The following is a 72,089-nucleotide window of genomic DNA, read 5'->3' as shown; positions in this document are numbered from 1 at the left end:
TTTGCTCCTTGATGCCTCCTGTTCTACTTCTCGAAGTGGACGCTGCTTGTTATTGACAGCCCCCTCTTTGCAAACATTTACTACCCAGGGCTTTAAGTGGAATGAAAAAACTGGAGGGTCTCTCAAAATGGCGTGGCCAATGTAATTTAGGACCTGGCTTAAAAACATGTAAGCTAAAAATCTGTGCCGCCCGTCTGGATTTTTGCTATTTTGTCATTGCATCCAGATATATAATACAACAAGTAACATCATACACTCAACAAGTCAGGACAATTGGCTTTGTCAATGGTTATTAGCTGCATAAGATAAATAATCGGCAACTATGCCTTGTATATAAAATTGAAAAAGCTTCCACTTAAAGCCCTGGTGATACCACAACAACGTTGCTGCTCCTGAGTTTCAAAAAGAGAAAGGAAATCCAGAAAGAATGTGACTCTCTTCAAAGGATTTCTCTTCCCTTACAACACTCACCTGGCATGACGTCATACTGTAACTTCTCCACTAGTGGGAAGTGAGCAGTGTGAGCACATGCACATCGATGCAGCAGGAAAAAAACAGACCATCTGTGCAAGGGCACAAAGCAGAGCTCGATAGAGACCCATTTCGCGGCCTCCTTTAAAAAACTGCCGGTTCTCAGCACCGGTGAGACCCGGCCCACTTGAAGCCCTGATACTACCTGCTTTAACAGATCAGTATCTTATTAGTGTTGAATCAGTGATACCTGGCATTGCGAAGCGGAATGAGGTTGCTGATGGCCCTTTCATACCACCTCCACATTCTGAACCGCAGCGAGTCACAAAGTTTCCTTTACAAGTCACATAGAAATAGCTTTTGTACGTTGCTTCTACATATCATAGGCTTTACCATTGCAACATCCTTTTGTACCTCTGGCCCACTTGTTAGATATTTGCCTTCACAAGATAATGCAGCGCGGTCCTCAAGCCAATGAAGAGGTAGAAAGGTCTATGAACTGCTTTTAATACAACAAATCAGAATTAGCCTAGCACAAGACACCTATCTAGAGACAGATCCATTTTAAAGGAACACCGAAAACACACCACATTTCTTGACAACGTCTATCCAATGTGCTATGTCCATTCTCTTACCAGAGTTAGTGCGTTTCTGTGAATTCTTAGAACAGGTAGAAGGAAAAAAAGAGGTAGATTAATGTTAACATGGGAACAACATCAGGAGATAACAAAAAGTCTGACTGCTAGTCCTGCAATCCAGTGCTCATGAAGAATCGCCACTGAGAGGTAAGTTCCTCAATTTGTATGAGTCTTCCGTCCCCATCAGGTTGGTGCAAAAACAAGGCGAGATGGTAACTGCTACCTAGAACATAATCTATTGGAAAGTATATATGTTTAAGAAATTCTAATGTACACTCCCAGCTCCGAATTATCAAAACACTCCCTTTGAACCTTGTGATAGCGATAAGGCCGATTTAGAAGATCATCGCTCAGAAGAGTGTACTCATGAACCCAACTCTAGATTACCTCCCAGTGGATGGATAGCCAGTCTCTGAGAATATACAGGCAATGAGCGACCAGACCTTGGGATCGCAGTGCCCTCTGCCATTTTATACTAGTCTCTCAGTAAACCAAGGGGTTACCTTATGTGAACATTGATGCTGTTTTTGTGTCCTCTTGGTGCTTTTAGGACTCGCTATTTGTTTAGTTTTGAAACTGTTACATCTATAGCATCTGTTAATAGTTACATCTTTTGAAGGTGGTACAGGACACAAACTTGCGCTCCCCCTCCATGCATCTAGAGCACAATGCCATGCAGGCAACGTTGCAAATACGCAAGTTCACATGCTTAACTCCATGCCCGGTTAGTGAGCCCAGTGAATATGAGTGAGCATGCTACATGCTTAAACTGCCAAGCTCAATCATTGTGCAGAACTCACTGGGTCGCACTGCCTTCGGAATATCAATAAGCAGCAGAGGGGACTGCTCCCATGAACATAACAATGTTCTGCATCCCTCTTCCGCCTTAATTACCACAGAAAATCTCGTGTTCCGCTTTACGTTGCCCCTACGTTTGATTCAGCGCGAGGCTTCTGCTTTGTTGTCCGTGTTTCCCGCGAGAGCGTAAACAGGCGCAGCTGCGTGAGCGTGCCTCCAGTCTGTGCGTGGGAGCGGAAGCGAGAAGAGCAGGGGAGAGAAACCGAGAGACCAGTCCTCGAGTGCTGAGACGTCATTTAGAAGCGTTAAGGGGTGCACGGGTTTTAGAAAGCGCTCTGACACCTTCCGGTAATGTTCGCGCTATATAAAGTCGCATTAAATAAAATAAATAAAAAACCAAGGCAGATATGGCCATGGACAAGAGAGGGGTTATCAGGGAGCCTTTAATAGACGTGCAGAGATAATCTGATGTAGATCAAATCCCGAAACACTTGCCAGGTTTTATCTGTCACGTTGGCGCGCTTCTGTGCCTTGCTTCTAGCTTGATCCTCGCACAAAAAGAAAACGTCTGGTAAACCTATCATGATGGCTATGGTAAGGGAAGGTGGGGCACAGTTGCCAGATTGCAGCTGCAAGTGTGGGTGTCCTCCATGTTTGCTGAAAGCAGTACTTAATTTGTAAAAAAAAATATAAAGGGATAGCGTCCTTGACATAGGGCCACTGCAGCTCCCATTGCCCCCACAAGCGCTTCCAATGACAGTCCCTTCACAACTAACCGTTACACTCATACAAGTGTGACAGTTGGAACTTTAAAAATACATAAAAAAAATGACTAACGCATGTCAAAGATATTCTTTTGGCTTGGGCGGCAGGTATTAGTGATTTTAATGTATATTTAATTATTAAACAACTGTTGTTATGCTCCTCACAAAATCCGATAAACAGTGCTACAAAAGTCGGTGTTGACAATAAAGTTCTGGTACAGGGCATCGGAAACAACTGGCTCAAATTAAGCACTGGTTAGTAGTTTGTTCCTGCTGCAGTGGTATACGAAATACTTCTCGAGATTGACTGCAGGTACCAATGGAAGCAGTAGTGTACCTCTGATGATGTACCCATAAATTACTGATCTCACAACCGAGTTGTTATGTGGAGAGCGAGTTGGTAGGATGCAACTGAAGTAAAAAAAAATTTGAATGTATGCCCCCAAATCTAAATGGTCAGCAGTTAATAATGCAATATTGAATTCTGGTGTCAGACGAAGCAAGCAGGTGTTAGTGGCTGAGCGAACAGTTATTCCAGAATTAAGTATCGGTGAGTGCGATGTGAAAAAAAAAAGCTGTACAAAGAGAAAATGAGCTAAGCATCGGGTAAGACGAGGATGATTCTGAGGATGGTCTGTTGACTGAAAAGAATTATTGCTACTTCTCTCTTTCAGCTTCACTGCCAATCTCCGGCAAAGGCAATGGCATCAAACTGCATCAAAAAATGTAATGATTGTAGACTTGGTAAAAGCCGTCTTCTTGAGTTCCTGGAACCTAGATATGGTGTCCGGTAATGATGAACACAACGAACTATCGGTGCATAGCTCCACGGAGCAGGATCTGCACTAGATGTGTTGCCTCCTTTGGAGAGGGATGGGAGAGGCCTGTGGCTCCCACAATTGCAGCCCAGTAGCATGTGACTAGTCTGGATCTTGCAGTCCCAAGCGATGGTGCTAGAGAAATCAGTGCAGTCCCAAACAATGGTGCTAGAGAAATCAGTGCGGTCCACAGTGATGGTTCTAGAGAAATCAGCACAGCTAAGTCTTTCCACATTGTGAGAGATGCTCCATGTGCACTGACGCTTCTGGTCAACTTGGACCCCAGCACACTCTCAAAAGTGCTGCAACCCTTTGCCCTCATTAGGTTTCTCTACAGTTCTCTTTGAAAGCTGTTGCCCCCATTGTAAGTTCGGGAGTTATCTTGTTTTTGTGCTACTATCCTTCCTTGCCTCCTGCTTGCACACTGCCAGTGGGAACAACTTGAGGCAAAGCACCACCATAGTCGACGATGCCAGCTCACTGCAAAAGCATCATTTTTTCATGAGGGAAGCAAGGCCTCCCAGCAATGCCCAATTGTAATAGGGTAGATAGCTTTTTGTGCTCGCTTCATCGGTATATTGTAACTCGTTGGAACCTCAATAACTTGGATAAAACGATGACCCTGATTTGTTTTATGCAGGTTGTGGAAGCTAATAAGTAAGCAGACAGCACCTTTCTGGGCGATTTGCCAAGACAAAACTAGACATCTGTCTAGAACTCCACCTACAAAGGGCTCAATAATACAACACAGAGGCATCACATATGATTTGACTTTTACATTTTAAATGAGTATATGATCTTCCTTTATAAAATCTAAAATATTAACCCTGACTTTCTCCCAGACAAGTCAAATCCTAGCTCCTTTGGGTGAAACCAGGGCTGCTCTCCTATCTTGCGAGGCTTCTACAATGACAGAGACTTGTGATTATGTGGAGACCTAGTTAGTAGATTCACTTTGACTCGACGAGATACCTGTAGGTTGAGTCAGGCGATTCTCTTTGCAGACAGGCCCCCTGCATGCTTAGCCTTTCAGTGTCCCTCTTTCTCAATAACGTCCGTCTTTGAGGCATATCATGATTATATCAAAATCTACTACAGCTGCCCCCCCCCCCCCAAAAAAAACATGCCTATGTATTACAATGGGAAAGAGAACAGGCTACTGAGATTTCCGATGACACATGACGGGCCATATGGCAGAGAGCGGCTAAATCCTTGATCTGCATTCGCAACAAGGATAACGCATTCAAAACCTTGACCCGTTGGTTCCTCACACCCGGTAGACTTGCCACGATGTTTGCTGGTTCAGATTTGTGCTGGAAGGGGTGTGGAGAACGAGGTGCAATGTTACATACATGGTGGTCTTGCTTGCTGATCCATAGATTCTGGGTCGAGGGCGATCATACATTACCGACCATTACGAATTATCTACTGCCATTAGATCCACCAACGATCCTCTTGGGTGACCCGGGGGACTGATAGACTGTTTCCCACGATGACCCCCCCAGTTGTGCGTAGCCCAAATGTGGAAACAGCCAGTACCTCTCTCCTTGAACATGCGGTAGGGGAAGGTTTGGTCCCTTTACGCTATGGAAAAATTCATTGCTATCCGCGATTCAGTAGCTAAATTCAGTATCATATGGTGCCCCTTCATTACCCACATAAAGCGCCTACAACAGAAAGGAGGGCTTCACATCACAATATCCAGAACTCTATGAGCATCTGTTATACACATTATGTCTTCCTCTGACCACGATAGGGGATCTTTAGGGACATAACTCCCATCTTGATGATCAGGCCTTTTTCTTTTGCTTTTCCTCTTTTCTTTTTTTCCTTTCGCTTTTCCCCTCTCTGTTGGATTGTTTGAGTAGATGTGGGGGGTTCTTCTCAATCAACGCACTAATTGAGTGGGGTTGGGTCAATTCTCTTATTGAATGCAATCGTAGGTGTACGAGCTGCACCTCCCATTTTCTTTTTATCGTACACATTGCTTCATATAGAACTGTACTGTGTGTCATGTTTTTTTTTTGCAAATGCAAAATAAATTGTTAATAAAAGAGCCGGATTCACATAACATCCTGTGTACTTGTGAGTGTCATTTAAATGTGCAATTAAGCACTACCAAATTTCAATTTGTGCTTCATTTACACATACATACTGTTCTACCTGGTATCGGCGCTGAAGCTGCATTTAAGTATTACAGTATTACAGTGTTTCTGGCATCAGATTAGGGAAGTAGTGGGAAGTCAAGGCGGAATACAGACCATTTGGATTTGCTCCTAGAGCAAGAAGGAGCTCCAGTCAAAGGCTTTACAATGTAAATCCACGTGAGAGAGCTGGCGCGGTTGAGTGGCAGGATGTGTACTGTCAAAGGCTGTTGATTGGCCTAGAGCCAATAAGCATGATCACTCTGGTTCTGTCTCATTGAGGTTTGATATCAGGCAAGTGGTGAAGCCTTTCCTGCCCAGGCATGCCCTTTAAGGAATCCATTCTTGGATCACCTAAGAGACCAAGACCACTCTTTCCCATGAGGAAAGCTAAACAACTTAACTTTGCTGTGAGGTGCCAGCTCGCCCTTTTTGCACATGAATGTCACTTTTTTAGGGTTTATTTAGCAGGTTTATATATGGTCGTTATGACAATATCTTTCCAGGTACGGACGGGGGTTGATTCAAATACATGTGGCATTTTTTAACAAATTGGAGAAACAATCAACACATTCCTAAAGATTTGGGAACCTCTCAAGTGTAATCATCAGAAATGTTATTATGTCCTGAGGCTTAATTTGGACCTCAGTAGATGTGTACTGTATTCAGTAGAGGACAAGTCATAAGGTTCGGATATTAAAATGTGACAATTTCTAAAATCCCATTTTAAATACTGAATTTGATCAGGTAGAGTTTTTTCTGTTATTTTGTATAGAAGAGTTATGCACATTTTATGTTCCAAGGACATGGCAAGAAGGAAAAAAAGCATACAGATTTTACAAGCAATGTTTGTTACTTTAATGCTTTTCACATGGTTATGTTTATATTTGACAAAGGAATTTCGAGAAGGAACATGAAGGATATAATTCCTTTAACATAATACCAAGAGTAAATATATAAATAAGAAATTTACATGAGATTATTTAAATGGAACTCTGCTAAATGCAGCAATTTCTATAACTCTGAACACTGTAGATATCAAGTACACCATTGTCAATGCATGCCACATCTAACAGGGTGTTTTTGCATGTTCCTGTACTGGATTGTGACTACGCACAGAGAAATGATATTTGCCAGATCTTAAAATAATCATTTTATGGTGACATTTCACTGCTATATGTTAAGCATAAGTGGCACAACAGTCACTGCTTCAAGAAGGTCATGCTGTCTGGTTATCATGAGCAAAAAGAACAATCTATGGACAGAATGCAGATCAATGTCATACATTCACGCCAGTACAGAGATCTGGGCCTAAATCCATCGTTTTTTTTGCTCACCATGCCATTCCAGTTTGGACCCAGCCATATGCAAACCAGTCTTGACCCTGCGCCCAATGGGAACAGTCCATCCCAAACTGCCAGGTCAGGTCCTCCCTGGACTGGAAACAAGCATCCTAGTACCGGTTTTGGGCTTTCAGCCAGGATAACTTGACTCCAGTGGCATGGAGAGCACGGGACCCACGTCTGGGGGTACCTGTCCCACTCGGGGTGACAAATGCAAAATGAACAATTGATGGACAGAATGCAGATCAATGTCATGCATTCACCCCAATACAGAGATCTGGCCCTAAATCCATTGGTTTTTTTTGCTCACCATGCCATTCCAGTTTGGATCCAGCCATATGCAAATCAGTCTTGACCCTGCGCCCAATGGGAACAGTCCAGCCCGAACTGCCAGGCCAGGTCCTCCCTGGACTGGAAACAAGCATCCTAGGACCGGTTTCGGGCCTTCAGTCCTCATCAGCCACGATAGCTTGACTCCAGTGGCATGGAGAGCACGGGACCCACGTCAGGGCATACCCGTCCCACTCGGGGTGACAAATGCAAAAAGAACAATTGATAGAATGCAGATCTGCTTATGATGAAGCAAGATGTATGTTTGCTTTATTATAGTTTTGCTGTAGATATAAATTGGACAACAACTAATTATGTGAGTTTACTTCCCTGTAAATACATTTCTGTAAAATAGACATGCTGTGGCATATACGTGTCTCTGTGCTCCAAATGGAACTATCTCATTTGATCACTGTTAATTAGAGTTGGGAATTAGGTAAATCGGAAATAGTTAATTTTTGTATGATACTACAGTAGTCAGAAAAAGTCATGTAAAAGAATAAAAATACCTTAACGAATTTGTGCTTCAGCAAACTTTTCAGTATTACTGGGAACACCTTGCTACCCTAACAAGTTGGCATACAGTGAAATCTATTATACAATTAAATACCTATATTTGAAATCTAACGTTAACATGTTGACTCATCCCACCTTTGTTTTATTTCAGTAATCATTTAAGAGTTATTTCTGCCTGAGCCTCGAATGTGCTATCTTTCTGCTGTCTGTTAGATGCATATGCTTCAAGGAAGAAGTAGAAATCTCCCATTTGTAGTTTCTATTTGGCAGATTAATTTGCTTGTTTTTATTTATAGAACAAGATGTTCGTCATTTATCGTTTCAGCATTTGTGTAGATTGTCTTTTCTGTGGTAATGGTATGGTAAGCATTGCAGTCAAATTTAGAAACCATATTTAATCTTACTTTTCACAAAATACCACAATGATTTTTGTTTATTTTCATACATTCCTTGATGGATTAACAAATAGAATTATAATATGTGAGCAAAGAATAGTTTATGGTCCATGTTAGAAATATTTTGGAAGCGTCAGTGAGCAAAATGTTCTCACCAATAATAATGTCTCAGTTTTTTCTATTGAAGCTTACATATAAATGTATTCTGATATTAGCAATTGTATTTTTTAAAAGGGAACGAAAAAGAAGAGTTTTTTCCTGTTATGTGCATGAACCTCCAAGTCATATGTAAATTTTGCACCAGGACAACGTTTTCAAAAGCTGAGAAGCTACTTTCTTTGTTTTCAAAAGTTGAGAAGCTACTTTCTTTGTTTTCAAAAGTTGAGAAGCTACTGTCTTTGTAAACTATGAAGTTTGTGAACACCTAAAAAGTTTGTGGTACACCGTAAGGGGGCCTAGGGCAGGGCTGACCAACGTAGCCCCAAGAGCATCTGACCCAGACTAGGTTTTCTGGGTAACAATTTATGATGTAAATTATTTTCATTTAGATTAACTGTTCATTAATATTTCATATGTGGCTATCTTGAAATTATAGCATGGATCTGGCCCTCCTGGACCTATATTGAACTTTCTTGGTCTATGCTAATATGGAGATTTCAATATATGGGTCTAAGAGTATAATTACCCCTGATTTTATTTGGATTAAGGTACTCTCTGATTTTCTATTTTTAAAGGGCTAATTTTCTTATTGGTTAATTTTAAGACTTGAACGTTAATCGTTTGAATATTTAATTGTAACCCATCTCTAGTTACAAAGTCGTCACTCCGTCTGGCTTGTCTTCTTAGAAAACGTCCGCCCCAGTATCATTAGGTCTCGCGTCTACCGAAAGACCTATTGTTGCCGGCTTGCCGGGAATGTTGAACAGGGGATGGGCGCGCGCTTTCCCTCGGCGATTTCACCTCGTGGGCGCGCACACCCAGCCCGGCGCCGTGCACATCTCCTGTCTCACATGCTGCTGGGCGGTCGCGCAGGGCTGTTTCAGATTTCAGCGTGTGTGCGCGCTTTTGTCCTTCGCATCGTGTGTACAGGCGATCTGCCGCCTCCTTTTCGGGCACCCGACTCCCACTCACGTGCACATTAAGTGCTTCCCCCACCCCTGTCCACTGACCGTGAAAATACCCAGATTTTAAGCTGCTTTTGCCACCAGTTACAGCGAAAGATGCGATGGCAGATGAAACAGAACGGGAATAAAAGCATAGATATTTAGTTACAGACCATTGAGTACTTTTCAGGTTACAAGCGTCCCCCACCCACCCCACTGACAGCCTCACGCGCACACACACAGCCAGGCACGCACACCCCCCTCCACCCCACTCACACGCTCACGCGTGCACACACCCCCACCCACCCCGCTCACAAGCTCACACGCACACACACAGCCACGCACCACACACACTCAGGCACACAGGAAGTGTATAACTCATACACACAGACACACGCGCGCACACACACACACACACACAAACAGACACACGCACGCACACATTCCCCACTCACCTGGCTCTTTCCGCGTGTCCCTCTCTCCCTTGGTAGGCAGCGGGTCAGTCTCGCATGGGAGTCCCGCAGCGCTGGTCTTCACCCGGGCCCCCTCCTGGGACCCGGGACTACAGCTGCCGGCGCCGGGCTCCCTCTTCAGAGCAAATAGCACGCATGCGCGGGCAGCCCCCGCCCTCTCAGTCACAGCCCGGTTTCAGTTTCGCTGTCTTCCGTGTTCGCCGTCCGCGTGAAACCCCTCCTTCTGGAGCTGGGCTGCTGTAGACAAGGGTCGAAGGGCGAGGGGCCGCACAGGGGCTAGAGGCCTGGGAGCTTCTCAACGTTCTTGGGCCACCAACATTGCGTGGCATAGGTGGAGCAGGGCAGGCTTTGGAGTGAACATTGTTGAGTAGGAGCAGTCCACAGTCAACGGAAGGAACAGCGCTGTTTCCAAGTCTGGTAAGTCTGTCTTGGTGTGGAAAATACTTGTTTATTAATTGCAGTCCAATCTTCTATTTGTTTACATATATGTTTGTACACAATAGTTATGTCATTTACATTCTTACTGACAGCCTTCTGTGTATACACACACGTTTAGGGAGTCCTTTACAATCAGCAGTAGCAGTGCAGCATCTCCCCACACACACAGACCAAGTGGTACAATGCTAACAGCAGAGAAAGTTGACAGTCGCACACAAAACACATTCAGGACAAGCAGCTGTAATGTAAGCTTCTTTCACACCCAGGAGGTACACTGAGCTGAGGAGTAAATTGCGAAACTTTGCACCTCTCCATGTTTCTTGAGCTTTCTAAAACTCTTCATAAAGCTTACAGACTTCCAAAAACTGCTGTTTTGCTAAATGAAAAATCGAAAAAATGTCTAAAGGTAGATTTCTACTGCAGAAGAATTATTGCCTTGTTTTAAGTGCCGCAGACCCGGTTTCTAAACCCAAACAATCCTTGACAACAACTGACGGAGCAACCGGCAGCTCTGTTGTGTAAACACAACTATTGTTGCGTGAAGGGCCCAGTCCCCTCTAAACATTGGGCACTACCACATCCACCACTACCGCATCCACCACCACCGCGTCCACCATGTCCACCACCACCACCACACCCACCACCACATCCACCACCACCACACCCACCACCACCTCCACCACCACCACCACGTCCCACCACCACCACGTCCACAATCACCACCTCCACCACTTTCACCACCACCACATCCACCACATCTACCACCACTACATCCACCACCACTACGTCCACCACCACCACGTCCACCACCACCATGTCCACCACCACCACGTCCACCACCACCACGTCCACCACCACCACACCCACCTCCACACCACCACGTCCACCACCACATCCACCACCACCACATCCACCACCACCACATCCACCACGTCCATGACCACCACCACAATGTCCACCACCACCACATCCACCACCACTACGTCCACTACCACCATGTCCACCACCACCACGTCCACCACCACCATGTCCACCACCACGTCCATCACCACGTCCACCACCACCACGTCCACCACCACCACATCCACCACCACCGCGCCCACCACCACCACATCCACCACCATGTCCACCACCACATCCACCACCACTACGCCCACCACCACCAAGTCCACAATCACAACCTCCACCACCACCACCACCTCCACCACCTCTACCACCACCACATCCATCACCCCTTCATCCACCACCACTACGTTCACCACCACCACATCCAGACCACCACGTCCACCACCACCACGTCCACCACCACTACGTACACCACTCACCACCACCATGTCCACCACCACCACCACCACAACCATCCCCACACCCACCAACACGTCCACGACCACCACGTCCACATCCACCACCACTACGTCCACCACCACCATGTCCACCACCACGTCCACCACCACCATGTCCACCACCACATCCACCACCACACCCACCTCCACCACCACCACATCCACCACCCACCACCACCATGTCCACCACCACTACCACCACGTCCACCACCACCACACCCACCACCATCACCAAGTCCACCACCACCACATCCACCACCACCATGTCCACCACCACCATGTCCACCACGAGGCCACCTCACTCTATCTATCTATCGCCCTCACTCTACCTATTTATCGCCCTCACTCTATCTATCTGTCGCCCTCACTCTATCTATCTGTTACCCTCGCTCTATCTCTCTGTCGCCCTCACTTTATCTATTGCCCTCACTCTATCTATCCATCTATCGCCCTCACTCTAGCTATTTATCACCCTCACTCTATCGATCTATCGCCCTCACTCCATCGCCCTCACTCACTCACTCTATCTATCTATCGCCATCACTCTATCTATCGATCGCCCTCACTCTATCTATCTGTCTATCTATCGCCCTCTATCTATCTATCTACCTATCTATCTACCTATCTATCTATCTATCTATCTATCTATCTATCTATCTATCTATCTATCTATCTATCTATCTATCTATCTATCTATCTATCTATCTATCGCCCTCACTCTATCTATCTATCTATCGCCCTCCCTCTATCTATCGCCCTCCCTCTATCTATCTATCGCCCTCCCTCCCTCTATCTATCTATCACCCTCACTCTATCTATCGCACTCACTCTATCGCATCAGCATAGCATCACTCGTCGCCACCACAACATCACTCAGCGCCACTACAGCATCAATCTGTGCAACCATTCAACAACAACTGGTTCAAATATGTTCTCTCAATGTTTCAAGCTGTATTACAAAGGTCACAAAAAGATGTTAATATTTCACTTCTGTTCTTAGATTTTCGTCACAATAAAATACACTGAACATAATCTTCACAAAAGTTATTTACAAAAGTTTAAGCTATTGCCATTATAAATTACAATAGCATTAAAATAAAGCCATTATTATTTGTAATATCAATACATTTAAGTCACGTAAATACAACACATATTGCATTACAAATGGTATAGGTGTCACATTTGCGAAACTTAGAACTATTGGCATTTGTAAATGACAAAGCTATTAATTTCGCTATTTTCAAAACCAACACATAAATAAAAAATGTGTCATTTACAATACAAATAGCTCAAACTTTCCTAATGCAAGACCTATTGCATTGCAAAGTATCTAAGCTCATCTTTATTCTTGGTTGAGTTTCCTTCAGTGATTTACAGTAAAATAGGTACAGTCTTCAAGGAAAATGATGTAATCTAACACAGCATAGAACTAATGCAATGTTATAGATCTATACATGTTAAAATAGACTGCCCCTTTCTCTCACATGGTGCATCTCTGTGTTCGATAACACAAGCCCGGTTGGGCTCGCTGTCTGAGTTTGATTGTGTCTCGATTGTGAGACCTGTCTTGTGGCGTTGAAGCCAAGATCGTCTCAAGGGTGTTTATTGCAAGAGATATACATTGATTGTGTTGGATACTAGTAGAATGCAGGCATTATGTACTTTGACCATAGGACCAAAGAATACAAGCAGTCTCTGATAAAGAAGTCTACAGCCTATATTGCTTTGTTGGTTGAGTGCTCCAAATTCAGAAAGCCAGATGCTTTGTTAGGTTGGGGAGAGGAGTTGGCCTAACGGGTAGGGCGGTCGACCTCGAATCTGGGGAACTGGGTTCAAGTCTCAGCAATGTCACTGAACATCCTGTGATTCTGGACAAATCACGTAATCTCCCCGTGCCTAAAAAAACTGAATGTGTCCTCATGTAATGCAACTGGTGCTATGTAAGGCGCTCTGATACCCGATTCGGGTCAAATTTGCGCTATATAAAACTCTGTAAAAAAAAAAGATGCGGACCTAAATAAATAGTTCTTATGAGCCATTAAAAGGTAGTCCACCAGTCTTCCAGTGGATTCTTTTCTGGTCCTGCAGCAAGTGTGAAGACAAACAGAACTTCACCAGGAAGCTGAAGTATCTGGGCCTAAGACTGATGTCATGTTACAAATCAAAAATACAGTGAAGAAAGTTTCCTTATAAAGGCCTCATTCTAAAGATGCTTTTTAAAAATGAGTGTTTCTTAACTGCTTATGCACAGTGTGCTTTCAATGGTACTGCACAAGAGCTTACTCGAAACACCACTGTTTTGTACACAGTTTAGTGACCATTCAGTAATCTAAGAGGTACAGTTATATCACCTCAGGTTATAGGATCCTCAAATACATCTGCACAATGCTAGGCTCCTAGATCACCTCGTTTACCACATGGATACATCTCAGGCTCTGTCTGCTTGTCTAGCGTGTTTGGTCGTCTACTGACATGCACGTCTCCATGCATGCGCTTGCAGTCTTCAGTCAGGCAGTGCTTATTATGTGCTGGTGCTTGCAGGTATCAGCACCATCACTCACTTTTCATTGTCAGACTTTGATCCAAAGCGAAAGAAAGACAGGAAAAAAAGAGATGGAGAAGGAGGAAGAGAACTATAGGAAAACAGTGACAAAGGGAAAAGGCAGGGATGAACCAGCATTGGCAAAACAAATTGATCTCATCTTTTTGCTTTGCCAATGCACACTGATACGTTTTTCCAATAGTTTTTACAGATGCTCTTCAGTATCTCAAAACAAAAAAAGGAAAAAAGTTGTTGCTGCTGATGCTGAACATCATCTGCAAAAAAATAAGGGTGCTGTGGTCTATACATATACACGTATGCGTAATCAAGCCACTGGTTTACTGATTGATGATGTCATGTAATGTAAACATGTGTATTCAAGCTCATACGTCATGAAGTGTTGCCCATTTTTTTTCTTATATCCTTCCGAAATTGCAGACACAGGAACAGCAGGGTGGGGATGGGCAGAGGAGAAATGAGAAGCTGAGGAGCGTTCTAATAACTTTTAAAAAGCCTGATGAAGAGAGGCAGTGGAAACTGTAGAATACTTTTGAGGGAAGAGGGAGATGCAAAACAGCGATGAGTACTTGAGGGAGAAAGCAGGACATGAATGAATGAATGAATGAGTACATACTTGTATAGCGCATGGCTACCCGGAGGCATCCCAGCGCTTTAGATCAAGGAGATATAGTCACCACTCAACGAAATAGAAAGGTCTTCAACCGTTTCCTAAAGGCCAGATGGTTCGATTCCAGCTGAAAGCATTCAGTAAGCTGATTCCAAAATTTAGCTGCATGAAATGAGAAACGCCGGCCACCCATGCGTGTCCGTTTGACCCTAGGGACTATCAACAGGTTTTTGTGGTTGGATCTGAGCTAACGCGGAATCTGATGGTGAGTAAACAGAGGGCAAAGGAGGGGCGGGCCGTTATCAGTGGTTGACTTATGGGCCATGCACATGGCCTTGAACCAGTCCCTTTCCTGCACCGGCAGCCAATGAAGTAGTCGTAATGCCAACCTAGCAGAGCTGCGTCTAGGGACATCCATATGCAGACGGGCCGCACAGTTCTGCACGGTCTGTAAGATTTTAATGGTGCCTAGCGGTGCGCCCAGATAATCCGCGTTCGCATAGTCCAAGCGAGATAGAATAAGTGACTGGACAAGGAGGCGTCTAGCCTCGGGAGGAAGAAGGGCCAGGACCTTCCTCAAAAGTCTGAGAAGACCATAGCATGTCGCAGCTACCCTGCGGGCCTGTACTCGAAAACCCAAACTAGGGTCTAACCAGACACCCAAGCTCTTGATTTGATTCTTAGGGGTGGGAGGAGGACCAAGACACTCAGGCCACCAAGGGTCAAGGTTGATGGGGGCCTTGTATCCTAACAACATGATTACGGTTTTTGAACCATTGAGCTTTAGGAAGGAGGAGCCCATCCTTGCAAGAACCTTTGTAAGACAGGGGGACAGATTGTTTATCCCTGTGTCAGCCGCATCCGCTCGTGAGAGAGAGACAACCAGCTGCATATCATCGGCGTAGGTGACCAACTGAACTCCCCAGGGAAGAACCACGTCGGCCAGAGGCCTCATGTAGATATTAAACATAGTGGGGCTCAATGAGGATCCCTGGGGAACGCCATATTGCAGGGGAAGCTGTTTAGGGGTTGCTGCTTCTTCAAACACGGCGAAGGTTCTATCAGCAAGAAAGGACTGCAACCATTTAAGGGCGGTCCCTGTGACTCCTACCTCCCTCAAGCGCTGAATCATGAGCAGGTTATAAACAGTGTCGAAGGCCGCGCTGAGGTCCAGCAGGACCACAGCAGCGCAGCCTCCTGCATCCACAATTTTCCTGGCTTCCTCAACCACGGTAACCAAGGCAGTCTCTGTTCCCTGCCTACTTCTAAAGCCCGTCTGGGTGGGGTTCAAGGCTTCATTGTTCTCAATGAACGAAGATAATGCGGAATTAACGTGTTTCTCAGCGATTTTACCAAGCCCAGGTAACAAGGATATGGGGCGATAGTTTGACCAGTCTTCAGGATCTAGGTTGGGCTTTTTTAAAAGTGCCTTGACTCTAGCCTGCTTCCACAGTGGCGGAACCAAGCCAGCAGCAAGGGAAGAGTTGATAACGTCCCTAATGACTGGGGAGACAGTCGCAGAGGCTAGTTTAAGGACAGATGGGGGCGCAACATCTGAGGAGGAGCCAGATTTAAGATTCCCAAGGAGTCTTTCTACAGTGACTAGGTCAAGCAACGGGAAGGACTCCAGCACTGCAGGAAATGCAGGTGCTATCGGGGGGGGGGCAGAGTCCATAGGGTGAAAAGCTGAGTAGATATTCGCCACCTTGGAGGCAAAGAAATTAGCCAGCTCATCACTGTGTTTCTGGGGGTCCGATGATTGATTGGGAGGACTAGGGGGGGCGACCAATGATTTATACATTTTTAAAATTTCCCTTGGGGAGTTGGGGGCGGCAGCAATCTTATCTTGGTAGTAAGAGGATTGTGCAATTTTTATTTGGTTTTTGTATGTCCGTACTGCCAATCTGTATTTGTTTTTGTTATCACTAGAACATTTTTTTCTCCATTTCCTTTCAGACCGCTTGCAACTTTGTTTAAGCAGTTTTAATTCGATGGAGTACCAAGGCATTTTATTGGAGCCAATGCGATGGCAGACCTCTGTTTTGGGGAGAGTAAGATCTAAAGAAGCCTCTACCCATCTGTTAAAAGATGCATTGGCCATCACGGGATTATCACAGAAGGGGGAGGGGCCTTATTCAGGATGGCAACCCAATCGTCCAAAGAGAGTCTAGACCAGATCCAACTCAGCTTCCTCGTTAATCTAACCGGGTGAGTTAGGTCCGGAGGCGACCACGTAAAGGATAGTAAAGCATGGTCTGAACACGGGACAAAAAGAGACTCTTCCCAACAGATATTATCCAAGTTGGTAAAAAAGTGGTCGATCAGGTGTCCTGCTAAGTGAGTAGGTCCAGAGACGATTTGTTTAAGCTGTAACATCCCAAACCCTTCCATCAGATCTTGTGAGGGAGGAGCCTCCGTTCGTCGAGGTGGATGTTAAAATCACCCAAAATGGAGAAATTAGGGGCAGTACTTGTGATATAAGTAATCTTATCTTGAAGATTATTGCAGAAGTTATTATGTGTTCCTGGGGGCCAGTACACCAAAATCCCCGAGAAGGTACAGGTAGGAGAGAAAGAGATGGCAAACGCCATACTCTCACATTCTAATAAAGGACTACTAGAAGTCCGACAGCCGAATATGTTTCTGTAAACAATTGCGACCCCTCCCCCCGCCCGCTCAGATGGTCATGCCTGCTCATAACATAGTTTGGTGGCAGGGCCCGGACTACGTCAGGGTCCGAGGCCTCCGTCGTCCAAGTTTCGATTAGGAAGAGGATGTCGAGGTCTCGGTCTTCCAACAACATGCGGATTTCGTTCGCATGTTTAGGGAGAGAGCGACAGTTAAGAAGTGCTAGGGAGTATGACTTATGTTTCCCAATTTTAAAAGGAGGGGTTTCTGATGGCCCGATGACATACTTATTGTAGGGGCAGGGGGTCATTAACTCCTCTGGTGATATAGAATGGGGGCATAGAGCTGTTGGGTCTCCTCTCAGTTTCCAGAGCTGTTCCCCACTATATTTCAATATACCTGCTCTGCTGAGTCCCAGAGTACCGGCCCCTGGCCCCGTCCTGTCGCGGACGGGCGCAGACCGGCTTTCCATTACCGCTCCTTCGGCGCAAGAGAGGCGGGCCCGCTGATCGCGTCCGCTGCGCGGAGACATGGCCGTTTTGCTTTATGCCGTCTCAGCGCGTGTCCCCGAGCTTAGTCCCAGAGCCCACATGAGAGAGAGAGCAAAATAACTCATGCACTCCCAAAGAGTGCTAAAAAGAAAAAACAAAGACGCATTGGCAAAGGCAATGGGTCTCACATTTGATATCTATTGACTTTGCAAATGATTTTAGCCATGATGCACAACATCCCTGATGCTATGCCTCAACTCTAAAGAAATAAAAATCACTTTTGGCATAGTTGACTGTGTCATTTGGTAGTTACACATACCATGCATGTGCATGTGCATGCCTACAAAATGAAACAAGCATTTTGTTCTCTTTAGTTGAGAAGAAGAAGCAACACGGAGAACGAGGGATGGATACAACGTGGGATACGTGGGTGGGGAGGCAAAGCAGGGGTGGGTAGGGGGAAGCAACACAGGCGATGTGGGTGGGGGAATCAAGTGAAGGACTGCAGAGGGGAGTTGCCTGGGAGAAAACAGATGGGCAGAAAGGAAATGTGCCCGGATTAGAGGAGAGAGGAATATGGAGTGTGGTGAAGAGGGAGAGAAGTACATGAGGGAGACAGCTGTAAATCATATGCACTCTCGTAGATTGTTGAAACTTAAAGAAAAACAAAACGCATGAAAATGCAAGCAGTAAAAGGGCACAGTTATGCATCCATGCTCCAGGGGAGGGACAAATACAGAAAGAGGAAGGAAGGAATGCATATTTTTATATTTATATGTATATATATATATTGGCTGGTGCGGTTGGGGAGATGAGGCGGTGCCAGCTGTGTTATTCCCAAGGTGACATGGGCCCGTGAAAACTTTTACAACCCCCGTGATTGCACCAGTTGAGCCCACAGCATTCTGGGACTTGAAGTATCGACGCATTGGGCGTCCTATATGTTTCAAAAAACGTACAGCCACTAAGACCATACGCTGTTCAGGGGCGGAGCCTATTTTTCACCCAGCAGGAGAGGAAGCGGTATTTATACCAGTGAACATTTGCCCGTATCCTGCTGCAACCATCTGGCGCTGACGAGGCTCAACATCATGCCGAAATGCATCCGCCTTGATTGTTAGTTTGGCATTAAAGGTACCTCCTCTGCCTCTTCTTCTTACCTTCGGGGAAGCTCACTGATATATATATATATATATATATATATATATATATATATATATACATGCCAATACCACTGATTTAGAGTCAATGGAGCACTTATGAAAGAAACACAATTGCCAAGAAGTAAATAGAATTGACTCGGATACAATACCAAGGAACATTGAATTAAATAGGATCAAGCTGTTTCATTAAGAAGCACATAAGCAACCCTGAAGAAGCACAGAGCGCACGGAACACGTGTTGGCTGTTTGAAAATTAATTCCGCGTGTGAATAAAAGAAGGCGTCATACAAGATTCAGCTGTTATTTCTTCTCAGGAGTTTTATATATATATATATATATATATGTGTGTGTGTGTGTGTGTATTACTGCACTCGTCATGTATTTATTTATTTATTTATTTATTTAACAAATTAAGCACTGCATGATAGAGGCAATCGTCTCATAGCTAGATGGATTGTACACACCACATCACTCTGATTTTCATAGACCTTAGACACATGCATAACCTTTGTGTTGGATGTTGCATCAGTAATTCCGACTTGGTTTGGAGAAGCTTGTTACGGTGGGATTTGTAGCCTGTGGCACAGAGAAATGAGGTTAAGGGCATGTCAGGCTTTCCTAGTACTGCCTGAACAATAAAAACAACTGTGCAAAATAGCGGTTTGTGTCATTAAAAAGGCATAGCTTGTTTTCTCAGAAACTGCAGCAACGCCAGGATACAAATAAGATGCCGAGTTCACTTTAATTCTGGCAATTTGCTCTGATGGGCTTCGAGGACCGATTTTATGAAAGTCTTTCATCAAATGGGGAATTCGAAACTGCCTTGGAAAGCATTTCAAAAGATGAACTGCTCCGTGCAGAGCTGTTCTGCGGTGCCATTCCAGATGTGGCCACGTGTAATGCATCCGGCAGAAACAAGCTGAGCTTCTTCAGATAGATTACTGTGTAACAGCATCGAAATACCTGTAAATGTTTATAGCATTAACAAATATGTAAAATAAACATGCAAGGGGGCATTGAACCTATCACTGCGTACTAACATTATTTATTTATTTCATCGCACCCTTTTATATAGCGCCGACTGCAGCACGTGGGGTTTGGAGAGCTTTACCATCGGATTTCAAGAACTAATTATAGAGCGCATAATCGCAGCATAAAAACGTACCCCATGCTAAAGTTATACAGGTCATGCTGTCAGCTTTGTAGGGCGATCTTAATGTCAGCATTCTTCTGCTGTAAATTCATGGTATGTGTTCTTTTAATTGTTTATGTGGGACTTGTCAGCCGAGTATACACTTAAATGATATTAAATGGAAATTATAAAACCAACAAAACCTAAAATTGAACCAAAAATAAGCAAGTCAGAAAGTAATTTGAGTTCAGATGAAATATTAGTAGCCGGGTTTATAGGGAGTTGTTTTACCACTACCGAAAAAGCGGACAGGCTTGATACACAGTAAATCCTATTTTGTCTCTATGGTAACATAGTACATGATGAACAGACTGAATATATGCAGTAATCTTAGCACGCCATTATACCTACCTGCCCAGCTATTTGCAGAAAGCTGCAAAATGTCCATAATATCAGTGTTTCCTACTAATAGCAAGGCTAGTTTTTATTCACCCTTGAAGTCTTTGAATATACACATATGTGCGTCTGCAGGTGCACTGCAGTAGAAACGGCCATTTTATATGTTTCTGAGCAGTCGTAGTACCATGGTGCTGATTCTATAGGACACAGTATCACAGTATATTTTTTGACATGAAGTCAAGAAAACATGACAAGAAAATAAAGTAAGATTTTTTTAATTTTTTTTTTAGAGAAGCAAGCTTAACTGCAACTCGGAGCTGTAATATCTATTCAGTGAACTTCTTGACTCTTCATTCATCCATGAATGAAGACAGGAAAATTGATGACCGGAGATCCATTTCTAATCTGGGTGTTGTACCATTTTAAAACCTTAAAACACATGCCTTCACCACATATCTATCTGTTTATCTATTAATATATATATATATATATATATATATATATATATATATATATATATATATATATATATATATATATATATATATATATATATTACCTACTGGCGGTCGCCAGTAGGTATATATAGTTAGGATTGTTTTCCATAGGGAAATCGCAACATTCTATTGGGAATAACTTTGGCGCCGGTTGAGGAATCTTCCTGAATTTTTCCTTAACTTTGCCTCGCGACGCTCCGGTCCTTCCCTGAAAGTTTGGGGGGGATTCGTCAAGCGGGGGCCGAGATAAAAGGGGGGTCCCAAAACTTGTTTTCCCCATGTTAATTTCCATAGGGCGGTCGAACTCACTTTCAGCTCGAACGGCTGAATGGATTTTCACCAAACTTGGCAAAATTGTAGGGACTGGTAGCCCGATGTGCCTTTGCTATGTCTCAAGATATGTGCTCCAGAGGATTTTGAGTAATTTAGGTTCAAAAAAATTTATATATCTATGGCAGCTTACCCGTGAGCTTACCCGTACACTTACGGTACGCGCACGTACGCGTACCGTACGCGTACCTCTAGTGCGCGAGCTGCATTCTGATTGGCTGCCAATGTCTGTCAACACTCCAAAACAGAAACTGTTGGCAGCCATCTTGTGCCTCGGCAGACTGAGGTGCAGAAAAACAAACGTGTAGAACTCAAAAAGGGGGCAGTGTAGAAGCATCCTGACCCCCTAGGCCTGCTCAGGGGGTCCCACAAGGACCCACAAGGCCCCAAAAAAAAAAAAAATTCGGAAAATCGCGGGATACGCTTACGGTACGCGTACCGGTACGCGTACTGGTACGCGCACGGTGCGCGTACCTAATTTTTTTACAAGAAAAAAACAAAGATTTGGGGGCCTTGTAGAAACACTCTGACCCCCCTAGGGCTGTTCAGGTGGTCCCATACGGATATTAACATATATAAATGTTATCCGCTAATAGAATTAGCATTTAAAAAACCTTGCGAGTTCACTGAAAAAAACAAAGGTTTCAGGCCTTATATAGTTAGGAATTAGCATTTAAAAAAGCTTTGACATTCACTGAAAAAACCATAGGTTTCACACCAGTTATAGTTAGGAATTAGCATTTAAAAAACCTATGAAATTCTCTGAAAAAACCATAGGTTTCACACCAGTTATAGTTAGGAATTAGCATTTAAAAAACCTATTAAATTCACGGAGAAAACCATAGGTTTGACACCAGTTATAGTTAGCTGAACATTTTACTCATACACACACACACCCCACACACATACCCCCACATATACACACCCCACACCCACCCCTCCCACACACACCCCACACACATACCTCACACACCCACACCCACACCTCCACCCACACCCAAACACCCCACACACCCACACCCACACACACACCTTACACACCCACACCCCCACCTACACCCACACACCCCACACACCCCTACCCACACACACCTCACCCCCCCACACACACCTCACAGACATACCCAACACATCCCCCACACACACCTCACCCCTCCCCCCCCACACACACACACCTCTGACACACACCACGCCCACACACACACACACCACACACACACCTCTCACACACCTCTCACACACACCCACACACACACTCCTCACACGCACACCCACCCACACACACCCCTACACACACACCCACACACACACCCCACACACACCCACACATCCTACACACACACACCCCACACACATACCCCCCCACACACACCACACACCACACACACACACACACACACTTATTATTATTTTTTCTTTTTTTGAGGGGGTGCCCCACACACATACCCCCACCCCCCCCCACGTACACCCCCCACACATACCTCATACACCCACACCTCCACCCACACCCAAACACCCCACACACCCACACACACACCTTACACACCCACACCCCCACCTACACCCACACACCCCCACCCACACACACCCCACTCCCCCCACACACACACCTCACAGACACACCCCACACATCCCCCACACACACCTCACCCCTTCCCCACACACACACACATCTGACACACACCTCACACACACACACAGACACACCACACACACCTCACACACACACATACACACACCCACACACACACTCCTCTCACACACACACCCCCACACACACACCCCCACACACCCACACACACACCCCACACACACACCCACACATCCTACACACACACACCCCACACACATACCCCCCCACACACCCCACACCCACCTCCTCCCCCCCCACACACACACACCACACACACACACACACACACTCATTTTTTTTTTTTTTTGAGGGGGTGCCCCACACACATACCCCCCCACACACACACCCCACACCCACCCCCCACACCCTCCCCACCATACCTCATACACCCACACCTCCACCCACACCCAAACACCCCACACACCCACACACACACCATACACCCCCACCTACACCCACACACCCCACACACCCCCACCCACACACACCTCACTCCCCCCACACACACACACACCTCACAGACACACCCCACACATCCCCCACACACACCTGACCCCCCCACACACACACACCTCTGACACACACACACCCACACACACACACACCCCACACACACACCTCACACACACACACACACACACACTCACACACACATTCCTCACCCCCACACACACCCACACACACACCCACACACACACACACCCACGCACACAGCCCACACACACACCCACACATCCTACACACACACACCCCACACACATACCCCCCACACACACACCCCACACCCACCCCCCCACACACACACACCACACACACACACACTCATTATTTTTTTTTATTTTTTTGAGGGGGTGCGCACCCCGGTACACGTATCGGTACACGTACCACTACGCGTACCCTGGAGAAAAAAAGAAAGACAGAGTTTTTAAAAAATGTAGCATTTTTATATAAATTGGAGGTAGTTCTGAAAAGAACTGTTTTTTTATTCTTATTGTTGTTTTATATATTTTTTATTGTTTTTTTGTACCCCGCGACTTTAAAAAAACAAACAAATACATTTTTTTGGCCTTGGGGGTCCATGTGGGACCCCGTGAGCAGGCCTAGGGGGTCAGGGTGTTTCTACTCTGGCCCCTTTGCGAGTTTCACACCTTTGTTTCACTGCTTTCTTGTGCATTCACATCCCTTTGTCTGCCGGTCTGGAGCAAGCACATTGAGCGGAGGTTTATGAATATTTGCGGTAAGCTTGGAACCTGCCGGTAATTGGAACTGCTACCAGTGCAGATTGGAAGCACACAGGACAGCGCACTAACGCGCTAATATGTTCCCTTTTTTACCCCCATAGATTAACTAAACGACTTACTGTTTGGCAAAACACGGTTTCAGAATTAGAACCCCTATTGCGGCCACCGCGGATCGGTGTCCAAGTAAGTGAATTATTTTTGGAGATGACCATTAGCGGTGCACCAGTGTGTCACCGAATGAGCAGTGTATTAAATCGCGCCTTGTCTACTTGTTTTCAGAAATTAAATGAGCAGAATCTCAAGTGTTTAAAGACACCGCACAGTTTGGCAAAGATTCCACGTATAACGCAGGTAACTAATATCAGTCCAACATCCATGTGTAAATAGGGTCTCCTTTCTCACCCCGCTGGACTTGACTTACTCCTTACTCTGTTGCAGCGTAAACCATACAGCCTAGACGACATTCCCATATAAACAGGAGTGACTGTGGGCAGAATTAATACAAGGTACGCTTCATTCCGTCACTCGCGTCGTTCTGAGAGTAGTGGCTAGAGGACCCACTTTTTAGTAAACACTTTGTTTTGTTCTTCTTTTTTTAAACAGTTCCCATGGACTAGATTCATACTGCCCTGACGAGAATCCTGCAAGTCTCTAATCAGGATTCGAAACGCGTCGGCACCCCCCTTTTTTCACGTTCACTGGCCAGTCGGCCATTGTTATTGATGCAGAAATGGGCAATGTTCCTGATATTTAATTGATTGTTTCTTGTTCAGGTCGTGGGAGTTGAATTGGTTTTGAAAACACCCTTTTCTTCTTCCTTTTCATTTATAATTGTTGGTAAAAGCTCTTTATCATTTACAAATGTGTAAGGTCATGTGGTCCATGCTCTATAAATGTATTCATGGTGATATTTATTTATGGTAAAAAGTTTCCTTTTTGTTAAAATGTCTAATACATGTTTGTTTCACTGTATATATGTATAAACTGTTTGTTTGAAATTGTATATGGCTAAGACATGAGGTTGATAGTGGCCTTAGTTCTGTCTTTTCTGAATATCTTTTTTGTAAATTGAGCAAAAATTGAAAACATAAACTGTTTTGGGTAAACTAATAAATTGTGGTTTACTTGTACATGAATCAGTGTGTACTCTAATTAGCTCGGAGGCATAGGCAAATATTTCTATTTCATATTAGTGTGGCCCTGCCTACCCTCCTTCCCATTGGGCCCAGCCACCCTTGTTTTTTCTGATTGGTTCTAACAAGGCACAAGATGGCTGCCAGGGACACCCAGTATGCAAGGGGAATTAGTTCCCCCTCTTCAAACATGCACGGGGGCTGTGTTGCAGAGAGGTGTAAAAAAGGGTGTGGCCTCATTACACCTCTATGCAATTCAGCCATCTGGCGCATACTGGAGGCTCCTGGTGGGCTAGTTGGCCCCCAGGGACCCCCATTATGCAAGGGAAATTAGTTCCCCCTCTGCAAACGCGCCAGGCGGCTGCGTTGCAGAGAGGTGTAACAAGGGGCTTAGCCTCATTACACCTCTGCAATGCAGCCCCCTGGCGCATTCTGGAGGTTCCAGGTGGGCTAGTTGGCCCCCAGGGGCCCCCAGTATGCAGGGGGAATGAGTTCCCCCTCTTCAAACATGCACGGGGGCTGCGTTGCAGAGAGGTGTAAAAAGGGCCGTGGCTTAATTACACCTCTCTGCAATGCAGTCCCCTGGTGCATACTGGAGATTCCTGGTGGGCTTTCAGGTCTTATGTAGTTAGGAATTAGCATTAAAAAAACTTTGAAATTCACTGAAAAAAACATAGGTTTCAGGCCTTATATAGTTAGGAATTAGCATTTAAAAAACCTTTGAAATTCACTGAAAAAACCATAGGCTTCAGGCCTTATATAGTTAGGAATTAGCATTTAAAAAACCTTTGAAATTCACTGAAAAAACCATAGGTTTCAGGCCTTACATAGTTAGGAATTAGCATTTAAAAAACCTTGCAAATTCAATGAAAAAACCATAGGTTTCAGGCCTTATATAGTTAGGAATTAGCATTTAAAAAAACCTTTGAAATTCACTGAAAAAACCATAGGTTTAAGGAGTTATATAGTTAGGAATTAGCTTTTACAAAACCTTTGAAATTCACTCAAAAAACTATACGCTTTAGTGGTGTTATAGTTAGCTGGACATTTTACTCATACAAAACCATTGAAATTGCTCCTATATAGTTAGTTGTACTAAGTATATATCGCGCACCCGCAATCCACTGCTGATGATGTCACATATTAGATCATTCATGACATGGTCAGTGACATCACTGATGACATCTCAAATGACATCACTGATGACATCACTGATGACATCATCCACGTGACAATCACATACACCTTTTCATACACTATTACAATTTTTCATCACTCTTTGTAAAATACAGAGTATCATATTTAAATCCATTGTCACAGCAATACAAGTATCTAAAAATCCACTCAGTGATTCATACATGTATACACACATCTAATCCCTTACCTATGGATTCACTCATACATGCTGTCAATGAACAATAGAACACTATCAAAAATACTTATACATCTATATCGACATTAAACAACAGCACGCATCCTATTCACATATGAAGTCATCCTACTCACTTATGCAAACAATGGATCATACTTACATATTTACTTAGCAAAACACTTATACAAACAACACTTCTTCTATTCATTTAGATAGTAAGTCATACTTAGTGAATTATAAAATCATTATTACAAGTATACAGTTATCCATACAGTCACTCACACAATCATTGTGTCTTATGTATACTTATTTATATACAACAACTGACACATACACTGCCTTTTATTTTTCTAGTTTGTTGGACCTGTACCTTTGAGAAATATATTTGCTCATCACCACACCCATAAAGAGATTCCCTCACCCAAACTGTTAGAACATGTAGTTTTAACTTCATATATGTACTGAATAAACTATTCACACATCTTTGGACAGTCACACACCCTCCACCGAACCACACACACTTTCACACTCCCATACAAATACTCAGTTAACTAATCAATAACTAATATAGACTTTCACATAGCTAGTAACCAACTGTAGAATCAGTTTACGCAACAACTGACAAAGTGATACAGATATTCACACATTTTAGTCACTATCCACTATATTTAGTGAGACATTATAAATTGGTCAAGTAAACAGTCAATTACACTGCTACTAAATCCTCCATCCAAATATTTATTTATATATATCCACTCATTCTTCAATGCAAATTGCTATATATATATAATGCATATTTAAATAACGAAGCAAACCACATTCACTGGATGATGTCATCAGTTATGTCATCAGTGATGTCATTTGAGATGTCATCAGTGATGTCACTGACCATGTCATGAATGATCTAATATGTGACATCATCAGCAGTGGATTGCGGGTGCGCGATATATACTTAGTACAACTAACTATATGGGAGCAATTTCAATGGTTTTGTACGAGTAAAATGTCCAGCTAACTATAACACCACTAAAACTTATAGTTTTTTCAGTGAATTTCAAAGGTTTTGTAAAAGCTAATTCCTAACTATATAACTCCTGAAACCTATGTTTTTTTCAGTGAATTTCAAAGTTTTTTTTAATGCTAATTCCTAACTATATAAGGCCTGAAACCTATGTTTTTTTCAGTGAATATATATATATATATATATGGTAAACATCCCTCCAAAAAGAAAAGATCAGAGGCCGGCAGGGGGAAACAGTACAGGAATCCTTTATTTCAGACCTCTCAGCAACGGCAGATGCATTTCGGCACACTTGCCTTCTTCAGTGCCTTATGCTGTTAGGAAACACCCCCATAGTACTTGTCCTGTGTAAAATACCCGCTGGTCACTGTGTCCCCTCCCCCTGATGACATCATCACACCAATAGGAGTTCGTCTTAAGTTCACTGAACTCCAAATCCGAGCAGGCACTGTCCCGGCGCTGCAAGGCAGGTGGCGTGGGGGAGTGGGGAAAACTGTAGGTAAGGGCCAGCTCCAGGTGAGTCGGGTTTTTCGAAGAATGCTGAAACGTCGGGAGCCTCCCTGTGTCCCCCATAACCGCAGCAGCCAGTCCCTCCAGGAGCGGTCGAGTGTAAGGGCAGTCAAATCCGAGACTATGTTTGCCCCCTCGAGATAAAATACCTCGCTCCACACCCGATGTCCTGTCGTTCTTGGCGGTCGACGGAGATACTGATAACTCAGTCCCATAAAGCTGCAAGCAGCTTGATGCCAGCGTTTTCTCCTCGACTCTTGTCGCTGCGTGGCCAACTGGATTGCGCATCTGGAAAGCGCAATTGTAAATCCGGTAAACATCCCTCCAAAAAGAAAAGATCAGAGGCCGGCAGGGGGAAACAGTACAGGAATCCTTTATTTCAGACCTCTCAGCAACGGCAGATGCATTTTGGCACACTTGCCTTCTTCAGTGCCTTATGCTGTTAGGAAACACCCCCATAGTACTTGTCCTGTGTAAAATACCCGCTGGTCACTGTGTCATATATATACATGCACATACACACATATAGATAGATAGATAATATATTATTAAATATAAATATTGTGAACCCCCAAATCACCATTTATTAAATTTCTCCTAACCTTCCTTCACCATTACCCACCCCAAGCCCTAAAGTTACCCTTACCACCCTTTTCATTTTCCACTACCCACTGCGAAACCTCAAAGTTACCCTTACCACACTTTACCACTACCCACTCTCAACCCTAAATTACCTTCACCGCTCCAAGCCCTAAAATTACTAACCGTACCTCCCCTGAACCCTAAATTGTCATTTCCATAATCCATTACCCACCCCTCAACCCTAAAATTGCCCTTCCCACTCTTTACCACTACCCAGCCATAAACCCTAAAATTACCCTTTACCACTGCTCCCTTCTAAACCCTGAAATCACCCGTTCCACACTTTACCACTACCCAGCTGTATAACCTAAAATTACCCTTACAGCCCTTTACCGCTACTCATGCCTAAACCCCTAAATTACCCTAACCACCCTTTAACATTACTCACCTCAAACCCTTTAATTAAGCCTTTGTATATACATTGACACACACATACAAACACACACACACATTTAAATGATAAAGGCATCAGCTTGTTAAAGCCTGTTTCCCTGATCTCGATCATTACAGTTCACCCCAGGGCTGCAGGCAATGAGCTATCAAACCAGGGTATGCCTTATTCAATGTTCACATACCTAGGCTCCATTAAATACAACAATAAACAAAAATGGTATGGAACTGGTCTGCGGAAAATGCAAAAAATGGTGTAGGTCTATATATCAGTCATTACAAAAGTAATTAACTCAATATAGTTTCCATAATCACACTGTACATACATTTCTACCTATGAATGAGTGTAGCATGAATGAGAATATGTGTATTTTAAGGAATATTTTGTTTTTCTATATGTAAAAATGTATATACAGTGTGATTGTGAAAAATATATTGAATTGTCCTGTGTTGGGACATGGTTGTTCGCACACCATGATACAGACTCACTGTTCAGAACTGTTACGCATACTCATGAAGCTCTTAACCACACAAAGGTAGTGACACATACCAAATGAGACACTCAGTGCCTGACGGGTATTGGAGCAGAGACACCTTTGCCGGTGTGAACAGCATTTCACTTCTCTGTCGGCTCGTGCATTAGAGTCAGTGGACGATATGGGCAGGGTGAGGACGTGACTGTGACACTGGGGGTAGCCTTCTCTTACCTGGGGCTGTTAAACTGTTGGCCGTGGAGGGGACAGGTCACAATGTCAAATATTGTACTCCAGAGCTTGGGGTGCTGTTTTTAACAGGGTCCAATTCTCTGCCCACAAAGTAGGGAGGAGTCACCTAAGGTTGTATGACATTACAACGCGGGCTTTTACCCCGCGTGCCATTACGACGCTGTTTTTAAAACGCAAGTCGTTACAATGACTTGCGCTGTAAGCACTGGATAGTGGAATAGTTTAATTTTCTATTCCAACTCCAGCCCACGTTACAGTAGGGAAGGGGTTGGAATAGAAAATTAAAGCTTTGTAGATCTGGTTCTTGTCTTTCCAGTGTTCCGTTAATGCCTCTTTTAATAGCACCAAGAGGCATTCCCGAGAGGTGTTTGCTGCTCTTTGGAAGTAGTTTTGCATTGGTTAGAGAGCCGTTGAGAACACATGACCATTGCTCCTTGTTATTTTTGCATTCTATGGAAAAAAAGAAGCATTAGAAGTGCCTGATTCACACAGGTTTTATCATGACTTATTCAAATCCACGGGCGGCTCCTCCCCTATAGCGGAGGAGCATTGCTCCATTGTTTTCAAGCAGTGCAGAAGCAAAAACATAAAATGATAATAACTTTCAGTTATCATCATTTTATGTTTGGCGGCTTTGCGGGCGTGCGGGTGGGTCTGCTCTTCTAGCAGGACAGTGGAGGAGTGTTTTTCCCACTCCTAAATGTTCGCAGTGACTGTTTGGTCGGCTCTCTCCGGTCGCCCAAACCATTCATGCGCACTTTCCCACTTCTCCATGCAGGCTGCATTACAACCTGCATGGAGAACAGGGCCACCCCTACAGCCCCTGGCTGAGCGCCGTGACCATTCGCAAATCTGCAATTGCACCGTTGTGATTGGATTAGGGTTGGGAGCCTGGCTGCCTGCTTCCTGTTCCTGAAATTGGGAGCAGTGGTGCGGGACAGGTCGGCAGCTTGGTAAGTGATAAAAAAAAAATATCCCTCCCTCTCGCAATCAAGACCCCCGTGCTACCCTCCCCCTCGTGACCCAACCACCCACCTACCCGCGAGTCATGCCGGCCACAGCTGCTCAAACCGCTTATACATATGAATTGACCTTTTTCTACTTCACGCTCATTTTAATTGTCACCCCTTGTACTCAGGAATAACCTGCTCAAGGCACAAATACACAAAGGAAATGTTTGGTAATCAGAAAAAAATAATAATTGGGGTTTGCATCTTTTTCTGTAATTTTAATCAAGTATAATTTATTCTATGTATATTGTTAGGAAGAAGGAGGAACAAAGTACTTGTATTTCTGTTTAATTTTTCTTTCTTCACTAGTATAATTTTTCTTAATGTGCCATGTCTACCTACACACATCTTGAGATTTTCCAATTTACTGGTGCTCCTCTGCCCATATTTCATCCTACTTACTTGCGCCTGGTCCTTTTAGTTATAAGTTGGGACAGTCGCGGCCGGCATGACTCGCGAGGGGGAGGGGCAGGGGGTAGCGCTGGGAGGGTGGGGGGTAATTTAATTTAAAAAAAAAAAAAACGTACCTTCACTTCCGGTCCCGGACTCCCGCATTGCGTCTCCTGCTCAGTGCTTACAGGAAGCAGAAGCAGGCAGCCTCCCTCTGCTCCCCTAAGCCAATCACGACGCTGCAATGGCAGCGTTGTGATTGGCTAGGATGTTGTCCGTACAAGCGTCTATGGGTAAGCCGTTTTCTCAATGCAGCCTGCACAGCAGCCTACATGGAGAAAACGGAGAGTGCTATGACTGGTTTGGTCGGCCCTGGGGCCAACCAAACAGTCAGCGTCCATAGCATTGGGCTAGCCACTCCTCCCTGAGGCAAACACCCGCCCACCTCCTACCAGGCATACCCTTCTTCTGCTTTCTCGCAGGGCGAGGAAGCAGTGCGGCGACGCTCCGACGCTCACATGGAAGAGCCACCCCTGAGTTGGAGGTTCCCAGAAATATAGTAAGCATGTTCCTGTGCTTTTGTTTCTACTTCTTAGACACATACCTAACAATTGCACTGCATGATCTTAACAACTCTCCTTTTGTCATTAATACTCCCCTTGGAACTTCCACTCCTTGACACTTACATCCTACTCGAGAGTAAGACAGATATGAGTAAGTTAGACTTTTTGAGGTTCGTCAGGTTAACTTAGATATTCCTGGTTTTATGAATTGCGTCTAAGTTATTTTCGTGGTGTAAGTGACCCTATGTAAAATGTTTTGTATGTAAGCCTGTGGTTTGCTATGACCTGGTATGTGAACAGCACATGCACTGCCATTGTTACGTTCTCATAGCTCTCTGCGGTCTCGCACATTTTTACATGGGTCTGGAGATTCTTCTCACTGCAGACTGCAGTATGTTTAATACAAGAAATAAAGCAAAGCCCGTAAACTCTGCTCTTCACTCACGCTCCAGCAACCCCCCTGTTTCTCTTACAGACAAGCTGGTAGGGGTGGAGAGCAACACAGTGCACGGGTGCAATTTTATTTGAGGGGTTAAACAGGAACATGAGGGAGATAACTAGACAGCAAATGCTTTCTCTTAAACTGATCAATTAATAATAAAAAAAAGTAGTTCCTTACATCTGAGCAGTGGAAGGATACAAGTCAGCCAATCAATAGGAATGTAAAGAGGATATGCTCCATGGGAGAGACAAATACAAGAAGAATCCAAGGCATCAAATAAGAAACAAGAAAATGAGTGACAATAAAGCCAGCCAGTGGTAAGAAATGGATGGATTGTAAGTCCACTATAAACTCACAATAGGTCTTTCGCTACCTGACAACTTGCTCTCTTGGTATGCTTGACCTAAACCCACTCGAAATGGAGCTCTTAGAAACAGACAGTGAAGTAGATGTACCTGAGGTGTGTTCTCACTTCAAAGTTGTAAATAGTTATAGAGGTAGACATAAGTGTTGGATGGGCTGTAAATGTTTATTTTGTCAAGCAGAAGTACAAGTTGTCTGAACCAATTCTAACAAGGAGATGATGGATGGAGCGCTGAAACCACTCACCCCAGTCACAGATCTGGGTTGATTCCATCATCGTTCTTCAGCTCACTTCACCACCCAAGGTCAGACATAGCTACATGCAAGTCAGTCTTGACCTTGTGCCTCATGGGAACAGTCCAGCCCGAACTGCCAAGCCATGTCTTCCCTGGACCGGAAACAAGCATCCTGGGACCGGTTTTGGGTCTGAACCAATTCTAAGCCTTGCTTAATAAATCCCTAGTGGGAGTATTTCTTTACGAAAACTCTCATGGATAGCCTGCTTTGATATAATAAACCGCGAAGAGAGCGACCACATACCAGTTTTAAGCCTGGAACTAAACCACCAGATAGCAGACAATGGCCTGGGGCTAGGCTTTCCTATGGGTGCCGAAATAAAGACAATAGTTAGATGAATCAAGTTGCGACCTTTTCACATGCCTCAGGTGGTCAAATAGCTCGGCGACGGAAGGACCCGCTATAAGAACCAACCTGGGGAACTACTTTTGATAAACTGGGATTCCTTGACTAGAGACCTGTTAAACATCAATTCAGGGTGCAGAGGTCCCCCAACTCACATTCAGCCATCGTAAAACCATCCAAAAAAGGGTCCGTTAAAACGGAAAATTAATCTTTCGCAGAAGAATTTAAGGAGGATAATCCGCTTGTGGGAACGTAATCCAACTATCAGAAATCTAAAGGCTGTAAAAGACGCACGGAAATACCACAGAAAAGCTATGTGGGCCCTGAAATTAGTACAACAAAGAGGAGGAGTGGAAAAAAATTATTCGAGATGCCTAAGGAAAGACCCCTAGCCCTTTTCTGGAATTATGTGAACAATCTAAAATCCAGCTGGGAAAAAACAGTTCCAGCATCAGAATGGGAGAAATAGGTGATGGGCCAGTTTCTTGCAAACAAACATCAAGGTGCTTAACCCACAGCAAGCAAAAGAACATTAAGAATTAACCTCATCATCTGAAATAGCAAAACTAATAAAGGCCATGAAAGGCGGCGGACCCCCTGGCCCAAACGGTCTTTCGGCCGGGATCTTTCAATGTGCTTCAGACGATTGGGCAGCTCTTCTAATACCGCTTTTCAATACTACCTACATATAGGGCCAAACTCCCAAACCCTGGCGAGGATCAATATTATGCCCGATTTTCAAAAAAGTGACCCCTCTAAAACCAAGAAATTACCTCCTAATAGCCCTGTTAGACCTGGAGGCAAAGCATATGTCCAAATTCTACTTAAAAATCTGTGAAAGTTGGGTAGAAGAAAATGAGCAGCTCTCTTTTTTTCAAACAGGTTTTCGTGGTGGAGCTGCCACTTTGATAACATCATATCATTATCCGTTCTCTGACATGAAGAAAGTCAGCAGAATCAACCTCCACTTTTCTGCTGTTTTATCGATTTCACTAAAGCTTTTGATAAGGTTGACAGACAGACCCTCTGGAAGAAATGAGCAAGCTGGGACATTCCATCAACTCTTTTAACGTCCATAATATCCCTCTACTCTGAAACTTGGGTACGAGTGAAAACAGGCCCAACATCTCTATCGGCTAAAATTCGCACCACTGGGGGTCTGAAACAAGGTTGCGTGTTGGCACCTCTACTTTTCAGTTTGTACACAGCTGATCTGGGTACAGTCCTGAACACCAGTTGCCTGGTCCTTCCCCGTTTAGGCCATTGTCCCCTTCACATAATGCAATATGAAGACTTTATAGTAATTATGGACCACACCAAAGTGGGACTCCAACGAGCCTTGACGAGCTTGCATAAATATAGCGTATCGAATTCCTTCACCACCAATCCAGACAAGACCGAAATTTAGCCGTCAGAAGAACTAAAAACAAATCTCATGCACTATGCGCCCCATGTTCATCATGTTGGCCCCAAAATATAAGTATGGGCGTCTGGTTCACAGAATGCACCCAACTATCTGCTCACAAAAACGATCTGATAAAGAAATCAACTGCAATCACATATGGCTTAATAAAGCTTAACAATAATCTTAAAAGTACGTCATCAGAGGAAATAAGGAAAGTTATGCAAGCAACCCTTCTTCCAGCACTTTCCTATGGACATTAAACTTTTCCTGGAGCCTGTTTGGAAATTCTAGAGTGGGCACAGTGCGTGGGCTATAAAAAAATCTTCTGATTACCAAAATACTTTTTTGGGCAAGACTCCGACTGGAATTTAGACTCGAACAAGCCCTATCCCTCGAGGCCGACTTTCTCAAATATTACATCTGCATTTTGAAATCACTGTAAAAATCCTTAAAGGGTTGCCTCAGAAGCACATTTTAAAAAACAGGCTCCCCGTGGAACAACCAGCTTAAGAGAGCCTTAGGCACCACAGAGATAAATCAATCAGCAATCGCACTGACTACTATCTCTTACACAATCTGGAAAAATACTATCACTAGACAAGTGCAAATAGCCTAATTCCAGCAAGACCATGCTTCATTAAAATCAACATTCTTTCGGGCCCCGTTAAACGATTCGTATGTGGTAGCCTAACCCCAGCCTTATCATTCCGCTTCCCTCAATTCTAAGCCTCAGAAAGAGATGATGTATATGCGATCGCTGGCCTTATCAATAGCGGATTTTAAGCGAGCTTGGGCCAAACAGAAAATTGGAGGATCCTGCAGATTATGCAATTACAAACATGAATAATGGCTGCACCTTTTATGTTATTGTCCCATCATAGGAACAATGTGAGGTCAGCGGACCACTGATCTCATCCTTATGTGCACACAGTATATTTTCCCAAACAATTAGGAGTTCCAAACTATTTCATCAGTAGTTCATAGTATTTTATTCATTTGTCAGTAATCATTTACTACTGTTTTTTGCAATCTTTCGCTCTTATTTTCAGGGCATTATAGTGTTCCTTATTTTAGATACATCCAATGCATTTCGGGGCCATTTTGTGCCCCTTCATCAGGGATACTGCGATAAAAAGGAAAAGTACCGTGTAAGTATGGTGGGTGTCAACTATGTGTGGGGGGCATGGGACAAAAAACAACGTGTCCGGTTATAGGATCACCCTTAATAAAGCCAAAGTACCGGTGAAATGTATGAAAAAGAAGGGAGAAGTTTACACTTGGGCGGAGATCTACGCCCAAAAAAGGAGAAACAGACCACCAAACTCTCAAACGGAAACTTCATCTTCTGATAGTGACAGCACACAAAGACCGAAGAAGACCACCACAACTCATACGAGCGCTAATACCAATATAGCGCAGCAACCAACTACAAGTTTCCAAACAGAACCGAACCCTTTTTTAGAACAGGGCCAGGCACAAAAAGGAGACCCCGGAGAGGACAGAACAAAGGAAAGAGAAAAAGAGAAAGAACCACCGATCACGAGAAGCACAACAGGTACCATCAAGGACAAGAAATCCACGAAGAGGACATAAACACTGAAGAACTTGTTATTAACATTAGTGAATATCGAATGACCAAACATGAAAAGACACTACTACAAAAAGGCACATCCTTTGTGCCCACGACCAACACGACCAACTTGGAATTGGAAGTCAGCCTATTTAAACTGATGCGGAAGCTACGCTTACGCCACTTTTTTGAAAACGTCCTACCGGAACAACCAACCAAAGATCAAGACCAACTGTTAGGGCTAAGACCACACAGCACATTCCAATCACCAATTAGCCATAAAACCTTGGACCTATTTGAGAACAGAGTCAAGAAGGATTTAGCTAACATTAAACATGGCCAAAAGAGTTCCAGGAACATCACACAAAAAGACTGGGATACTCTCAAAAAACTGTCCCAAAATGACCGGATCATATGTACCAAGGCTGATAAAGGAGGCGCGCTGGTTATCATGGATAGAGATATGTATGAAAGGAAGACCATGGAACATATCATGGATGTTGCAACATACATGAAACTGGACTACAACCCTACAACAGAATACATGAAAACTTTGACGAACATTCTGGAAAGAGCGCACGAAGCAGGCATAATTAACGATAGGACAAAAAACTTCCTGACAAAAACCAATCCCAAAAGCCCCACACTCAGAATGGTACCAAAAATCCATAAAAATCTACAAGACCCTCCTATGAGACCCATAGTCTCCACATGTGGAAGTCTACATGAACCGATTGGTCAACTCCTGGATAAATACCTACAGCCAACGGTGCAGTCCATGCGGACATACACCAAGGATACCACACATTGATGACAAATGAATAAAATACTATGAACTACTGATGAAATAGTTTGGAACTCCTAATTGTTTGGGAAAATATACTGTGTGCACATAAGGATGAGATCAGTGGTCCGCTGACCTCACATTGTTCTTGTGATTATCCAACGCCGAGGGACACTTGACGTTACTTGTGTGGCACCAACAAACTCTACGAAACTTTTGCACAAACACTGCTGTGCACCCCAGTACATCATTTTCAGATTGTCCCATCATAGCCCATGAAAGGAGAACCTTTCTCATGGAACTTTTTCTGAGGCAAAGAGAAAGCACCTGCTTAGAGGCATCGGCGATTTGTCTTTCACAAATCAGGCCTCCACCATGGCGCGTTGTGGAAGATTTACACAAATACTCAGGGATGTTCTCCAGCCCGTCCCGATCCCCTTCAACACCCATACAAAGTTCAGAAACGGGAGATAAACAATCTTCCCCACAGCACTGAAATCTTTAGGTTATGTTTCCTCATCATCAAAGGCAAGCTAGCGGAAGGAGCCTACAACTACCCTATAAGATTAATAATCATCTCCGAAACAGGAACACCAGCAATCGGATCCTTCAATCGTATTTTATCTATCTCTAAACCTTAAAAAACAATAAATTGGCACCAGCACTTCAGTCTACTATGCCTGTTTTAGACTTCATGATTGTACAAAGCATACACACTTTATCAGAGAGTCAGGACTTTGGCCCAAATACTCGCTGCTAATGGACAAGGGAGGAAGAACGGAGATTTCACGGGACATAAAAGCATAAAGCATGTGCACTTTAACAGAGAGTTAGGTCCATGGGTCAAATACACGCTGCCAAAAGGACAGGAAAGGAGCATGGAGAATTCACGAGACATAAACTGGTGACGTATTCACTGGGGTCGAACTGAAAACAATGGGCATTTTCTTGCATGAAATTTAACTTGCATCACCACTTATAAACAAATCTAAATGTAAGGGTCAATTGTAATATTTTATACAAACATTTTCTTTTAAATGGTCCCCAGAGCAATTGGTTTCTTTTTAATGTAATTGAAGATTTAAGCAAGGGTTTACATGTGTGATTGTCATGCAATGGTTTTAATTAACTTATGAAAATAAACTTCAATTTAATTCATCATTAGTTAAGTATAGAGGCAGATGTGGGAAACTGAATATGGGTGGAGAAAAAATAGCAGAAAGACTGGCAGTTGTTTGCCGTTCCCAGTTTGTGTAAACAAAAGACGCACAATTCATGGACGGAATGCAGAACTAATCAAAACATAGACCCCCAGTCAAGAGATCTGGGTTAAATCCATCACCATTATGCTCACCATGCCACCCCAGTTCAGACCTGGCCGTATGCAAATCAGTCTTGACCCTGCGCCCAATGGGAACAATCCAGCCCGAACTGCCAAGCCAGGATAGCTTGAATCCAGTGGCACAGTGAGCCCAGGACCTACCTCTGTGCATACCCGGCGCTCTTAAGCAAAAGTCACACAATTGATGGACGGAATGCAGAACAAATCAAAACATTCACCCTCAGTCAAGAGATCAGGGTTAAATACATCATTCTTTGCGTAAGGCAGTGCCTTGCTTCCCCTATTCTTGGATGATCTCGTCTGTGACTTTGAAAAGAGAACCCCCCCCCCCCTTCGTGTGATGTGTCTGCGTGATGTGCCAGTATTTATATACTGTAAACATAGGTAGGAACCAACAGCGCATTGAACAGAGTCCTTTAGCTTAGTTACAATCAAAATGGCTTATAATGACGGATGTAAAAACGCAGTTCCTATCATGTAGGTGGAAGCCGAAGGCCATCCGGTGCTTTGATTCTGACAGGAATGTGAACCGGGGTCTTTGTCGCCAGCGGCACCCTTCCCCAGCGCATGTGCGCTGCCATGCGCTGTATGAAACTGTCAGAATTGCGCGGCAGTAAGGTATAGAGGAGAAAACTGTGTGAAAGACAAGAACTTGTTAGCTAGTGAGGCAGCTTTCTTAAAAATATCTATGGTAACCAGCGGTTCATAGGGATGGGTGCCAGCAGGTGCCACTGTTATATTCACACTCTGACGCTCATACACTGGGTACAGTTTCGCTCGGTAATAACATGTATTATTGGAGTGGCATTTAAGCTCCTTTAATTTCTGGGTACATGCTATTGGAAACTACAATACGTCTGTGTTGTGTATGCATATGCTGGGTGGGACCTGAAAAAAAAATATGTTGAAACAGATGACAGAAAGGCGAGAGAGGTGTACAACCGCCCTCGCTGCATAGTGACGTCCCCAGTGATTCTAGTCAGAAAAAAGTACTTTGCATATTTTATAAGTTTACCAAGATCAGGTTTTTAAGGTGAGTATGTGTATGTATATACACAGTGGATGTATTAATACGCACCCAGCAATCGAGGGAACATATTTTGCTTCATGTTGATGTAATGTGTGGGCAAATGTTTTAATTACTTTAAATCAGTTACTAATAGGTGAGCAGTCAGTCTTGGCAAAGCGTTCGCCACTGCTCAGCACCATACGCGGTGCTTGTGTTCTGGTAACTTGTGATCCATTCAGTGGAAAACAACATTCCCAAACTGAGCTGCACATGAAGGATTATGTAGCAAGTTCGGTAAATCTATAATTGATCTGGAGGATGGCACACCCATGAAGTCAAATTATTCCTGTGGCCCAGCCCTAAATAATACTGTGTGCATAACATCCACTGATTTGTGTTATGTGTTCATATGACTGTGTATAGTGTATTCGACTGTGGTGTCTCTGGATGTTTAGTGTGAACAGAGATAAAATCCACCTTTTATCATTGACTCAACACTGTCCTTTCACTGTGAGTGAGTCATCACCCAGACAACTGGCTTAGCTGAGGTGGGAAATCACAAGTTGATCGTGCACATGCAGACCTTGACCTTTCTGTAGTTTGCACGTTGGTGGGGCTGTGTGGGCGCTGTAGTGCCAGGTATTGTGTTACTGTTTGGCCTATTGCTGGCTGAAACTGTGCAATATGCAACAGGAGAGGCGAGTAAAGTGCCATCTACTCCCAATGAAGCCAGACATTTAAAGCATGACTTGAGGATGCCACATGCCTTCTCCAGGATGCCCTGTGTCAGGGCTCTTTTATACTTTTGTTGAGACACAGTGTTTGGATGCCTGTAGGAGATGAGGAGATGGAGTACACACAATGCAAAAAAGTCAAGGATTCATAGAGTACCATCACAGCTCTTTACATCTCACTCATGTACGCATTGACCACGTTCCTCAGGGGTCATGTAGGGAAAGTTGTAACGCCAATTGCTGTGAAGTCATGCCCCTCATGCACATGCAGTCCCTGTGTATGATTACCAGACAATATTGTAGCATGCGGCTCCTGGTGACCACAGCAAACAGTTGATGAGGCAACTGGGGGAAAATTATGCTGTCGTGTGTTGCACTAGGAAAGCCAGAGCCTATGTTAATGAAGCAGCCCCCGACACCGCCGGCTTGCATATTGAGTGCCAGTAATAATGGTGAGCTGTCTGTCTGTGTAGCTGGAGTGCGACCTGCAGCAAATGGTCCCCCAAATGGGTGAAATGAGCTATGCGATGGAAGTCCCCATTGTGTGCACTGAAGTGACTCTGGAAAGGTGATTGTCCGCTGCATTTAACTGGTAATGTATCTTAGTACCTGATACAAGCTCTGGGATTGGTTTGCCTTTGATACCTCTCCTAAACCATCCTCCTAATCATTCAACCTTACACACATAAAAAGGAATAGGAGGAAAGAAAAGCCTACTAGTAGTGGCATGCTTCATCACTGGGCTTGCTAACAACATCTCTGCGCAGACCAACGCCTGGACTATGGACCATAAGGGAAGGGGAGACAATACAAACATAAAAGTCAAAGGGATATTAATGTGCAGAACCTTAACTAAATGTGTTTAAAACTGGCTCAGGAATATCCCCAACAACTTTTATTCATGAATTTTCTGGTCAAGATTAAAAATAATGTACAGGTATCTGCAAATTGTCTGCAGTAGTTCCGATTTTAATCTATTGATTCTCTAGAATTGGTGTGGGAGCAGGAGCATCTCCCTATATTTACACATTCGTCACAGTTGAGGCGTCACCTCTGTCAGCCTCTCTATACACCGTGACTCCTCACATGGAAGTCAGTCTTCAGCTGCTTGTAGTAACATAAAGGGCCTTTGTGAATTCTCATTACATCTACACTGTAGATGTATGCTTGGCTTTACTATTCCACATGTACGCAAATGGCATTTCAAATCAGGCCCATAGAGTACTGAGCAACCTTATGACTTAGGTATTTGGACTATCTCCTACAATGAGCTGTTTAAAAAAAGTTGTGTATTTTCCTATTATGCTATATCATAACCTGGGAAATTTTAAATGGATCAATTGTGGTCGAGAATTCTGCTTAAATCAAGTGAATCTTAGAGCCAATGCAGGCAGATTATGCTTACAGTCAAAGGAGGTTATGTATGAGAGCCGTGCATCACCTTTGCACCACGTCAAGTGGTACATGCATGACGCAAGGCTGTGAATCTATTTATGAAAGCCTGGGGCAGAACAACATCCCAAATCCACAGCATTCAATATGGGCAAATGTCGTATTATGCATTTTCTCAAGGCATTAGAGACAGGTGAGAAGGCTATTTTGTTACTAATAGCAGAGCAGTTAAAAGGGCATGGTACTGCCCACGGGAAGCTCTCCTATACCCAAAACAAAAACAAACTAGTAACAAAATAGCCTGTGTAACCACCTTCTCACCTGTCTCTAATGCCTTGAGAAAATGCATAATACGACATTGGCCCATATTGAATGCTGGGGCACTACAAATTGACCGTCCAGTCTTTGCCTTTAAGAAAAGTTCTAACTTGAAGGACCATCTGGTGAGGGCTGCACTACCTAGCCCACCCCCACGCACAACAATAGATTCCCTTTGGAATCAAGCACCTCTCATAGGACACGCCAAATGTGGGTCATGTACTGTGTGTGACCTGACTATGAAAGGTAAACCCTTCACATTTAACAACATTACGTTTCAAAGCAAAACCTTTACTAACTGCAATACTAGTGATGTGTTTTACTTGATTGAATGTCCTTGTCATTTGTTGTATGTTGGTCAAACCGTGCAAAAAGTCAAGACAAGAATATGCTAGCACCGCAGCAGAATCCGTGGTAAGACTGCAAATGCCCCCTTGGTTGACCAGTTTATGGAAAAGGGACATACCGAGGATGACTTGAAATGGACTGTCTTGAAATCATTGAGACTGCCTCCGCGTGAAGGCGACATGGCGCGCCTACTCAACAGAGAGGAACTGAAAATGATTATACTTCTGGACAGTATAAGAAGTGGACTTAATCGTAATGAGGACTGGACCTCACTCTTGTAAACCGGTGGCTCATCCTTCTGTAAACCCATGTCTGTCTAACATTACAGCTGCCAATTGTAAAAAGTCACTCGCATGCTCACTGCACCAATTGTTTTTAACTTAACTGGTCTTTTATCACGGTTAGTAGCACAGAATTCGGAATTCCTATTTCGGTTCTTTTCTCCTCCCTTCCTTTTATCCTTACCCTTGGAGTATACACTGCACCGATCCCTTCTATTTCTTTCACTACCTTGGACGTGTATAATCACTTACACCATTCTAAGATGGCCGACCTAATTCCAAGGGAATTCTTCCTCCCCTCGCAATATGGCCACTATAGCCATCACGCCGGCACTTCCGCCCCCGGTAGCGCTGAGACCAACTTATAAACACCGGCTTTCCGCTATGAAACTGTTCCTCTGACCAGCGCGATCCTGCCCCGCATGGACCCTTGATCTGGACTATTAGGTGAGTCACCATACCAGCTTCGGTTATTGCGCATTATGATAATTCCCAGGCCAGCCCCACAGCGTTTCCTTTTCACTGTCTTATTAGGTTCAGACACTAATTCCTAAGAGCGGTTCCCGGTCATTGAATACGGTACCCCACCACAGGAATTGCAGGTATGTCTACCCTTCAGTCATATAACCCACGGGAACCAGCAGCGGTTTTTGGCACCATTAACTGGAGCCTTATTTCCTCCTCAGATACGACCACAGCGTCGATCCCCCCTTTTTTGATCCTGGGCCATCCACGACCCTCGGCACTCACGTAATTTGCCCGACACCACGATGTTCGGCTAAACCTCTGGATGCCTGTCCCTTGTGCCTGCAACTTAGGCATAGGTATGTACGTCGATTCTAGTACTTGTGCTCCCGACGCACCAGAGTTGCTTAGTTCTCACTCTGTCCCTTCTATTTCACAGAACCACCCCGTAGCTTGGAACGCCCGACACCAGACGCCTTGGACAACTAGGTCTGTGTTGTACAATTGTCCAGGTACCCATGTTACCTTGAACTCTCCCTTCTCCCTCTAGAGTAGTGGCTAGCCATTGTCACCATATTACCTTCCTCCTCAATAGTCACACCAGTGATCCCCACCTCCCACCACAGATATTTCATCAAAATTTCACCATTTTTAATTCCTTGACTGTGAGTGTGTGCCTGTCACAACACACGTTCTGCACACTCACGTATGGCAGTTATTCACTATAAGCATGGTCTGTAAATCTGGTCAGAGTCGTTGTTCTAGGAGAGGTTTTAAACAAATGTTCCTTATGTTCCTTGTCTCCCTGTTCCTTTGCAGGCTTATAATTCAGGCAAACATTGTCAATCCTGATGATGATGCTTCATTTTTAATGGGATCGAAACGCCGTCGACAGTTGATGTAGTTATGCACTAGCTCTCCATCGTGTGACCCAACTGTGTTGTACTACATGAGCACAGCTAGATTGATTCTGCTACTTCATTAGCGTCTCACTAGTTTTCTAACTTTGCCTGAGATACACTTTTGTAAATATTGTTTGTCATGTTTTATTGTTTTGTGTACTGGATGCAGGATTGCGTCCCACTGTAAATTTGTGTGCTTTGAAATCTCCTTTCTATTGTGCATTGATTAATAAACAGGGTCCAGCTGGACACCTTATCATCATAGTGCAGATTGTGGCCTATATCAATTCAAGTTCTTACATAAAATTGTCAAGGACCTCTGTTGCTTTAAAAACCAATACCCCTGCTCCTTGGTTACTCGTGGGTTCCCTTGTTCGCTTAAAATAGTTTCTCAGTTAAAAGGCTCAAATTTGCAAGATTTACTGAGATGAGTGTAGAGCGTCTTGGCTGGCTGAGGTCCCAATAATAGAATGTCTGTTCCTTGGAGGCACTGGGCTCAAAAGTGTCACACTGTTTCCACTTTTATTTAAATTGCTGACAGATAATTTCTTGCCACCTTGTTTAAGAACAGTTTTCTTATCTGCCAACATCTTGACGTCTTGGATGGAGTTGGTAATGGCATTAAGACGTTCCTTCTTACGGTCCAAGTACTTATCCATCATGGACATCTTCTCAAAATGATATGCTTCCAATTTCTTTAGATTTCGGGTTTTGGCTTTCAATTGAGAATCAGCAGGTCTCGATAGATGCCTCTCATAACATGGAACATTTTTACTAGGAGACTATTTACCAAGTTACCGTCTGTTGGCTTTTCGTTTACTGATTGAGTGACTGTGTCTTCAGTGCCTTAGCCAGCTTTAAAATCTTCTGTGCATTTTGGTATTTCAGGTTTGCCAGAATTCTTAATCTTAGCCTCTGGGTTTTTCCTTTCTAGCAGCATGGGTTGACTTTATAACTTGATTTGAATTGCTAAGAGCCTTGAGACGCTTCTTGTTTCTCTCTACAAATGTGTCAATTGATTCCATTGTCTTAAAATGTGCTTCATGCAATTTCTTAAAGTTTGGTGTTGTGGGCTTTGTCCCAGAACTCCCCAATTTCAGGTGACGTCCAACGAGTTTTCCTTGTCTTCACAAAAAGCTTTTTGTTGCTCTGCAGAGGGTTTAACTTCATTGGTAATCACTGTGTTAACATTGACTTTCACCTTCAGATGCCTATCGATTTCTTCTGCCTTTCGTCCTCTACGACGGTTTGTGATATGGGCCACCGTGACATGCTCCTTTACTTGGCTGCTGTTCAACTTGTCCTCATCCGTAAGCATGATAGAAGACTGGCTGCTTTCAGCATCCAGCTCAAGCTGTTCTCCCTTTGGTTCATGTAAAAAATGTTGTTTGAGAGACTGCAGCAGTTTATCAGCCTTGAGATTCGCCTTCAGCCCGACCGTCTTTGCCAGTCTCAGCAAATCCGAATACTTGAGAGAGTCCAGCTCTTGCACCTTGGGCATCTCCATCTCCATATCTTTCGGCAGTTGCCAAACAAATCAGAACCGCGGCGCACAGCCGATATGGCCAGATGTATTAGTTATTTATTTATTTATTTTCAACGTTTTGTATAGCGCGAACATGACCCAAGCGGGTATCACAGCGCTTTACATACGGGGTGCGGAAGACATAGGTAGATAGCTGTGAGAGAAAAGTAGAGCAATATACATCAGGTATAAAATGACATAATAGCTGGAGACACTAAGGTTGTATCAAATGTCTGGTGGCAGATTAGTCGGCTAAACAAGGGAGGGAACTAAAGGAGAAAAGCATCTAGTTCAGTGCAGTGTTCATCAGTAGAGTTTTCACTTCCTTCTTGAAGGTAAATGTTGAGGGGATCAATCTTGTTTCCAAAGGTAGGGAGTTCCAGATTCTCGGAGCAATACCAGAGAATGTACACTTGTAAGTTTTCATCTTTTTAAATTTCTTCGGCTTGAGCAGCAATGTTCTGGTGCTCCTAGAGGGCTGGGAGCCACCCAATAGTTTTAGCTTATTTGTTAGGTAAAGAGGAGTGTTGAAGTGCAGTGCACTATGGGTCATACATTCAATTTTTAGCTGGATCCTTGATTCAAATGGAAGCCAGTGAAGCGATTTGAGGTCCGGAGAGATGTGGTTCGTTTTCTTGGAGCCAGTGATGAGCCTAGTCACGGCATTCAGAGATGCTCTGAGGGGGGCTAAGCTGAGTTTCGGAAGTCCGCATAGCGTAGCACTGCCGTATTCTAGTCTTTAGATGACTAGTGCTTGCACCGCAGATTTAAAGTCATCTTGGGGAAGGTAGAGTTTGAGTTTTCTTAGTAAGCTAAGTTGGAAGTTTGCTCCTTTGGTAGATGCTCTGATGTGATTTTGCATGTTTAGGTTCTTATCTAGCACAATTCCCAATGATTTCGTGGAATCAATGATGGTTGCTGTGCGATTGAGAGCAGTGAGGTTTATTAGATATTTCTCAACAGGGGGGTTTGCCTAGTGGGAGAGATGAGGAGGAATTCAGTTTTAAGGGTGTTTAGTTTGAGGTGGTTGAAGGTTAGCCAATTAAGGGTTTTGTGCAAGGTTTCATTGAGTGACTTGATATCTTCAGGGGAAGTGAGTTTCATGTACAGTGGGGTGTCATCCGCATACATGTGGTATTGGATGTTGGATGCTTTGAGGATTACCATAAGTGGTTCAATGAAAAGGTTGAAGAGCGTGGGGGAGAGCGAGGCCCCTTGAGGGACACCCAGAATGCAGGGACTGGAGTTGGATAGAGTTTGATTGGATTTGATTCTCTGCGTTCTGTTGTTGAGGAAAGAGGCAAACCATTTTAGCACATTGCCAGATAGCCCCATCCTACATTCCAAAAGATTAAGTAGTTTGTCGTGTTTGACTGTGTCAAATGCAGATGAGAGATCAAGAAGTATAAATTGGCAGGATTAATTCTGCTCAAGCACAGTGAGAGGGTCGTCCACTCTATGAGTGATGGCTGTTTCAGTGCTGTGGCCGGGACGGAAACCTGATTGGAATTGGTCGAGAAGTTGGAATTGCTCAATGTGTTGTGCAGTTGTTCATGTACACATTTCTCAAGGAGTTTTGCTAGTTTAGGGATGTTTGTGATTGGTCGATAGTTATTCAGGTCTTCATGGTCCGCCGTGGGTTTTTTGAGAATAGGGAGAACTAGGCCCGCCTTCAGACAGTCAGGGATCTCCCTTGATGAAGAGAAGCATTGATGATCTTGGACCAGAGCAGGACTAATGATCCTATCATTTCTTTAAATAATTTGTGGGGGAGGGGATCATTGAAATGATTTGAAGGTTTCAGGGTCAAGAGTATGCTGAAGATGGCAGTGTCATTGATGGGTGTGAGCTCGATCAGGGCAGACTTTAGATCTGGTTCGATCTTACTTGCCTTTTCAAGGAAGAAATCAGTAACGGCATTGCAGTTTGGCTGAGGGCAGGAGAAGAGAGAAGATTGGAGAGGAGTGTTATTGAATTATGACCTAATTAACTCTAACACCTTTTTCGGGCGATCTTTGGCTTTGTCAAGTTTGGATTTGAAGAAAGTTGCTTTCGCAGCTCTGATGAGTTTGTTGTATCTACTCCTTTTTAGCCTTAGGGTTTTTAGTAGACCAATGGATGGAGCGGATCTCCAAGCGTGTTCTGCTAATCTCAGGCTGCGTCTGTCAGTGTTTAGTTGTTGTAGTGCTCAGTGAGGTCGTGAACGTCTGGCATGTTTGCAGGCTGGGGTAGGGCGATACTGCAGTGAGATATGAGCTTGTTTATGTTTGTGTTTTGGAGCGTTCTTTTCCAATGTTTTTGTTTTAGTGGTTTTCCTCTTTTGGAGCTCCAGCTTTCTAGGATACGAAAGATTATATAGTGTCTGACCAGTCACAGGGTAGAATAGATTCGAGCTGAATGGAGTTGCGATTGGAGATGATTAGATTGAGGGTTGAGCCAAGGTTGTGAGCAGGACTGTTGCAGAATTGAGTTAGTCCGAGGTCAGTTAGGACGTTTTTGAGACTGTTAACCGCCTAGTCATGCGGGTCCTTCCAATGGAGATTGAAATCACCAAGGAAGATTTAGGGGCAGTGTCGGCCCTGGTTGGAAGAGATGGTTTCCATAGTTTGTTCAATAAGGAGAAGGTTGTCTCCTGGCGGGTGGTAGAAGATGTGTAGGTTGCATAAGGGTCTATGTTTGCTAGTGATGTCAATGTATAAGTATTCACAAGCAGAGAGATTTGCTGACGGGACTGTTTAGCTGAGAAAGAATTGAGGTAGATACAGGCTATGCCACCTCCCGTTCTCTTGACTCGATCAAGTCTGATAATGTAGCTTGGAAGGACTAGAAGGTCAAGGATGGGACCTGAGGAGTCGGTGAGCCAAGTTTCGGTGAGGTTAAGGAGGTCAAGTTCCTGAGCAAGGTTGAGGTTGGCCAGGTCTGTGGCATGTTTCACAGCTGCTCTACAGTTGAGTAACATGCATTTCAGGTGTGGTTTGTGAGAGAGGGATGTGTAACGGGGATCTGCATGAGGTTATTGGTGTTTACGTCATTAGTGTTGAGTCTGGGAGCTCTATGATCCAAGGATTCATCTCCTATCTATAGTTTGATGATTGCAGATGCCCTGGACTTCAGCTACTCAATTTCAGCTTGGTTTGGCTCATTTAAGAGGACCAGTGGTGGTTAATAAAACGTTCAGAATCGTGGGATGTACTCTGCTGCCACAAACAAAATAGAGAATGCAAGTGAAGCAAGCAAGCTTGGCTTCTCCCTATAGCAACATTTGGAAATATTGGTGAAATAAATGGAGAAAAGCTATAATTGTTTTACATATATTTCTGAAGCGCTATTCAAACATTTTCAGCACTCTTATGGAGCCAAGCAACCTGAGCCTCTTCACAAGTGGTTGCAATTGTGCACCTTGTAGCAAACTTTGAAGAAAAAGGGGGCAAACTGTGCAATTTTAATGTCATTTACCCATATATTTGTCTGTTTGGTGGCTGAATAACAGATGTACAATCAGGCAGTGCCGTCTTCACAGATAGGCACGCTGGGTAGATGCCCAGGGGCCCCACGAGCATGGGGGCCTAATGCAGACCAGTATTTAACACTCATTTTCCTTTTAACATTTGTATTCCTGTGAGTGGTGTGTAGGCAGGGCCCAGTGCACTGCTTTGACCTGGAGCCTATGATGCTGTTAAGAAGGGCCTACAATCAGGTGCCTCTATACCTATAGAGGGAACTAGCGCTCACCAATATAAATCAGAGTTGGCAATAGTAGGTTGCTCCCTTCCCTTGAACTCGTGGTAGGAAAGCAGGTAGCAGTGACACCAGAAGAGCTGCAGCAAGAGTAGGACAATAATGAGTAAGAAGTCCTTATCGTGTGAGATAAAAACCTGTGAGGAAGTATAAATACGTCATAAAGTGCTTGTAAATGCATAGAAATCCTAGCAGTGAAAGCATAATATGCCTATAAACACACACATGCCCACTACCATCCACATGTCCATACCCAACTTTTTTGGTCAAATCGTGAATACAAAAAAAAACACTAGCATGCACTTTTTGTAAACTGCTCTCTCTTGCCAGAGCCACCCTAAGAATCCTGGGGGCCCTTGGCATGACATGTTTGGAACGACTTTGAATTTATTACCCATGTTCAGCTGTTTCAAACTCACAAGATGCCAACCAACACTAAATTAGATGTCAACGATTCAGAAATAAGGCCACACAAACAGCTGAAACCTCAATCTGTTCAGTGTACACCAGATAAATAGTGTCACATAAAGCTTAAACAAGCACTACCAAGGACCATTTGTATCTAGATTATTTTATTTTGTTACATTTTATGTGGTATTCTGTGTCTGCTCGGTTTGTTCCCACCGTTGTAGTCAGACAAAATAAAGATAACTCAGTGGATGTTTCATGGACCAGTGCATAATAGTAAAATAAGAGTTATGCACATACAGCTTGAAATTGCAGCTTTAATAAAAAGATAAGCGTAATCATGAAATAAAACCAGATTCACAACTGGCATTCTCTGATCTGCAGCTGAGCTGTGATTTAGTGGTTTGATATTATTTGATAAAACAAGATGATATAGGGATGTTGAGATAAAGCTGATTTAGATGGAGGTGAGCTACAAAGTGCAGAGGTAGAAAGAGGCAAGGTCGACAGAGAGAGGTGGGAGTATGTTAGAGGGAAAGGTAGTAGACATAGATATAAGGAGGAATAGGCAAAGTAGAGAGTCAGAATTGATAGGGCAAGAGATAGATGAGATAGTACAAACATTGGCAAAGCCAATAGATTTCCCCTGTTGGTCTTATCAGCTTTGCCAATGTATTTTATGGTTTTTCGTGGTGCTGTACAGTTTAAGGGTGGAAGTAAAATGCATGTTCCCTTTGCTGTGCAGCATTAGCAAAATAAAAATAGGAAAAAGGTGGGTACAAATGCGTGTGTGAGGGGAATGACGAAGTCACCCGTTTCTTAAGGACTTCAGGACGCGGAGGTGCCAAGGAAAAGCAGGTGGGGAGGGCAGAAGAGAAGGGGAAAAACAGCATGCAAGGAAAAGAAAAACACAGGGGGTGGGGAGGGAGAAATGTGAGGGGGAAAAGAAGTACATGATGAAGAGGGGCTAAGGCAGAAGGACACAGAGTGCAGGGGGAAAACGCGGACGAGAACATGCATCACACAAGAGTAAAAGTAATGCAGAAAGCCAAGGGAGAAGCACAGGTGGAAGGGAACAACACATAGTGCAGGGTATAGGAGAGAAGTATACAAGAAACACAGAACAAAAGGATGCCGTTAGGGGAGTGTGGTAGCGCTCTAGTGTTCCGACTACGGAACCGGATATGGCTAAACAGGACAGAGGTACCCAGCACAGTAGACCACAGTGGTCTCTCGTTACTGTCCAGGCACCCTGGCAGAGCAGCACACACTGGCGGAAACACCAGGCTCATCGCACCCAGGGACAGGAGGCAGCCCACAGGCATCATCTGACGCCACTAAGAGTAGACGAGGGGAGGAGAGCGACGAAGAGAACAGAGAGGAAGACGAAGGGGGGCAGGACGCCCCAGGGAGTCCGACCAGACGGACAGTCGTTTCAGCAGGAACCAGAAGGAACGCGCCAAAGATGGCTGCCCAGAGCACGTCCCTCACCCAACTGGTACCATTCTTAACAAAAAGTGGCGAACCAGAAAGGAAATGGGAAGACTGGAAGAGGTACTTCCTTAACTATCTGGAGGCACTGGAAGAAGAGGGGGACACCCCGTTTACAAGCAAAAGAAAGAAGAAGATCTTACTCCATAACTTAGGCCCAGAAGGGCTCAGGATATATGACACCATTGTGAAAGGTGAGAGAGGCGCAGCGGACACTGAGGTGTTTGATCATGCCATCGCCGACCTAGACGCGCATTACAGACCGGTAGTGTGCGTCGCCATCGACAGTTTCAACTTCTTTCAGAGGAAGCAGAAAAGCGGCGAGACAGTAGATGAGTACGTCGTGGCGTTGCGGAAGTTAGCCCTCACGTGCAAATTCGGGGGACTGCATGATGAACTAATAAGAGACCAGATTATCATGCACACTTCCAGTTCTCACATACAAGAAAAGTTGTGGGTGAATGGCGACGCTCCTCTCAAAGAAATCTGGGCGATGGTCAAGAAGGCCGAGTTATCAAGGAGGTGTGCTCAGGCGGCGAAGAGAGACGTCCAGGAGTCGCAAACCGTATGCAAAGTGATGGCGCCAAGTAGAAATGACCGTTGGAAGCCGAATGAGACACGGAGGAACCAAGGTGGAGGTAGAGCTGATTTCACCACCAGACCACAGGTGGACAGCAAGTCCCATAAAGGAGGAAAAACCCAGTGTTACAGATGTGGTAGCAATGCCCACCTGGGCAACGACAAGGCGTGCCCCGCCTTCAGAGCTAAGTGCTCCTACTGCAACATCTTTGGACACTACGAAAAGGTATGTCGCAGGAAACCCAAGAACGCCATGGTACGTTTAGTGGACCAAGAACAGCGGGAAGAGTCCAGTGATCAGGAAGACACGGTGGAAGAAGAGGAATTCCTGTACATTGATGTCCAGATTCTAGAAATGGATGGCTCCAACTCAGATAGACCCCGGCTCGACATGCACATAGGGGGGATACCCCTGGAGATGATCGCAGACAGTGGGGCGCCTATATCCATCGTTCAAAAACAAGTTTGGGAAGACAACTTTGCGTCAAGAATCAAAGAAACCCTCCTACCCATGGATGTGAGACCAGTCACATACACAGGACAAAAGATTCCCATGTTGGGATACTGTCCACTCATGTTTGAATTCAGAGGGCGTCATGCAAATTGCAAGCTGTATGTTGCAGAGAGAGGCCCATCCGTCCTGAGTTGGAAAGACCAAGGAGCATTGGGGATCCAGCTCAACCCGGGAGGTATTGAGAAAATCCTACTCATGGATATGGAGATCAAGGAAGATGTGAAGTTGTGGCAGACGGCGTATCCCAAAGTATTCAACGGGCAGATTGGTGAACTGGGCAAATACACACACCTCATCAAGCTTAAAGAGGGAGCGGTGCCGGTGGTGCACAAAGTGAGGAATATCCCGTTCCGCAGCAGAGAGGCAGTGCAAACAGAACTGGACAGGCTGGAAAGAGAAGGTGTCATCAGAGCGATTGAAAGCGCGGAGTGGTTATCTCCCCTGGTTGTAGCCCAAAAGCCCAACGGCAAGGTAAGTCTCTGCGTAGACCTCAGAGAATTAAACAAGAACATTGTCATAGACAAATTTCCTCTGCCACGCATCAATGAGATGCTGGCGAAGACAAAGGATGTCAAATGGTTCTCCACGGTGGACTTGTCGTCGGCCTATCATCAAGTGAAGCTTCATCCATCATGCAGCCACCTCACGTCATTCATCACGCCATTCGGGTGCTACGAGTTCGTGAGGATGCCCTTTGGCCTAGCTTCAGCCGCGGCAGTCTTCCAGAAGATAATGCACAAACTCTTAAAAGACTTGAAAGATGTCCTATTCTTTCAGGATGACATTCTTGTAATGGGGAAGTCGAGGCAAGAACACAACGTGAAGCTCCACAAAGTGTTGCAGAGACTGCAAGACAACGGGCTGACTGCCGGATGGTCCAAATGCAACTTGGGAGTCCAATCTGTCACGTACCTGGGCCATGAAGTGAGTGGACAAGGCATAACCCCCAAGGAGACCAACATGAAAGCCATTATGGAGGCACCCACTCCAGGAAAGAAGGAAGATGTTCGGTCATTCCTAGGAATGGCCGAGTATTACAGCAAGTTTATCCCACACTTTGCAACGAAAACACACTTTATTCGACAATTGCTCAAGGAAAGGAATAGATTCCAGTGGGGAAAAGAGGAGCAAATGGAGTTCGAGGCACTCAAGCAAGAAATGGGCACGGCCATTCCCCTCAAAGGATTCGACCCAAGCGCAGAGTCCATTCTCACCACTGACGCCAGTGACCGCGGCCTAGGGGCAGTACTGATGCAGAAGGCTGAATCCGGGGAGATGTCAACTATCAGTTTCGCCTCCCGCTCGCTGGCCCCCAACGAAGAGAAGTTCAGCGTGGTGGAGAAAGAAATGCTGGCAGTGGTCTGGGCGGTGGAGAAATTCAGGCAATACTTGTGGGGAGCCAAGTTCCTAGTGAAAACAGACCACAAGCCCCTGGTTCGTGTCCTAACATCTAGTGGACATGATCACGCAACACCCAGAATCGCCAAGATGACCCTCCGGCTATTGGACTACGTCTATGAGATGGAGCACATTCCAGGGCCACAGAACAAAGTTGCTGACTTCCTGAGTAGGGCAGCAGCCATGGACGAGGCGAAGAGCGAAGAGAGGCAAGAATGGGAAGGCTACGTGGTGGCCACCATCCAGGACACAGAAGAAGTGATAAGCGCCCAGGACTGGGAAAAGGCCTACAAGGAAGACACAGACTTAGAAGCTGTGAAAGGGTACGTTGTCCATGGATGGCCAGAAAAACGGCACTTGAAGGAAGAACTGAAGAGATACTGGGAGGTCAGGGAGGAGCTGTCGTTGGCAGAAAATCCAGTGTTTCTACTCCGTGGGGACAAGGTAGTCCCGCCACAGAACATTCTAGATCGTCTGTTGTCCTTACTACATGAAGGGCACCAGGGAATCACGAAGACGAAAGCCCTCGCCAGGCAAGCGTACTGGTGGCCAGCCATCGATGTGCAAGTGGAACGGCATGTGCGCACATGCGAGTCGTGTGCGAAGTCAGACAAGTCTCAGAGCATGTTGAGACCGCCCTTGGGAAGATTCCCAATCCCGGATGGCCCTTGGGAGATGATATCGGTGGACATAATGGGCCCAGTTCTGGATAAGGAGGGAACGCAGAAGTATGCGGTAGTAATCATCGATAAGTACTCAAAATGGCCAGAATTAGAAGTCTTGGAACATGCAGATACTGAAGCGGTAATACGTTTCTTGCGTGCCACGTTTGTCAGGGAAGGCATCCCAAAGATCATCACCTGTGACAATGGCCCCCAATTTACGTCAGCGAAGTGGATCGCCTTTACCAACAGAAATGGCATCGAAGTGAAGCACACACCAATCTATCACCCCGCAGGCAATGGTCAAGTGGAGCGTTTTTTACCGGGTGATAATGGGCACAATACAAGCAGCCATTGAGGATGGTCTGGACTGGGAGAAGGAGCTGGAGAAGATGATTTGGGCCTACCGCATCACACCAGGGTGCACAGGTTACAGCCCCTTCAAGATCTTAAGGGGCAGGGAGGCCTTCACCAAAGACAACACAGCATGGAGGAAGTTGGTTGTGCAGAGCAGGTGGTCACCAGCGGTGGTCAGGAAGAATCTAGAGAAAGCACAAGAAGTCTACACTGCTCATTACAACAAAAGACGAAACACTCGAGAGACAGAACTAGACATGGGTGATTGGGTGAGGGTGAAGTTGGCCATCATGAAGAGGAAAGGGGAAAGCAAGTTTTCACCTCCCCTCAAGGTTGTGGAGCCCTATGCCCGGTCAGCCCTATTGAGCGACGGAAAGGTTTGGTCTATGGACAGAATGGCGAAGTGCAGCAAGATACTGAAGTGGGAAGAGGAGACGGAAGAAGGAGCAGAGCATGTCTTCGAGGAAGGAGAAAGCGAAAGTAGAGGAAGGCAAGGAGAGAAAGTCGATAGTGAAGAGGGACAAACAGCACGTGAGGAAAGAGAGCAGAGAGAGACAACAGAGGAAAGGAGCAGAAGCGAAGAAGGTAGTGAGAAGAGGGCAAAGGACAGAGAAGGAGAAGGAACGAGAGAGCATATGGAGAACAAGACGACAGGAGGAGAGAGAAAGGAAGAGAGAGTGGTGACTCGAGTAGGAAGAAGAGTAAAGGTACCTGAGAGATTCAAGGACTATGATATGGACTGGAAGTAAGACTTTGGTTACATTGTTTATTTTGCATAAAGGGGGGAGATATGTGGTAGCGCTCTAGTGTTCCGACTACGGAACCGGATATGGCTAAACAGGAAGCGGAAGGCGGCCATATTGTGAGCTTGGCGCCGACCGCTAGAAACAGAGTTAGAGCCCCGGCGCTCCGGAATAAAGAGAGCACTTTCCCTTCACACACGTGTACGTCTCCTTCATTATTACAGGGAGGACACAGGAAAGAGGGAGAGAGCTGAAAAATACATTTACTCTAATGGAGTGCTTAAACAAAAAGAAAAAAATAGTACCTCTAATATGAGCAGTGGAAGAACGCAAGTCAGCCCAATCAAGTGTATTGTTAAGAGGGTATGCTCCAAGGGAGGAGAAAACACAAGATAGAAAAGACAAGCGGTTGAATAAGAAGCAAGCAAATGAGAGCAACATTAAAGCCAACCAATGATGAGCAATGGGTGTCCTTTAAGCCCCCGTAAGTTTTTGGTAAGCTGACAATAGGTCTTTTTCTACCGGACAGGTTGCTCTGTCTGGTAGGCTCAGCCTAAAAGAAGATAGATGAACAAGAAGAGAGCTGGGGGGTATAGATAGGTAGAGAGAAACAGGTGTGGATATAGCCAGAGGACTGGAGTGAAGTTGAGGTAGATAATTGGTGGGGTGGGGGAGGGGGCTGGGGGACTTTGGAAGATGTGGCCCTGGGCACTCTTCTTCCTTGTCCATGCCTGAAAATGTTTCCTGCTCGCTCCCTCTTCGTTTAGGTCAATATCCCAGACATTGCACTGGAGCCATATGCCACTGTCTTATGGCGAGAAGGAGCATTACAAAAGTTACACATCTCAAATATTGACCAGTCTTATCAAGGTGACATTTTTTAACCATGGTGTTGACATCAGTGCAACCAGCTGCCATGATTTATTTTTATTTTTATACACGTGTTGGCCAGGAATAGTTTGTGCTGTCTCTATGTAACAATCGTACACTGCATTGTGATGTGGAAACCTAAAAACATTTAATTCAATCCATGTAGGAAGGACCACCTGTTTTCTCTGGACATGCTTTGGCAGACTGCTAATAATAAGTTACGTTAAGGATCCCAGTGATAAGAGAAGGAAAAGTACTGCCCAATGATGGTTTTTTTGCTCGTAAAGCCATAAACCCCTCCCACGTTGTCATCAGGTCAGCAGTAAATCTCCCAGGGATATTTACTCAATCATTTTTCAAATCGTTATGAACACACGTACTTGCTAATCTGCAGCAGGAAATCCCTAGAGAAAGCAGTTGTGATTACATCATAAGTGTTAGCTTAAGTGAGACTTCAAGGCAAACATGAATTTAAAGCATTGAGGCCACCCAACTCACAGAGTTACCCAGACAATGTTTGTGGTTGATTTTCTTGAAATGGTCCTTTCTTTGGGAAGGAGGTCATGGCTAGTGCACTTTAGCTCTCTGGGCCTATTTTTTTTCTTCAAATGCAGAAAAAAAACAATTCAATATTGTTCATCATTCTCTTTGTGTGGCTGCTCTTTGCTACCCAAGAGGTCTCTTTGCGTTGCTCACTAACAGGTCTCTTGAGGAGGAAGGCCTCTGCTTACCAGTTTTTAGGTCGAGCTGGTAAACTGCATCCAAAGGATGCAGGTGTCCAGCTGGAGACCTAATGTTGTCTGTCTCGGGGGGAGGAAGGACAAGAGGGTGTTACGAGCTTGAAAGCGGCCGGATTTGGGTGCGCGAACGCGCACGTCCCGCGCCGTGCACTTCCCTCCCATACTCTCAGCAAGTCAGCCTAACGCGTATGCATGCACACAGACACACACACACACACGCGCGCACACGCACTTACTTACACACACACACACACACGCAGGCACCCAGACGCAGGCAGACACATACAGGCAACCCCCTCTCCCCTCTCTTACCTAACCGGGCTTGGCACGCAGATTTAACATCGTGGACGCGCATGCCCAGCCTCCCGGCGCCGTGCACATCTCCTGTCTGTCCCACATTCACACAGCGCCTCTCTCATTCATGCATGCAGCCCCCCCTGAACACACACACAGACACGCACATACACACACCCGCCCCCCCCAACTAAGCCCCACTCACCCATCGACGTCCTCAGTCGCCCCTCCCAACTTCTGCAGCCACCGCGCGACAGCCGTGACGCTCCCGAACTTCCGGTTTCGGGACGTGCACGCTCACGGCTTGTTTATTTCTGGTCTTTCCATAGTGCCCACACCATCAGGCTTACTTCGCCCTGCATGCAAACTTACATACCAAGAAAACCATGAGACATAATAGTGGGAAAGCAGTGGTGCAGGTTTATTTAGTACAACACAGGTACTGGTAGGTGGGTCATCTTACAGGCGATCCAAAGCGGCAGCCTCTCGCTGACCCGCATGCCCAAGGAGCCATCTTGCACGGCGAGTCGATGCTCAGACGGTGCAGTACATTCACTTTATTTTGTTAGACTCCCGCCCCCCCTGTCAGGGCGGAAGATGAGGCACACCCCCGGTCGGTTCAGGCCCCCCGACCGCCCGAAGGACTAACGGGGCGCCGACGCTGCTGGAACCCCCTCGGCTCCAGGTTCTTGGCTCGGGCACCCTACTGTGCCGGGCAGAGGTATTTAGACTGTATCCTTCTGCCGCAGAGGTACCCCTACTGTCCATCTGCTTCCAGATCGCCCTGTGACTCCGCCTGCAACATAAAACATGATCATTACAATATCCAACAGTGCCAACCGCTCTGCAGCTGGGTCAGGGTTCAGGGTGGGTTACAGCGCAGAGCGGCCTCGCGGAAGAGAAGGCCGAGCCACGCTGCTGGCCAGGATATAGCTGCGAAACGCCCTCCCCCGTCCACAATGGGCCCTCCCTATTGGCTGTTGTCCGGGGGGGGCGGCAACGAGGGCGCGCTGCTGGCTGCGCTCGCCAGCTGGGTGGTACTAGGGCGCTGTCCCCCCATACTCCCCTCCGTGTCGTGGTGCCAGCGGCATAGTGCCCACACCATCAGGCTTACTTCGCCCTGCATGCAAACTTACATACCAAGAAAACCATGAGACATAATAGTGGGAAAGCAGTGGTGCAGGTTTATTTAGTACAACACAGGTACTGGTAGGTGGGTCATCTTACAGGCGATCCAAAGCGGCAGCCTCTCGCTGACCCGCATGCCCAAGGAGCCATCTTGCACGGCGAGTCGATGCTCAGACGGTGCAGTACATTCACTTTATTTTGTTAGACTCCCGCCCCCCCTGTCAGGGCGGAAGATGAGGCACACCCCCGGTCGGTTCAGGCCCCCCGACCGCCCGAAGGACTAACGGGGCGCCGACGCTGCTGGAACCCCCTCGGCTCCAGGTTCTTGGCTCGGGCACCCTACTGTGCCGGGCAGAGGTATTTAGACTGTATCCTTCTGCCGCAGAGGTACCCCTACTGTCCATCTGCTTCCAGATCGCCCTGTAATCCGCCACAGCTCTGAAAGAGGCCCCCGTCGATGGCAGAGCCCCCCCACCTACCCAGCTACCGACACCCTGCAGCCGACAGTGCTTCAAGTAGGTCCAGTAGGAAAACATCCATTCCCCACCCCGACAAATGTACTCCATCACTTTCAAAATACCCCTCAATCTTATCCTGTATCAGCGCATGTCTAATGCAACCCAATCCCCTCTTTTCCAGGAATTTCTGCATTGACCTGTTGACCCTCTTCCGGCCCTGCTTTATCGCCACTCCCGATCGTGCTCCCTTCCAGGCCCTGCGGGGCACAATCTCAGACCAAATAACTTCCGTGGTTCCCACTTCGTTGGTGATTGTCGTTACATCTTTCTGCATGGCCTCCAATAAAGCTCTCCTCCCCACCTTTACCAAGTCATTTCCCCCTAGATGGATAATCAGAATGCTGGGAGGACCGCCCCGTTCTGCCATATATTTCTGCAGTCTGCCCTTCAGCTGGCCCCATCTCATTCCCGGGAAACCCAGCCATAGAATTTGCGTCCTCGCTAGGTTCAGATCCCATCTCTTAAGCCTCGCCCACTGCTCCAACCTTGAAACGTAGGAATGGCCCATCACCCACACGCGACAATCAGCTGCAAGGAAAGACACCATTGGTATTACCTGTTTTTATTAGTTTGACACTGTATTCCAAGTTTCTTTCACATACGATCATACACTGTACTGCGCCCCATTGCAACCCATTGGTAATCCCTGCTTTTAATCATGGATTGAGCTGCACACCAAGTTTATTACCTCTACAGACTGTCCTCCACAGGTTATCCATGCTACGTTTAACTGCACTGCACACATTGGTCTCACATCTCTAATTCAAGGTACACTTGACTGCAACTTTGTTTTCACATCTACAATTAAAAACGTGCACTTCAGCAAGCTTGTCGGTGATGCTGACATTACTCTAACTGCTTACTTCCAAACTGCACTGAAAACATTGGTCTCACATCTATAATTCAACGTATGCTTGACTGCAAACATTGTTTTCACATCTACAATTTAAAAAACGTGCACTTCATCCAAGATTGTCGGTGATTCTGACACTACTCTATTGCTGTACTTCCAACTCTTCGTGACTGTACTGCGCCGCTACCCTTACACCTGAAAGTGCGGCCAACTGTGGCCACCGGACTCAAAGGCGGACATAACGCCGGTAGCAAGAGGATGACCACCTTCCCACCCTCTTGACCCCTTCCTCACCCAACCCAGCCCTGTAAGCAGCGGTGGCCGCCCCTATCCTAAAGGAGTGGCTTGAAAATTTCTGCTCTGTGTTGGGGGCTGACAACCCTGCTCTAGCCATTACTGAGGACATCACTCGCTCTAACTGAAATTTGGTCAATGGCGTGCCGTCTTCGTGAATTAAAAAGGTGCCTGCTAGCAAAGGTCTTATTTTTAGGTACTCCCTAACCAAGGAGACCGGGCAGTACCTGGGGTCCTCGAATGCATGTAAGGTGATTGACACCCCCTTCCCTGCCTGATCTGTTTTGGACTTTCGGAGCCACAGCACTAAGGGATCCCTGGCGCAGACGTCGATCATTGCTAAAGCCCTCCCTGATATGTCAGTTTTAGATTTAGCCACCAGTTCGCTGGCCCTAAAGGCCCCAAAGAATGCCAAGCAAAAGGCTGTCGAGAAAAGCTGGGCCTCAAAGCTCGAACTCGTGACGGCCGGTACTGCGTCCAACATGCGTTGGAGGGCTGGGAATTCTATTCCGGACCTTTTGTCGGGAAACTTCACCTCGTCCCTGGCCCACCCCTTCAGTGCTGCCCTGATCTGGAATGAACATGTGGGATCCAGTCCGCCATTCAATAGAGTATCATGCTTTACCGCTGCCAAATGGCCGCACACCCAGGAGTGTGATTTGCCGGCCTCCCTTGCCCACACCACAAAAGTCTCTACTTGTTCTACTGTATTGAGTGCCGATGCTCCCAGGGACCGGATCACCTCGCTGAACGTTGTCCGTTGCACCGCATATCTTCTCATTGTCGACGGGGCCAGGGAGCGTTGCCCCATCCTCTTCAAACGTTCCCCCACTGAAGGAGTCGCCATAGGATAGGCGGGAATGGCGTCATCTCCTTCCCTGCCTGCGGCCATGCTTCCCGGAATCGTGACAGCTGAAAGCGAGAGAGAGCATCAGCTGCCACATTCTTGACACCTTGAACATGCCGAGCTCTGAATTCAATGTTGCTTCCCAAACCTGCCCTCACCAACTCCCTCAGCAGACTCAGAACTAGCGGGCAGTTGGCACTCAGGCCATTGATGGCTTGCACCACCGCTAAGTTGTCCGACCAGAAAACAACCTTTTTGTTGGCCAGTTCGCCTGGCCACAAATGCATAGCAGCCACAATAGGGAATAGTTCCAGGACAGTTATATTTGTCGTTACTCCCTTTTTGCGCCAAGCATCGGGCCACTTCATGGCACACCATCTCTCTCTGAAAATTACTCCAAAGCCTAGGCGACCTGATGCGTCCGAAAATAGACATAGTCCCTGGCTACTCTCCCAAGGCGCCCTCCATATCACTGTACCATTGAATTTCATGAGGAACTCATCCCACATTCTCAGATCAGCTTGCAAACCCGGGCCCAGTCGTACGAAATGATGCCCCTTTCTCACCCCGGCCGTCGCCTTTGCCAGCCTGCGCGAGAATACCTTGCCAGCCGGAATTACCCTTGCTGCAAAGTTCAGCTTCCCCAACAGCTTCTGAACCTCCTTGAGCGTCGTCCTACCCTTGCCCAGCATTCCCTTAATGACTTGCCTCAGGTCATCCACTTTCTCCAATGGGAGTCTGGATTCTCCTTTCAGTGTGTCAAGCTCAATGCCCAGGAACGTCAATACCTGGGCGGGCCCTTCCGTCTTTCCGGGCGCTAATGGGACACCTAAATGTTCCATCATGCCTTCAAAGGCCTGTAAAGCCTCTGCGCATTCCCCGGAACCTTCTTTGCCAAAAAAGAGGAAGTCGTCGAGGTAGTGAGTCACCTGGTGGACCCCATGCCTGTACGTGAGGGCCCATTGGAGAAAAGAACTGAATGTCTCGAAGTAGGCGCATGAAACCGCGCAGCCCATGGGCATGCACCGGTCGTAGAAGAAAGCCCCTTCCCACTTGAAACCCAGCAAGTGCTGACTGTCTGGGTGGACCGGTAGGAGGCGGAACGCCGACTCGATGTCAGCCTTTGCCAGCCAAGCTCCCCTGCCTGTTCTTCTGATCAGATCAATGGCCATATCCAGCGAGCAGTATGAGACCGAACATGACCCTTCCTCCAACCAATGATTCACAGAGTTGCCCTCCGGGTAGGATAGGTGGTGAATCAACCTGTAAGCTCCTTGCTGCTTCTTCGGAACAACTCCTAGTGGGGATATTAGGAAATTGTTCAATGGGGGAGCGGGGAATGGACCTGCCACCCTCCCCAAGTCAACCTCTTTCCTGATCTTGTCGCTGACCACCTGTGGAAGGTCCCTGGCCGATTTTAAGTTCAAAGCGTCCCTGGGTCCCAGCGGGCCCTTGTATGGAATTTTAAAGCCGTCAACCAACCCCTCGACCAACAGTATTCGTTCTTCCACTAGCGGATACATTCTTAGCAATGGTAGGATATTCTGTAGTGCAATGGGGGATGGACCTTTGGTATGCTCTGCCCCCTTGACTGCTTCAGTAATGACCTTATCGCCAAACCCCTTGCTCATTTTCATCTGTCCTAACACCTGTACCTCTATAGAAGGGTGGACCTTGGTGAGCTGTGCCCGCACTCTGTGCTGTGGGGGGGAGTTGGGACCTGCTTCTCTGATCTGCGCACTCTTACCTGTGGAAAGTGGGCCTGTAACGTGGTCTAATTGCTCTCTGCTTTGTGAAGGAAATAAGGCTCTCTCGTTGTCATACTTGGTCTGTCTTATGTGCTGTTCCTGTAACCTATTGACGCGCGCTATCTGCTCCTTGGGACGAGGCGGGAGGGGTGTTGTGAACGCTGGTGCAGGCGATTGCTGCGTGTTGTGCACCACAATTGTTGCATTCATGGGCAAACTTACAAGCCCTCCCCCAATTACATACTCCATTATTGAACATTCTACATGTTCCTGAGTTAAAACGTCTTTGTTCGCCTCCGTGCCCCCTCCCCCGCCCGCCCCGAAAGGGCTGTTGAAAGGACCTCCTTGGATACTGCTCCCACCTTTGCTCCTGCTCCCATTTCTTGGGCTCCACTTCGTTTTGTACCTTCTGCAATGCCTCCCTTTTGGAATTCCCAGTCCTACACATGTGTTTGAACCATAGGTGTATGTCGGTGTGATCCCAACCCATATCTGGGCAACTTGCCATTGACTTCCTGAATTCTTGGTCATAATAGAACCACCCCGTCCCTCCAGACTCCCTTGCCCCTTGCTGAATAGAGTTAGAATACTCCATCAGGGCCTCGCTCTGAGCTGGGTCCTTCTGTACAATTATAGCTGCCAATATGTTGAATGCCTCTGTCCAATTTTCAATAGTCTTCTCCGGCCAGCGTTGGAATCTAACCTTATCCTCCTCTTTCTTACCCATCCTCCTGGTGTCTGCGCCCGCGTTGTCATGCATTAGTAAAGTTAATATGTCGATATATTCCCTCCTCCATATACCTTCTTTGGCAGCCTGAGGTACCTGTCTGGCCAAGGAACCCCCCCCTTTTAACTTCGAGCCGGGTTTCGCCATGCCTACCGGTGCTTCTGTGGTTGCCCCTCCCGATGGAAGTGGAGCCGCCCCCCCTGACCCCGCCCCCACACTCGTGACCTTCTTCGTACCAGCTGAGACCCCCTCTCTCGACTGCCCTTGACCCGCAACTGGCAGCATGGGCGGGGTGGCAGACTCATTGATATTCGGAATGCCCGTTTGAGGGACTATGCTAGTGACACTTAGCGGTACACTGGGAGTGGCAATCTGTTGGGGTACTAATGGTACGCTCGGCATGCTGTCGGAGACGATACTTTGAGGAACCATGGGGGCTGCACCCTGTTGCGTGCCGGGCAATGATCCCCGGGTATTGGCACTGCTGCCAACCGGGTATGGGAGCCCCGCTGGCGGTGTCTGCGCCCATACTTGGCTCACCGCGTCCACCGCCAATGGTGGGACCGACCCTTGTACTGCAGACATAGCATCTAGGCGTCTCTGAAACATAGTCATCAAATCCAATATATCGTCAATTGTCTTACCCATTTGGGCCAAGCTTGAACTTCCAGCCGCTGTGTCATGCACCACGGTCGGCACCACAGGCAACTCTACAGGTAAGTCCCCCGCCGGGGGAGGAGGTAAAGTCGGCCGACTGTTGCGTGGCGCCACCACAGCGGGTGGTGGTGGTGAAATCGGCCGGGAGTTCCGTGCCGGTACGGCCGGAAATTCCTTCTGGGTGCCCTTCCGTTTGCGATTGGATCGACGTGCTCCCTCTCCCGAAGTGCCCGGAGCCTCATCCTGGGCCCCAGGTCGGCCATCCTCCTCAAGCCTACGTGCTTCAATGAAACCTTGTGCCCACGCTGGCCCTTTAGACTGCGCAGCCTCTAGAAATTCAGCCCACAACCCATCCTGTGGCAGGGTGGCGCCCCGGGTGCTCATCGTCACGGCTTCTACCCTTCCGGGTTCCTACGGATGTAAAAGTACAAGGGGTAAGGCACTTATCACTGCGTTCGCTAACCCCCCACGCCAGGCCTCCGTAGCGTGGTCTGCTGATCGTGCCGTCGTCCCGCTGACCCAACTGCCCTTGACACCTCTTTCGTTTACGTGCATTACCTGTTCTACTTCCAATCTAGTTGCTGCCCAACCTTGCCGCCTTCCCGAGCCAATCTGTGGCTCCGCCCTCCTTTTAGTGCGGAGTATTCCTCTCGTCGGGTTCGGAGTGTAGTCTGAAAGAGGAACAAGATTGTCAATGTCATACACTCAGCCCTTGCCTTGCCCGACAATGTCATCGCGCTGCTCTTATCTTGCCGCCATAACCGTGAGTCCGGCGTCCCATGTTCTTCCCCGTGGGCAAGCACTGTGCACTCCCATCCTGATCTGACTGTTTCCAGGCACTCGTATATGTTGTCACTTTTTGCCATATGACAACACCCTGATCACAATTGTAACTTAACTGTCTAAATCTTTGCACGGGCTGGCCCTATTACCCTTATGACCAAGTTCCGGTGCTTGACTGTGTTTCCTTGGAATCACGAGTGAGTGGCCAACCCCCCGTTGTGGTAACCAGTTGGTACAACCTTCCACCCTGGCCTTCTTCACCCCGGAGAGGCGACTAATAGCGACTAGTGCAGCACTAGCATATCTAGAGACAGGGGGTATGTCATGACCTACCGGACATGGTGCGTGCGACGCCTGTTTGCACAGATGTGCTTTAACGTCTTTCCCCTGTCTGTTCACTGGCTCGTGGAGCATTTAGAATCACGTCCCTCTTCTAAGGATACCATTATCACCATTGTGCGACCACTCCTGTTAGGAGCTATTAGAACAGTGCTTGGTATTGAACCGCATATATATTTTACTTAGTGGCAGTGGTACTGCCAATAAGTCAATAATATTTGATTAGCGGCAATTGGTAATGCTGATAAGTCGCTACTTCAGACCTCGGGTGACAGAAGCACTTAAAACTGAGTAACAAGGATAACGCTCTTTTATCACTGAACTTACACCCGCACGCAGACCATTAGCTAGGGACGACCGCGCGAGAATTGTACACTGCCAGGGTGCAGTCCCACGAATGTGCTCGCCGCCTATGAGCCCCCCCACCCCACTCTATCTTCCCCGCCCCAACCGGTACCAGCACCGCCAGAGCTCCGAATGCGGTGACCCCGCTGGCTTCCCTGCACCCGTGCCCACGCCAAGGAGCATCGCGGTAGGCAAGCCGGGGCCAACGCCGTTGTGTAGAAGGCGAGCGGAGACCAACACTAGGAAACCTCACCAGGTCTTCCAGCGTCCTCGCTCCTTGAACCCGCACCCTTGTTGCTTGTTCAGAGTTTGATGGAAACTTTAATCTACGTATCACGCCTGTACTGTTAAAAAGCTCATTGCAATATAGATTTCGTCACACCACACCTGGCTCGCAATATTCATACAATAAATATTTACAAGAGGAATCACGAGTAAGCCTATTTTAAGAGCGATAAGCCTATTTTTTAAGAGCGATTTCAGTCAGCGCGTCCAAGTCTCCCTGGTGTCCACTGTCCTAGACATTCCCGGATGGGAGTTGTCACATGTTGGTAAGACAACACTAATGTGCGTCCTCATTCTGCTGCAACGCAATTAATTGGGCAACGGGCACTATTCGCGAGGGCGCTCCAATAAAATATCATAGTGGAGTGACACTGATAATTTTGCGAACCCTACCGCTTTAGCGAACCCTCCCGTGCGTAACGAATCCACTTGAGTTATAACCAGCCCAACTCCCATACCCAGAGGTCTGACCCCTCGTGGAAACCGCGGCTTAATTTTCACCCTTTCATCTGGTGCCTCCTGCCGATTGCCAGCGCCAAAGGAACAGGCAGCTTTTGTCTTGTCATTTAACCATGCAAGGGCATTTGCGGCATTGAGGCCTCTATCCAGAAACTTTTTGCCGTTATGTATTTTGTGCTGTGGACGCTTGCACTACTTGCTGCTCTTGAAGTGTGTTTCTATCATGGCTACTTAAACTATGCGCTGCACTTTATGCAAGCGCTATACAATATACATGTGTGCAGAATGGCTTCGTGTGTTTGCAATAACCTTTCTGGAGCTCGGCTCCCGCCATAAGTGCAGAATGGCTTCGTGTGTTTCCAATTACTTTTCTGGAGCTCGGCTCCCGCCATCAATTGCTAAAGCCGACACTTGTGACTGCTGCCACGTGGTGTCGCTGTTCGTGAATACAACGATCGGAAGTGCATGGTTACCTGCCACCTCATAGCTTTGGGGACAATAATAGTCCGACTTCGCAACATCGCGCACCATCGCCGACGCCAACGCCGTCCCCATCGTTGACAATCGTATCTAACATAGTTCCTAACGGGCTCCCCCTCCGTAAAGAAGGGGGTGGGGCGTAATAAATTCATTGCCGAATGGACCCCCTATAGGTTCCAACAGCCTGATGATGCCGAGAGTGGGGGGGGGGGGCCCACCCCACAGAAACCGCTCGACACCGTCGCTTGGGTGATATGGGACCTAACCTACAGGCGAGCTTGGGACCTTGCCGCTATCAAGCGGCAGCTGCTGCCCGCGGGACCTCGTCCTTCAATCCCCGCCCCCGTCCTGCTCCCTAACCTCCGAACCCCCACGGACTTCACCACCTACAATTGCGCGAGGCCGAGGCAGGAGCTGGGACGGTGAGCACCACGGGCCAGTGAGAGACCCCTACTAGGTCGGGGATTGAGGGGGGATAAAACAAAGCCCGTCAACGACCTCGTTGCAGAGGCGGCCGCAAACGGCGTCAGGGGTCACCGACTCGTGGCCGGCAATGGCGGCGGGTGCCTCATGGCCCGCAATGGCGGCGGGTGCTCGCAACCCGTCATGGTGCTTCAATTATTTGCGGCCGGCAAAGGCCAAAGGGGGCCATGATCGCTCCACTCGCTCCACCCTTATCGCACCAATCTGGCCAAGTTGTCGGTAGCACCCCCCTTCCGACCGCCGCACCTCAGGGGGAACCACACCACACCTGGCTCGCAATATTCATACAATAAATATTTACAAGAGGAAATCACGAGTAAGCCTATTTTAAGAGCGATAAGCCTATTTTTTTTTTTTTTTTTTTTAAGAGCGATTTCAGTCAGCGCGTCCAAGTCTCCCTGGTGTCCACTGTCCTAGACATTTCCCGGATGGGAGTTGTCACATGTTGGTAAGACAACGCTAATGTGCGTCCTCATTCTGCTGCAACGCAATTAATTGGGCAACGGGCAATATTCGCGAGGGCGCTCCAATAAAATATCATAGTGGAGTGACACTGATAATTTTGCGAACCCTACCGCTTTAGCGAACCCTCCCGTGTGTAACGAACCCGCACTGACTGACCTCCTGGGCAACGACCGCAGCAGCAAACGGCGTCAGAGGTCACCGGATCATGGCCGGCAATGGCGGCGGGTGCCTCATGGCCGGCAATGGCGGCGGGTGCTCACAACCCGTCATGGTGCCTCTAATATTTGCGGCAGACAAAGGCCAAAGGAGGCCATGATCGCTCCACTTGTTCCCCCCTTAATGCACCAATCTGGCCAAGTAGCCGGTAGCACCCCCCTTCCGACCGCCGCACCTCCCTCCGGTATAAACCTTCCCACCCTAACCGTTCTAAATTTATCTCGAACTAGACCAGCAAACCCCGGCCCCCCCCGTGATCAACATCACAGGGCCCAATCAACCTGAGCACGTCCAGGGATCGGGCCGGGGGGAGACCAGGCGGATGCACGTACCTTTGACCTCGACAATTTCACGACGGTGCGGGAGATTTACAGCGCAGAGCGGCCTCGCGGAAGAGAAGGCCGAGCCACGCTGCTGGCCAGGATATAGCTGCGAAACGCCCTCCCCCGTCCACAATGGGCCCTCCCTATTGGCTGTTGTCCGGGGGGGGCGGCAACGAGGGCGCGCTGCTGGCTGCGCTCGCCAGCTGGGTGGTACTAGGGCGCTGTCCCCCCATACTCCCCTCCGTGTCGTGGTGCCAGCGGCATTCACATTACCACTTAAGGTAGAACCCTTCATAGAAAAGCGTTTAGAACCTGGAAAGCCGTCCTTGCCCCAATATGAATAATTAAACATTCTTTCCAATACTGGTCATTCATTAATCGTTTGACAGGTGAATAAAGAGCTGAGATTAAGTTTAATCATCAGCACCAAGGAACTGTAAATTCGGTTAGAAGGTTAGGCTGCAATGTCCGGTCAAAGCGGAGACGTAGGTACACTAGCAGAACATCATTGGAGCTGAGCAATCTTTATAGCACACTTGGAGATACCTTTGTATCCATGGTATTTCTCCAATGCCATAGCCAAAATGAGTAGTGATTTGCCTGGTGCCCGCTGCGGTAGATGTAGTAGACGAAATAGCATTGTGGTGATCTCTACAGTGGTTTAGAGAGAAACCTACTTTGTATCCCCCTTGTCCGGGATAGTTGTTGAGAAAAGCATTTTACAAGATTGATGCCTATATGAAGAGCTTGAAGTGGAATGCACCAGAGTCTAATGTGAGAGTAATAGAAGATGTGGTGAGTTCAGGCACCGTGTAACATCTGGGAGAAAGGATGTATGTGAGCGCAGTGTGACGTAAACAGCTTCTCAAAGTAGACGAATTTCCTCAAGCAAGTTATGATGAGCGTTTGTCATGCTGAGGTTCGTCAAATGCTATACAATATGTGAGAGGAGCTTGGGAAGTTGACAGTCTATGTTAGAGTAGGAATAGTGAGTGGGAATCTGACCCTAGTGTAGCACATGAACTGAAGTCCAGGTGAGAAAAATCTTCTACTGTCTTTGTGCTGCTCCAAGCATCTCAAGACAGCATTATGTGCACAGAAAGTCAATCCCAATTTTGTTTTTTAAACATTAGAACACATACACACATACACACGCACACACATTCCTGCTTGCTATGTGATATGTGATAGGCAATGACAGTGCATATCTACAAGCTAGCGATGACAGTGCATATCTACAGGCTAGCAATGACAGAGCATATCTACAGGCTAGCGATGACAGTGCATATCTACAGGCTAGCGATGACAGTGCATATCTACAGGGTTGCGATGATAATGCATATCTACAGGCAAGCGATGACAGCGCATATCTACAGGATAGCAATGACAGCGCATATCTACAGGCTAGTGAAGCCAATGCATATCTACAGGCTAGCGATGACAGTGCATATCTACAGGCTAGAGAAGCCAATGCATATCTACAGGGTAGCGATGACAGAGCATATCTACAGGCTAGCGATAACAGTGCATATCTACAGGCTAGCGATAACAGTGCATATCTACAGGCTAGCGATGACAGTGCATATCTACAGGCTAGCGATGATAATGCATATCTACAGGCTAGCGATGAGAGCGCATATCTACAGGATAGCAATGACAGCGCATATCTACAGGCTAGCGATGACAGTGCATATCTACAGGCTAGCGATGACAGTGCATATCTACAGGCTAGTGAAGCCAATGCATATCTACAGGCTAGCGATGACAGTGCATATCTACAGGCTAGCGATGACAGCGCATATCTACAGGCTAGCAATGACAGTGCATATCTACAGGCTAGTGAAGCCAATGCATATCTACAGGCTAGCGATGACAGTGCATATCTACAGGCTAGCGATGACAGTGCATATCTACAGGCTAGTGAAGCCAATGCATATCTACAGGCTAGCGATGACAGAGCATATCTACAGGCTAGCGATGACAGTGCATATCTACAGGCTAGCGATGACAGTGCATATCTACAGGCTTGTGAAGCCAATGCATATCTACAGGCTAGCGATGACAGTGCATATCTACAGGCTAGCGATGACAGAGCATATCTACAGGCTAGCGGTGACAGTGCATATCTACAGGCTAGTGAAGCCAATGCATATCTACAGGCTAGCGATGACAGTGCATATCTACAGGCTAGCGATGACAGTGCATATCTACAGGCTAGCGATGATAATGCATATCTACAGGCTAGCGATGACAGCGCATATCTACAGGATAGCACTGACAGCGCATATCTACAGGCTAGTGAAGCCAATGCATATCTACAGGCTAGCGATGACAGTGCATATCTACAGGCTAGTGAAGCCAATGCATATCTACAGGCTAGCGATGACAGTGCATATCTACAGGCTAGCGATGACAGCGCATATCTACAGGCTAGCAATGACAGTGCATATCTACAGGCTAGTGAAGCCAATGCATATCTACAGGCTAGCGATGACAGTGCATATCTACAGGCTAGCGATGACAGTGCATATCTACAGGCTATGATGATAATGCATATTTACAGGCTAGTGATGACAATGCATATCATCAGGCTAGCGATGACAGTACACATCTACAGGCTAGTGATGACAATGCATATTTATGGGCTAGCGATGACAATGCATATCTACAGGCTAGCGATGACAGTGCATATAGGCTAGCAATGACAGTGCATAATTACAGGCCAGTGATGACACTTCATATCTACAGGCTACCGATGACAGTGTATATCTACAGGCTAGCGATGACAGTGCATATCTACAGGCTTGTGAAGCCAATGCATATCTACAGGCTAGCGATGACAGTGCATATCTACAGGCTAGCGATGACAGAGCATATCTACAGGCTAGCGATGACAGTGCATATCTACAGGCTAGTGAAGCCAATGCATATCTACAGGCTAGCGATGACAGAGCATATCTACAGGCTAGCAATGACAGTGCATATCTACAGGCTAGCGATGACAGTGCATATCTACAGGCTTGTGAAGCCAATGCATATCTACAGGCTAGCGATGACAGTGCATATCTACAGGCTAGCGATGACAGAGCATATCTACAGGCTAGCGGTGACAGTGCATATCTACAGGCTAGTGAAGCCAATGCATATCTACAGGCTAGCGATGACAGTGTATATCTACAGGCTAGCGATGACAGTGCATATCTACAGGCTTGTGAAGCCAATGCATATCTACAGGCTAGCGATGACAGTGCATATCTACAGGCTAGCGATGACAGAGCATATCTACAGGCTAGCGGTGACAGTGCATATCTACAGGCTAGTGAAGCCAATGCATATCTACAGGCTAGCGATGACAGTGCATATCTACAGGCTAGCGATGATAATGCATATCTACAGGCTAGCGATGACAGCGCATATCTACAGGATAGCAATGACAGGGCATATCTACAGGCTAGTGAAGCCAATGCATATCTACAGGCTAGCGATGACAGTGCATATCTACAGGCTAGTGAAGCCAATGCATATCTACAGGCTGGCGATGACAGTGCATATCTACAGGCTAGCGATGACAGCGCATATCTATAGGCTAGCAATGACAGTGCATATCTACAGGCTAGTGAAGCCAATGCATATCTACAGGCTAGCGATGACAGTGCATATCTACAGGCTAGCGATGACAGTGCATATCTACAGGCTACGAGGATAATGCATATCTACAGGCTAGTGATGACAATGCATATCATCAGGCTAGCGATGACAGTACACATCTACAGGCTAGTGATGACAATGCATATTTTTGGGCTAGCGAT

General features: G+C 46.2%; 1 pseudogene; it reads right to left on the bottom strand.

Moving 5' to 3' along the window:
• Positions 1 to 44,389: 44,389 nt before the first annotated feature.
• On the bottom strand, positions 44,390 to 45,524 carry LOC144762530 (nucleolar and spindle-associated protein 1-like; annotated as a pseudogene).
• Positions 45,525 to 72,089: the final 26,565 nt, after the last annotated feature.

Source organism: Lissotriton helveticus, chromosome 6 (genome assembly GCF_964261635.1).
Source record: "Lissotriton helveticus chromosome 6, aLisHel1.1, whole genome shotgun sequence".
Taxonomy (NCBI): domain Eukaryota; kingdom Metazoa; phylum Chordata; class Amphibia; order Caudata; family Salamandridae; genus Lissotriton; species Lissotriton helveticus.
Note: the sequence above shows the minus strand (reverse complement) of the source record. Positions and strands in the feature narration are given on the sequence as shown.